The 71,708-nt window shown below is 44.7% G+C and overlaps 4 protein-coding genes across 5 annotated transcripts in view; 2 read left to right on the top strand and 2 right to left on the bottom strand.

Annotated features, from left to right (window-relative positions):
- The window catches only part of fam81b (family with sequence similarity 81 member B), a gene marked incomplete at both ends in the record, with an annotated part of 101,333 nt that extends 74,396 nt beyond the window's left edge, over positions 1-26,937 (top strand). The window contains 4 exons of the mRNA XM_079750289.1: positions 22,853-22,959; positions 24,265-24,400; positions 24,767-24,977; positions 26,822-26,937. Coding sequence (XP_079606415.1) covers positions 22,853-22,959; positions 24,265-24,400; positions 24,767-24,977; positions 26,822-26,937 — 570 coding nt within the window. The remainder of the gene's footprint in view (positions 1-22,852; positions 22,960-24,264; positions 24,401-24,766; positions 24,978-26,821) is intronic.
- Positions 26,938-36,359: 9,422 nt separating this feature from the next.
- skic3 (SKI3 subunit of superkiller complex) lies at positions 36,360-56,064 on the bottom strand. Of its 2 annotated transcripts, none has more exons than XM_079734460.1 (41): positions 56,032-56,064; positions 55,447-55,547; positions 55,117-55,260; positions 54,708-54,799; positions 54,401-54,476; positions 54,154-54,300; positions 53,669-53,767; positions 52,022-52,130; positions 51,698-51,838; positions 51,454-51,552; positions 51,115-51,239; positions 50,710-50,796; positions 50,443-50,534; positions 50,207-50,333; positions 49,484-49,663; positions 49,228-49,352; positions 48,873-49,123; positions 48,630-48,732; positions 48,305-48,487; positions 47,766-47,913; positions 47,553-47,631; positions 47,387-47,448; positions 47,241-47,297; positions 47,082-47,150; positions 46,738-46,812; positions 46,312-46,453; positions 45,564-45,657; positions 45,242-45,319; positions 44,921-45,045; positions 44,208-44,331; positions 43,303-43,527; positions 43,107-43,179; positions 42,789-42,842; positions 42,330-42,441; positions 41,923-42,051; positions 41,688-41,812; positions 40,562-40,726; positions 39,175-39,327; positions 38,298-38,428; positions 37,051-37,183; positions 36,360-36,606 (listed from the first exon to the last, which is right to left on the bottom strand). In XM_079734460.1, exons 2-41 carry the CDS (start codon positions 55,534-55,536, stop codon positions 36,529-36,531), a joined length of 4,701 nt encoding a protein of 1,566 aa, XP_079590586.1. In that variant the 5' UTR covers positions 55,537-55,547; positions 56,032-56,064; the 3' UTR covers positions 36,360-36,528. The 2 variants fall into 2 exon arrangements, with proteins under 2 accessions (XP_079590586.1, XP_079590585.1); XM_079734459.1 differs by having other exon boundaries at positions 55,979-56,057.
- Positions 56,065-56,176: 112 nt separating this feature from the next.
- arsk (arylsulfatase family, member K) lies at positions 56,177-59,883 on the bottom strand. Its single transcript, XM_079754749.1, has 8 exons — positions 59,722-59,883; positions 59,445-59,574; positions 59,072-59,231; positions 58,556-58,838; positions 58,189-58,360; positions 57,791-58,015; positions 57,413-57,628; positions 56,177-56,803 (listed from the first exon to the last, which is right to left on the bottom strand). Exons 1-8 carry the CDS (start codon positions 59,824-59,826, stop codon positions 56,532-56,534), a joined length of 1,563 nt encoding a protein of 520 aa, XP_079610875.1. The 5' UTR covers positions 59,827-59,883; the 3' UTR covers positions 56,177-56,531.
- A 1,580-nt stretch (positions 59,884-61,463) lies between these two features.
- arrdc3a (arrestin domain containing 3a) lies at positions 61,464-69,684 on the top strand. Its single transcript, XM_079737976.1, has 8 exons — positions 61,464-61,980; positions 63,893-63,974; positions 64,184-64,331; positions 64,952-65,054; positions 65,237-65,493; positions 66,179-66,338; positions 66,615-66,757; positions 67,102-69,684. The coding sequence occupies exons 1-8, from the start codon at positions 61,701-61,703 to the stop codon at positions 67,168-67,170; spliced, it is 1,242 nt and encodes a 413-aa protein (XP_079594102.1). The 5' UTR covers positions 61,464-61,700; the 3' UTR covers positions 67,171-69,684.
- The last annotated feature ends 2,024 nt before the right edge of the window (positions 69,685-71,708 follow it).

Here is a 71,708-nt window from a genome sequence, read left to right as displayed (position 1 = left end):
GTGCGTTTGAGATGCATGGCATACCGCTAATGACTAACACTACGTTATATAAGGTAAAAAACTTCAGTCTTTCAGCTATGTGCTCAGTCTCGTTATTAGCATGACACTATAACCAGTGCGTTCGAGATGCATCGCATACCGCTAATGACAAACACTACGTTACACAAGGTAAAATCGTCACCGATTAACCTATGTGAGGCAATAAGCATATGGCCATTACGGGTATCGAACCCGCGACCTTCGCGTTATTAGCACGACGCTCTAACCAACTGAGCTAAACGGCCACGTTTAAGACTACCAGGATAAGATTTTACCAACCTCCACTGTTTAGTTCTTGCTGCGTTGGAGACGCCTCGTACACCACTAATGACAAACACTACGTTATACAAGGTAAAAAACGTCACCCTTTCAGCTATGTGTTCTGTCGCGTTATTAGCATGACGCATTAACCAGTGTGTTCGAGATGCATCGTTTACCGCTATTGACAAACACTACGTTATACACGGTAAAATCGTCACCGATTAACCTATGTGAAGCAATAAACATATGGCCATTACGGGTATCGAACCCACGACCTTCGCGTTATTAGCACGACGCTCTAACCAACTGAGCTAAACGGCCATGTTTAAGACTACCAGGATAAGATTTTACCGACCTCCACTGTTTAGTTCTTGGTGCGTTCGAGATGCATCGTACACCACTAATGACAAACACTACGTTATACAAGGAAAAAACGTCACTCTTTCAGCTATGTGTTCCATCGCAATATTAGCATGACGCTCTAACCAACTGAGCTAAACGAGCATACTAAAGGGCGCAGGATAACACATTTCGGATCTCCAGTTTTTAGTGCGTTTGATATGCATGGCATACCGCTAATGACAAACACTACGTTATACAAGGTAAAAAACTTCAGTCTTTCAGCTATCTGCTCCGTCTCGTTATTAGCATGACACTATAACCAGTGCGTTCGAGATGCATCGCATACCGCTAATGACAAACACTACGTTACACAAGGTAAAATCGTCACCGATTAACCTATGTGAGGCAATAAGCATATGGCCATTACGGGTATCGAACCCGCGACCTTCGCGTTATTAGCACGACGCTCTAACCAACTGAGCTAAACGGCCATGTTTAGGACTTCCAGGATAACACTTTACCGACCTCCACTGTTTAGTTCTTGGTGCGTTCGAGATGCATCGTACACCACTAATGACAAACACTACGTTATACAAGGTAAAAAACGTCACTCTTTCAGGTATGTGTTCCGTCGGGACATTAGCATGACGCTCTAACCAACTGAGCTAAACGAGCATATTTAAAGGGCGCAGGATAACACATTTTGGATCTCCAGTTTTTGTGCGTTTGAGATGCATGGCATACCGCTAATGACAAACACTACGTTATACAAGGTAAAAAACTTCACTCTTTCAGCTATGCGTTCCGTAGCATTATTAGCATGACGCTTTAACCAGTGCGTTCGAAATGCATCGTTTACCGCTAATGACAAACACTACGTTACACAAGGTAAAATCGTCACTGATTAACCTATGTGAGGCAATAAGCATATGGCCATTACGGGTATCGAACCCGCGACCCTCGCGTTATTAGCACGACGCTCTAACCAACTGAGCTAAACGGCCACGTTTAAGACTACCAGGATAAGATTTTACCGACCTCCACTGTTTAGTTCTTGCTGCGTTGGAGACGCCTCGTACACCACTAATGACAAACACTACGTTATACAAGGTAAAAAACGTCACCCTTTCAGCTATGTGTTCTGTCGCGTTATTAGCATGACGCATTAACCAGTGTGTTCGAGATGCATCGTTTACCGCTATTGACAAACACTACGTTATACAAGGTAAAATCGTCACCGATTAACCTATGTGAAGCAATAAACATATGGCCATTACGGGTATCGAACCCGCGACCTTCGCGTTATTAGCACGACGCTCTAACCAACTGAGCTAAACGGCCATGTTTAAAACTACCAGGATAAGATTTTACCGACCTCCACTGTTTAGTTCTTGGTGCGTTCGAGATGCATCGTACACCACTAATGACAAACACTACGTTATACAAGGTAAAAAACGTCACTCTTTCAGCTATGTGTTCCGTCGCGATATTAGCATGACGCTCTAACCAACTGAGCTAAACGAGCATATTTAAAGGGCGCAGGATAACACATTTCGGATCTCCAGTTTTTAGTGCGTTTGAGATGCATGGCATACCGCTAATGACTAACACTACGTTATATAAGGTAAAAAACTTCAGTCTTTCAGCTATGTGCTCAGTCTCGTTATTAGCATGACACTATAACCAGTGCGTTCGAGATGCATCGCATACCGCTAATGACAAACACTACGTTACACAAGGTAAAATCGTCACCGATTAACCTATGTGAGGCAATAAGCATATGGCCATTACGGGTATCGAACCCGCGACCTTCGCGTTATTAGCACGACGCTCTAACCAACTGAGCTAAACGGCCATGTTTAAGACTACCAGGATAAGATTTTACCAACCTCCACTGTTTAGTTCTTGCTGCGTTGGAGACGCCTCGTACACCACTAATGACAAACACTACGTTATACAAGGTAAAAAACGTCACCCTTTCAGCTATGTGTTCTGTCGCGTTATTAGCATGACGCATTAACCAGTGTGTTCGAGATGCATCGTTTACCGCTATTGACAAACACTACGTTATACACGGTAAAATCGTCACCGATTAACCTATGTGAAGCAATAAACATATGGCCATTACGGGTATCGAACCCACGACCTTCGCGTTATTAGCACGACACTCTAACCAACTGAGCTAAACGGCCATGTTTAGGACTTCCAGAATAAGATTTTACCGACCTCCACTGTTTAGTTCTTGGTGCGTTCGAGATGCATCGTACACCACTAATGACAAACACTACGTTATACAAGGAAAAAACGTCACTCTTTCAGCTATGTGTTCCATCGCAATATTAGCATGACGCTCTAACCAACTGAGCTAAACGAGCATACTAAAGGGCGCAGGATAACACATTTCGGATCTCCAGTTTTTAGTGCGTTTGAGATGCATGGCATACCGCTAATGACAAACACTACGTTATACAAGGTAAAAAACTTCAGTCTTTCAGCTATCTGCTCCGTCTCGTTATTAGCATGACGCTTTAACCAGTGCGTTCGAGATGCATCTTTTACCGCTATTGACAAACACTACGTTATACACGGTAAAATCGTCACCGATTAACCTATGTGAGGCAATAAGCATATGGCCATTACGGGTATCGAACCCGCGACCTTCGCCTTATTAGCACGACGCTCTAACCAACTGAGCTAAACGGCCATGTTTAGGACTTCCAGGATAACACTTTACCGACCTCCACTGTTTAGTTCTTGGTGCGTTCGAGATGCATCGTACACCACTAATGACAAACACTACGTTATACAAGGAAAAAACGTCACTCTTTCAGCTATGTGTTCCATCGCAATATTAGCATGACGCTCTAACCAACTGAGCTAAACGAGCATACTAAAGGGCGCAGGATAACACATTTCGGATCTCCAGTTTTTAGTGCGTTTGAGATGCATGGCATACCGCTAATGACAAACACTACGTTATACAAGGTAAAAAACTTCAGTCGTTCAGCTATCTGCTCCGTCTCGTTATTAGCATGACACTATAACCAGTGCGTTCGAGATGCATCGTTTACCGCTATTGACAAACACTACGTTATACACGGTAAAATCGTCACCGATTAACCTATGTGAGGCAATAAACATATGGCCATTACGGGTATCGAACCCGCAACCTTCACGTTATTAGCACGACGCTCTAACCAACTGAGCTAAACGGCCATGTTTAGGACTTCCAGGATAACACTTTACCGACCTCCACTTTTTAGTTCTTGGTGCATTCGAGATGCATCGTACACCACTAATGACAAACACTACGTTATACAAGGTAAAAAACGTCACTCTTTCAGCTATGTGTTCCGTCGCGATATTAGCATGACGCTCTAACCAACTGAGCTAAACGAGCATATTTAAAGGGCGCAGGATAACACATTTCGGATCTCCAGTTTTTAGTGCGTTTGAGATGCATGGCATACCGCTAATGACAAACACTACGTTATATAAGGTAAAAAACTTCAGTCTTTCAGCTATGTGCTCCGTCGCGTTATTAGCATGACACTATAACCAGTGCGTTCGAGATGCATCGCATACCGCTAATGACAAACACTACGTTACACAAGGTAAAATCGTCACCGATTAACCTATGTGAGGCAATAAGCATAAGGCCATTACGGGTATCGCACCCGGGACCTTCGCGTTATTAGCACGACTTTCTAACCAACTGAGCTAAACGGCCATGTTTAGGACTTCCAGGATAACACTTTACCGACCTCCACTTTTTAGTTCTTGGTGCGTTCGAGATGCATCGTACACCACTAATGACAAACACTACGTTATACAAGGTAAAAAACGTCACTCTTTCAGCTATGTGTTCCGTCGCGTTATTAGCACGACGCTCTAACCAACTGAGCTAAACGGCCATGTTTAGGACTTCCAGGATAACACTTTACCGACCTCCACTTTTTAGTTCTTGGTGCGTTCGAGATGCATCGTACACCACTAATGACAAACACTACGTTATACAAGGTAAAAAACGTCACCCTTTCAGCTATGTGTTCTGTCGCGTTATTAGCATGACGCATTAACCAGTGTGTTCGAGATGCATCGTTTACCGCTATTGACAAACACTACGTTATACACGGTAAAATCGTCACCGATTAACCTATGTGAAGCAATAAACATATGGCCATTACGGGTATCGAACCCGCGACCTTCGCGTTATTAGCACGACGCTCTAACCAACTGAGCTAAACGGCCATGTTTAAGACTACCAGGATAAGATTTTACCGACCTCCACTGTTTAGTTCTTGGTGCGTTCGAGATGCATCGTACACCACTAATGACAAACACTACGTTATACAAGGTAAAAAACGTCACTCTTTCAGCTATGTGTTCCGTCGCGATATTAGCATGACGCTCTAACCAACTGAGCTAAACGAGCATATTTAAAGGGCGCAGGATAACACATTTCGGATCTCCAGTTTTTAGTGCGTTTGAGATGCATGGCATACCGCTAATGACAAACACTACGTTATATAAGGTATAAAACTTAAGTCTTTCAGCTATGTGCTCAGTCTCGTTATTAGCATGACACTATAACCAGTGCGTTCGAGTTGCATCGCATACCGCTAATGACAAACACTACGTTACACAAGGTAAAATCGTCACCGATTAACCTATGTGAGGCAATAAGCATATGGCCATTACGGGTATCGAACCCGCGACCTTCGCGTTATTAGCACGACGCTCTAACCAACTGAGCTAAACGGCCATGTTGAAGACTACCAGGATAAGATTTTACCGACCTCCACTGTTTAGTTCTTGCTGCGTTGGAGACGCCTCGTACACCACTAATGACAAACACTACGTTATACAAGGTAAAAAACGTCACCCTTTCAGCTATGTGTTCTGTCGAGTTATTAGCATGACGCTCTAACCAACTGAGCGAAACAGGCATATTTATGGGGCGCAGGATAACACATTTCGTATCGCCAGTTGTTAGCGCGTTTGAGATGCATGGCATACCGTTAATGACAAACACTACGTTATACAATGTAAAAAACATCACCCTATCAGTTATGTCTTCCGTCGCGTGATTAGCAAGACACTCTAAACAACTGAGCTAAACGGGGCGCAGGATAACACATTTCGGATCCCCAGTTATAAGTGCGTTCTAGATGCATGCCATAACGCTAATGACAAACACTACGTTATGCAAGGTAAAAAACTTCATTCTTTCAGCTATGTGTTGCGTAGCGTCATTAGCATGACGCTTTAACCAGTGCGTTCGAGATGCATCGCATACCGCTAATCACAAATACTACGTTACACAAGGTAAAATCGTCACCAAATAACCTACGTGTGGCATTAAGCAAATGGCCATTACGGGTATCGAACCCGCGACCTTCGCGTTATTAGCACGACGCTCTAACCAACTGAGCTAAACGACCATGTTAAGAACTTCCAGGATAAGACTTTATCGACCTCCACTGTTTAGTTCTTGGTGCGTTGGAGACTCATCGTACACCACTAATGACAAACACTACGTTATACAAGGTAAAAATCGTCACCCTTTCAGCTCTGTGTTCTGTCGCGTTATTAGCATGACGCTCTAACCAACTGACCTAAACAGGCATATTTAAACGGCGCAGGATAACACATTTCGGATCCCCAGTTGTTAGTGCGTTTGAGATGCATGGCATACCGTTAATGACAAACACTACGTTATACAAGGTAAAAAACTTCACTCTTTCAGCTATGCGTTCCGTAGCATTATTAGCATGACGCTTTAACCAGTGCGTTCGAGATGCATCGTTTACCGCTAATGACAAACACTACGTTACACAAGGTAAAATCGTCACTGATTAACCTATGTGAGGCAATAAGCATATGGCCATTACGGGTATCGAACCCTCGACCTTCGCGTTATTAGCACGACGCTCTAACCAACTGAGCTAAACGGCCATGTTTAGGACTTCCAGGATAACACTTTACCGACCTCCACTGTTTAGTTCTTGGTGCGTTCGAGATGCATCGTACACCACTAATGACAAACACTACGTTATACAAGGAAAAAACGTCACTCTTTCAGCTATGTGTTCCATCGCAATATTAGCATGACGCTCTAACCAACTGAGCTAAACGAGCATACTAAAGGGCGCAGGATAACACATTTCGGATCTCCAGTTTTTAGTGCGTTTGAGATGCATGGCATACCGCTAATGACAAACACTACGTTATACAAGGTAAAAAACTTCAGTCTTTCAGCTATCTGCTCCGTCTCGTTATTAGCATGACACTATAACCAATGCGTTCGAGATGCATCGCATACCGCTAATGACAAACACTACGTTACACAAGGTAAACTCGTCACCGATTAACCTACGTGTGGCATTAAGCAAATGGCCATTACGGGTATCGAACCCGCGACCTTCGCGTTATTAGCACAACTCCAACCAACTGAGCTAAACGGCCATGTTTAAAACTTCCAGGATAAGACTTTATCGACCTCCACTGTTTAGTTCTTGGTGCGTTGGAGACTCATCGTACACCACTGATGACAAACACTACGTTATACAAGGTAAAAATCGTCACCCTTTCAGCTCTGTGTTCTGTCGCGTTATTAGCATGACGCTCTAACCAACTGACCTAAACAGGCATATTTAAACGGCGCAGGATAACACATTTCGGATCCCCAGTTGTTAGTGCGTTTGAGATGCATGGCATACCGTTAATGACAAACACTACGTTATACAAGGTAAAAAACTTCCCTCTTTCAGCTATGCGTTCCGTAGTATTATTAGCATGACGCTTTAACCAGTGCGCTCGAGATGCATCGTTTACCGCTAATGACAAACACTACGTTACACAAGGTAAAATCGTCACTGATTAACCTATGTGAGGCAATAAGCATATGGCCATTACGGGTATCGAACCTTCGCGTTATTAGCACGACGCTCTAACCAACTGAGCTAAACGGCCATGTTTAAGACTACCAGGATAAGATTTTACGGACCTCCACTGTTTAGTTCTTGCTGCGTTGGAGACGCCTCGTACACCACTAATGACAAACACTACGTTATACAAGGTAAAAAACGTCACCCTTTCAGCTATGTGTTCTGTCGCGTTATTAGCATGACGCTTTAACCAGTGTGTTCGAGATGCATCGTTTACCGCTATTGACAAACACTACGTTATACACGGTAAAATCGTCACAGATTAACCTATGTGAGGCAATAAACATATGGCTATTACGGGTATCGAACCCGCAACCTTCACGTTATTAGCACGACGCTCTAACCAACTGAGCTAAACGGCCATGTTTAGGACTTCCAGAATAACACTTTACCGACCTCCACTTTTTAGTTCTTGGTGCGTTCGAGATGCATCGTACACCACTAATGACAAACACTACGTTATACAAGGTAAAAAACGTCACTCTTTCAGCTATGTGTTCCGTCGCGATATTAGCATGACGCTCTAACCAACTGAGCTAAACGAGCATATTTAAAGGGCGCAGGATAACACATTTCGGATCTCCAGTTTTTAGTGCGTTTGAGATGCATGGCATACCGCTAATGACAAACACTACGTTATATAAGGTAAAAAACTTCAGTCTTTCAGCTATGTGCTCCGTCGCGTTATTAGCATGACACTATAACCAGTGCGTTCGAGATGCATCGCATACCGCTATTGACAAACACTACGTTATACACGGTAAAATCGTCACCGATTAACCTATGTGAGGCAATAAGCATATGGCCATTACGGGTATCGAACCCGCGACCTTCGCGTTATTAGCACGACGCTCTAACCAACTGAGCTAAACGGCCATGTTTAGGACTTCCAGGATAACACTTTACCGACCTCCACTGTTTAGTTCTTGGTGCGTTCGAGATGCATCGTACACCACTAATGACAAACACTACGTTATACAAGGAAAAAACGTCACTCTTTCAGCTATGTGTTCCATCGCAATATTAGCATGACGCTCTAACCAACTGAGCTAAACGAGCATACTAAAGGGCGCAGGATAACACATTTCGGATCTCCAGTTTTTAGTGCGTTTGAGATGCATGGCATACCGCTAATGACAAACACTACGTTATACAAGGTAAAAAACTTCAGTCTTTCAGCTATCTGCTCCGTCTCGTTATTAGCATGACGCTTTAACCAGTGCGTTCGAGATGCATCTTTTACCGCTATTGACAAACACTACGTTATACACGGTAAAATCGTCACCGATTAACCTATGTGAGGCAATAAGCATATGGCCATTACGGGTATCGAACCCGCGACCTTCGCCTTATTAGCACGACGCTCTAACCAACTGAGCTAAACGGCCATGTTTAGGACTTCCAGAATAACACTTTACCGACCTCCACTTTTTAGTTCTTGGTGCGTTCGAGATGCATCGTACACCACTAATGACAAACACTACGTTATACAAGGTAAAAAACGTCACTCTTTCAGCTATGTGTTCCGTCGCGATATTAGCATGACGCTCTAACCAACTGAGCTAAACGAGCATATTTAAAGGGCGCAGGATAACACATTTCGGATCTCCAGTTTTTAGTGCGTTTGAGATGCATGGCATACCGCTAATGACAAACACTACGTTATATAAGGTAAAAAACTTCAGTCTTTCAGCTATGTGCTCCGTCGCGTTATTAGCATGACACTATAACCAGTGCGTTCGAGATGCATCGCATACCGCTATTGACAAACACTACGTTATACACGGTAAAATCGTCACCGATTAACCTATGTGAGGCAATAAGCATATGGCCATTACGGGTATCGAACCCGCGACCTTCGCGTTATTAGCACGACGCTCTAACCAACTGAGCTAAACGGCCATGTTTAGGACTTCCAGGATAACACTTTACCGACCTCCACTGTTTAGTTCTTGGTGCGTTCGAGATGCATCGTACACCACTAATGACAAACACTACGTTATACAAGGAAAAAACGTCACTCTTTCAGCTATGTGTTCCATCGCAATATTAGCATGACGCTCTAACCAACTGAGCTAAACGAGCATACTAAAGGGCGCAGGATAACACATTTCGGATCTCCAGTTTTTAGTGCGTTTGAGATGCATGGCATACCGCTAATGACAAACACTACGTTATACAAGGTAAAAAACTTCAGTCTTTCAGCTATCTGCTCCGTCTCGTTATTAGCATGACGCTTTAACCAGTGCGTTCGAGATGCATCTTTTACCGCTATTGACAAACACTACGTTATACACGGTAAAATCGTCACCGATTAACCTATGTGAGGCAATAAGCATATGGCCATTACGGGTATCGAACCCGCGACCTTCGCCTTATTAGCACGACGCTCTAACCAACTGAGCTAAACGGCCATGTTTAGGACTTCCAGGATAACACTTTACCGACCTCCACTGTTTAGTTCTTGGTGCGTTCGAGATGCATCGTACACCACTAATGACAAACACTACGTTATACAAGGAAAAAACGTCACTCTTTCAGCTATGTGTTCCATCGCAATATTAGCATGACGCTCTAACCAACTGAGCTAAACGAGCATACTAAAGGGCGCAGGATAACACATTTCGGATCTCCAGTTTTTAGTGCGTTTGAGATGCATGGCATACCGCTAATGACAAACACTACGTTATACAAGGTAAAAAACTTCAGTCGTTCAGCTATCTGCTCCGTCTCGTTATTAGCATGACACTATAACCAGTGCGTTCGAGATGCATCGTTTACCGCTATTGACAAACACTACGTTATACACGGTAAAATCGTCACCGATTAACCTATGTGAGGCAATAAACATATGGCCATTACGGGTATCGAACCCGCAACCTTCACGTTATTAGCACGACGCTCTAACCAACTGAGCTAAACGGCCATGTTTAGGACTTCCAGGATAACACTTTATCGACCTCCACTTTTTAGTTCTTGGTGCATTCGAGATGCATCGTACACCACTAATGACAAACACTACGTTATACAAGGTAAAAAACGTCACTCTTTCAGCTATGTGTTCCGTCGCGATATTAGCATGACGCTCTAACCAACTGAGCTAAACGAGCATATTTAAAGGGCGCAGGATAACACATTTTGGATCTCCAGTTTTTAGTGCGTTTGAGATGCATGGCATACCGCTAATGACAAACACTACGTTATATAAGGTAAAAAACTTCAGTCTTTCAGCTATGTGCTCCGTCGCGTTATTAGCATGACGCTTTAACCAGTGCGTTCGAGATGCATCTTTTACCGCTATTGACAAACACTACGTTATACACGGTAAAATCGTCACCGATTAACCTATGTGAGGCAATAAGCATATGGCCATTACGGGTATCGAACCCGCGACCTTCGCGTTATTAGCACGACGCTCTAACCAACTGAGCTAAACGGCCATGTTAAGGACTTCCAGGATAACACTTTACCGACCTCCACTGTTAAGTTCTTGGTGCGTTCGAGATGCATCGTACACCACTAATGACAAACACTACGTTATACAAGGAAAAAACGTCACTCTTTCAGCTATGTGTTCCATCGCAATATTAGCATGACGCTCTAACCAACTGAGCTAAACGAGCATATTTAAAGGGCGCAGGATAACACATTTCGGATCTCCAGTTTTTAGTGCGTTTGAGATGCATGGCATACCGCTAATGACAAACACTACGTTATATAAGGTAAAAAACTTCAGTCTTTCAGCTATGTGCTCCGTCGCGTTATTAGCATGACGCTTTAACCAGTGCGTTCGAGATGCATCTTTTACCGCTATTGACAAACACTACGTTATACACGGTAAAATCGTCACCGATTAACCTATGTGAGGCAATAAGCATATGGCCATTACGGGTATCGAACCCGCGACCTTCGCGTTATTAGCACGACGCTCTAACCAACTGAGCTAAACGGCCATGTTAAGGACTTCCAGGATAACACTTTACCGACCTCCACTGTTAAGTTCTTGGTGCGTTCGAGATGCATCGTACACCACTAATGACAAACACTACGTTATACAAGGAAAAAACGTCACTCTTTCAGCTATGTGTTCCATCGCAATATTAGCATGACGCTCTAACCAACTGAGCTAAACGAGCATACTAAAGGGCGCAGGATAACACATTTCGGATCTCCAGTTTTTAGAGCGTTTGAGATGCATGGCATACCGCTAATGACAAACACTACGTTATACAAGGTAAAAAACTTCAGTCGTTCAGCTATCTGCTCCGTCTCGTTATTAGCATGACACTATAACCAGTGCGTTCGAGATGCATCGCATACCGCTAATGACAAACACTACGTTACACAAGGTAAACTCGTCACCGATTAACCTACGTGTGGCATTAAGCAAATGGCCATTACGGGTATCGAACCCACGACCTTCGCGTTATTAGCACGACGCTCTAACCAACTGAGCTAAACGGCCATGTTTAAAACTTCCAGGATAAGACTTTATCGACCTCCACTGTTTAGTTCTTGGTGCGTTGGAGACTCATCGTACACCACTAATGACAAACAGTACGTTATACAAGGTAAAAATCGTCACCCTTTCAGCTCTGTGTTCTGTCGCGTTATTAGCATGACGCTCTAACCAACTGACCTAAACAGGCATATTTAAACGGCGCAGGATAACACATTTCGGATCCCCAGTTGTTAGTGCGTTTGAGATGCATGGCATATCGCTAATGACAAACACTACGTTATATAAGGTAAAAAACTTCAGTCTTTCAGCTATGTGCTCCGTCGCGTTATTAGCATGACACTATAAGCTAATATAGTGTCATGGTAATATAGTGTCGAGATGCATCGCATACCGCTAATGACAAACACTACGTTACACAAGGTAAAATCGTCACCGATTAACCTATGTGAGGCAATAAGCATAAGGCCATTACGGGTATCGCACCCGGGACCTTCGCGTTATTAGCACGACGCTCTAACCAACTGAGCTAAACGGCCATGTTTAGGACTTCCAGGATAACACTTTACCGACCGCCACTTTTTAGTTCTTGGTGCGTTCGAGATGCATCGTACACCACTAATGACAAACACTACGTTATACAAGGTAAAAAACGTCACTCTTTCAGCTATGTGTTCCGTCGCGATATTAGCATGACGCTCTAACCAACTGAGCTAAACGAGCATATTTAAAGGGCGCAGGATAACACATTTCGGATCTCCAGTTTTTAGTGCGTTTGAGATGCATGGCATATCGCTAATGACAAACACTACGTTATATAAGGTAAAAAACTTCAGTCTTTCAGCTATGTGCTCCGTCGCGTTATTAGCATGACACTATAACCAGTGCGTTCGAGATGCATCGCATACCGCTAATGACAAACACTACGTTACACAAGGTAAAATCGTCACCGATTAACCTATCTGAGGCAATAAGCATATGGCCATTACGGGTATCGAACCCGCGACCTTCGCGTTATTAGCACGACGCTCTAACCAACTGAGCTAAACGGCCATGTTGAAGACTACCAGGATAAGATTTTACCGACATCCACTGTTTAGTTCTTGCTGCGTTGGAGACGCCTCGTACACCACTAATGACAAACACTACGTTATACAAGGTAAAAAACGTCACCCTTTCAGCTATGTGTTCTGTCGCGTTATTAGCATGACGCTTTAACCAGTGCGTTCGAGATGCATCTTTTACCGCTATTGACAAACACTACGTTATACACGGTAAAATCGTCACCGATTAACCTATGTGAGGCAATAAGCATATGGCCATTACGGGTATCGAACCCGCGACCTTCGCGTTATTAGCACGACGCTCTAACCAACTGAGCTAAACGGCCATGTTAAGGACTTCCAGGATAACACTTTACCGACCTCCACTGTTAAGTTCTTGGTGCGTTCGAGATGCATCGTACACCACTAATGACAAACACTACGTTATACAAGGAAAAAACGTCACTCTTTCAGCTATGTGTTCCATCGCAATATTAGCATGACGCTCTAACCAACTGAGCTAAACGAGCATACTAAAGGGCGCAGGATAACACATTTCGGATCTCCAGTTTTTAGAGCGTTTGAGATGCATGGCATACCGCTAATGACAAACACTACGTTATACAAGGTAAAAAACTTCAGTCGTTCAGCTATCTGCTCCGTCTCGTTATTAGCATGACACTATAACCAGTGCGTTCGAGATGCATCGCATACCGCTAAAGACAAACACTACGTTACACAAGGTAAACTCGTCACCGATTAACCTACGTGTGGCATTAAGCAAATGGCCATTACCGGTATCGAACCCACGACCTTCGCGTTATTAGCACGACGCTCTAACCAACTGAGCTAAACGGCCATGTTTAAAACTTCCAGGATAAGACTTTATCGACCTCCACTGTTTAGTTCTTGGTGCGTTGGAGACTCATCGTACACCACTAATGACAAACACTACGTTATACAAGGTAAAAATCGTCACCCTTTCAGCTCTGTGTTCTGTCGCGTTATTAGCATGACGCTCTAACCAACTGACCTAAACAGGCATATTTAAACGGCGCAGGATAACACATTTCGGATCCCCAGTTGTTAGTGCGTTTGAGATGCATGGCATATCGCTAATGACAAACACTACGTTATATAAGGTAAAAAACTTCAGTCTTTCAGCTATGTGCTCCGTCGCGTTATTAGCATGACACTATAAGCTAATATAGTGTCATGGTAATATAGTGTCGAGATGCATCGCATACCGCTAATGACAAACACTACGTTACACAAGGTAAAATCGTCACCGATTAACCTATGTGAGGCAATAAGCATAACGCCATTACGGGTATCGCACCCGGGACCTTCGCGTTATTAGCACGACGCTCTAACCAACTGAGCTAAACGGCCATGTTTAGGACTTCCAGGATAACACTTTACCGACCTCCACTTTTTAGTTCTTGGTGCGTTCGAGATGCATCGTACACCACTAATGACAAACACTACGTTATACAAGGTAAAAAACGTCACTCTTTCAGCTATGTGTTCCGTCGCGATATTAGCATGACGCTCTAACCAACTGAGCTAAACGAGCATATTTAAAGGGCGCAGGATAACACATTTCGGATCTCCAGTTTTTAGTGCGTTTGAGATGCATGGCATATCGCTAATGACAAACACTACGTTATATAAGGTAAAAAACTTCAGTCTTTCAGCTATGTGCTCCGTCGCGTTATTAGCATGACACTATAAGCTAATATAGTGTCATGGTAATATAGTGTCGAGATGCATCGCATACCGCTAATGACAAACACTACGTTACACAAGGTAAAATCGTCACCGATTAACCTATGTGAGGCAATAAGCATAAGGCCATTACGGGTATCGCACCCGGGACCTTCGCGTTATTAGCACGACGCTCTAACCAACTGAGCTAAACGGCCATGTTTAGGACTTCCAGGATAACACTTTACCGACCTCCACTTTTTAGTTCTTGGTGCGTTCGAGATGCATCGTACACCACTAATGACAAACACTACGTTATACAAGGTAAAAAACGTCACTCTTTCAGCTATGTGTTCCGTCGCGATATTAGCATGACGCTCTAACCAACTGAGCTAAACGAGCATATTTAAAGGGCGCAGGATAACACATTTCGGATCTCCAGTTTTTAGTGAGTTTGAGATGCATGGCATATCGCTAATGACAAACACTACGTTATATAAGGTAAAAAACTTCAGTCTTTCAGCTATGTGCTCCGTCGCGTTATTAGCATGACACTATAACCAGTGCGTTCGAGATGCATCGCATACCGCTAATGACAAACACTACGTTACACAAGGTAAAATCGTCACCGATTAACCTATGTGAGGCAATACGCATATGGCCATTACGGGTATCGAACCCGCGACCTTCGCGTTATTAGCACGACGCTCTAACCAACTGAGCTAAACGGCCATGTTTAGGACTTCCAGGATAACACTTTACCGACCTCCACTGTTTAGTTCTTGGTGCGTTCGAGATGCATCGTACACCACTAATGACAAACACTACGTTATACAAGGAAAAAACGTCACTCTTTCAGCTATGTGTTCCATCGCAATATTAGCATGACGCTCTAACCAACTGAGCTAAACGAGCATACTAAAGGGCGCAGGATAACACATTTCGGATCTCCAGTTTTTAGTGCGTTTGAGATGCATGGCATACCGCTAATGACAAACACTACGTTATACAAGGTAAAAAACTTCAGTCGTTCAGCTATCTGCTCCGTCTCGTTATTAGCATGACACTATAACCAGTGCGTTCGAGATGCATCGCATACCGCTAATGACAAACACTACGTTACACAAGGTAAACTCGTCACCGATTAACCTACGTGTGGCATTAAGCAAATGGCCAAGACTTTATCGACCTCCACTGTTTAGTTCTTGGTGCGTTGGAGACTCATCGTACACCACTAATGACAAACACTACGTTATACAAGGTAAAAATCGTCACCCTTTCAGCTCTGTGTTCTGTCGCGTTATTAGCATGACGCTCTAACCAACTGACCTAAACAGGCATATTTAAACGGCGCAGGATAACACATTTCGGATCCCCAGTTGTTAGTGCGTTTGAGATGCATGGCATACCGTTAATGACAAACACTACGTTATACAACGTAAAAAACTTCACTCTTTCAGCTATGCGTTCCGTAGTATTATTAGCATGACGCTTTAACCAGTGCGTTCGAGATGCATCGTTTACCGCTAATGACAAACACTACGTTACACAATGTAAAATCGTCACCGATTAACCTATGTGAGGCAATAAGCATAAGCCCATTACGGGTATCGAACCCACGACCTTCGCGTTATTAGCACGACGCTCTAACCAACTGAGCTAAACGGCCATGTTTAAGACTACCAGGATAAGATTTTACCGACCTCCACTTTTTAGTTCTTGGTGCGTTCGAGATGCATCGTACACCACTAATGACAAACACTACGTTATACAAGGTAAAAAACGTCACTCTTTCAGCTATGTGTTCCGTCGCGATATTAGCATGACGCTCTAACCAACTGAGCTAAACGAGCATATTTAAAGGGCGCAGGATAACACATTTCGGATCTCCAGTTTTTAGTGCGTTTGAGATGCATGGCATATCGCTAATGACAAACACTACGTTATATAAGGTAAAAAACTTCAGTCTTTCAGCTATGTGCTCCGTCGCGTTATTAGCATGACACTATAACCAGTGCGTTCGAGATGCATCGCATACCGCTAATGACAAACACTACGTTACACAAGGTAAAATCGTCACCGATTAACCTATCTGAGGCAATAAGCATATGGCCATTACGGGTATCGAACCCGCGACCTTCGCGTTATTAGCACGACGCTCTAACCAACTGAGCTAAACGGCCATGTTGAAGACTACCAGGATAAGATTTTACCGACCTCCACTGTTTAGTTCTTGCTGCGTTGGAGACGCCTCGTACACCACTAATGACAAACACTACGTTATACAAGGTAAAAAACGTCACCCTTTCAGCTATGTGTTCTGTCGCGTTATTAGCATGACGCTTTAACCAGTGCGTTCGAGATGCATCTTTTACCGCTATTGACAAACACTACGTTATACACGGTAAAATCGTCACCGATTAACCTATGTGAGGCAATAAGCATATGGCCATTACGGGTATCGAACCCGCGACCTTCGCGTTATTAGCACGACGCTCTAACCAACTGAGCTAAACGGCCATGTTAAGGACTTCCAGGATAACACTTTACCGACCTCCACTGTTTAGTTCTTGGTGCGTTCGAGATGCATCGTACACCACTAATGACAAACACTACGTTATACAAGGAAAAAACGTCACTCTTTCAGCTATGTGTTCCATCGCAATATTAGCATGACGCTCTAACCAACTGAGCTAAACGAGCATACTAAAGGGCGCAGGATAACACATTTCGGATCTCCAGTTTTTAGTGCGTTTGATATGCATCTTTTACCGCTATTGACAAACACTACTTTATACACGGTAAAATCGTCACCGATTAACCTATGTGAGGCAATAAGCATATGGCCATTACGGGTATCGAACCCACGACCTTCGCGTTATTAGCACGACGCTCTAACCAACTGAGCTAAACGGCCATGTTTAAAACTTCCAGGATAAGACTTTATCGACCTCCACTGTTTAGTTCTTGGTGCGTTGGAGACTCATCGTACACCACTAATGACAAACACTACGTTATACAAGGTAAAAATCGTCACCCTTTCAGCTCTGTGTTCTGTCGCGTTATTAGCATGACGCTCTAACCAACTGACCTAAACAGGCATATTTAAACGGCGCAGGATAACACATTTCGGATCCCCAGTTGTTAGTGCGTTTGAGATGCATGGCATATCGCTAATGACAAACACTACGTTATATAAGGTAAAAAACTTCAGTCTTTCAGCTATGTGCTCCGTCGCGTTATTAGCATGACACTATAACCAGTGCGTTCGAGATGCATCGCATACCGCTAATGACAAACACTACGTTACACAAGGTAAACTCGTCACCGATTAACCTACGTGTGGCATTAAGCAAATGGCCAAGACTTTATCGACCTCCACTGTTTAGTTCTTGGTGCGTTGGAGACTCATCGTACACCACTAATGACAAACACTACGTTATACAAGGTAAAAATCGTCACCCTTTCAGCTCTGTGTTCTGTCGCGTTATTAGCATGACGCTCTAACCAACTGACCTAAACAGGCATATTTAAACGGCGCAGGATAACACATTTCGGATCCCCAGTTGTTAGTGCGTTTGAGATGCATGGCATACCGTTAATGACAAACACTACGTTATACAAGGTAAAAAACTTCACTCTTTCAGCTATGCGTTCCGTAGTATTATTAGCATGACGCTTTAACCAGTGCGTTCGAGATGCATCGTTTACCGCTAATGACAAACACTACGTTACACAAGGTAAAATCGTCACTGATTATCCTATGTGAGGCAATAAGCATATGGCCATTACGGGTATCGAACCCGCGACCTTCGCGTTATTAGCACGACGCTCTAACCAACTGAGCTAAACGGCCATGTTTAAGACTACCAGGATAAGATTTTACGGACCTCCACTGTTTAGTTCTTGCTGCGTTGGAGACGCCTCGTACACCACTAATGACAAACACTACGTTATACAAGGTAAAAAACGTCACCCTTTCAGCTATGTGTTCTGTCGCGTTATTAGCATGACGCTTTAACCAGTGCGTTCGAGATGCATCTTTTACCGCTATTGACAAACACTACGTTATGCACGGTAAAATCGTCACCGATTAACCTATGTGAGGCAATAAGCATATGGCCATTACGGGTATCGAACCCGCGACCTTCGCGTTATTAGCACGACGCTCTAACCAACTGAGCTAAACGGCCATGTTTGGGACTTCAAGGATAACACTTTACCGACCTCCACTGTTTAGTTCTTGCTGCGTTGGAGACGCCTCGTACACCACTAATGACAAACACTACGTTATACAAGGTAAAAAACGTCACCCTTTCAGCTATGTGTTCTGTCGCGTTATTAGCATGACGCTTTAACCAGTGCGTTCGAGATGCATCTTTTACCGCTATTGACAAACACTACGTTATGCACGGTAAAATCGTCACCGATTAACCTATGTGAGGCAATAAGCATATGGCCATTACGGGTATCGAACCCGCGACCTTCGCGTTATTAGCACGACGCTCTAACCAACTGAGCTAAACGGCCATGTTTGGGACTTCAAGGATAACACTTTACCGACCTCCACTGTTTAGTTCTTCGTGTGATCGAGACGTTTGTACACCACTAATGACAAACACTACGTTATACAAGGAAAAAAGTCCCTCTTTCAGCTATGTGTTCCGTTGCGTTATTAGCATGACGCTCTAACCAACTGAGCTAAAAGGCCATATTTATAGGGCGCGGAATAACACATTTCAGAATCCCCAATTGTTAGTGAGTTTGAGATGCATGGCATACCGTTAATGACAAACACTACGTTATACAAGGTAAAAAACTTCACTCTTTCAGCTATGTGCTCCGTCACGTTATTAGCATGACGCTTTAACCAGTGCGTTTGAGATGCATCGCATACCGCTAATGACAAACACTACGTTACACAAGGTAAAATCGTCTCTGATTAACCTATGTGAGGCAATAAGCAAATGGCCATTACGGGTATCGACGCTCACTGTCCTATAGCGTCCATTTTTTGTGTGTCTCAATGTCTACTTCAAATGCAGTATGGGACAGTTGCTTCATTTTGATTATATGCCACAGGCCGAAAGACTGAATTAATATGTAACTTACTTGCTCCTTTTAAGCATCACATTGCTTTCGGAGTCCAATTCCTCCACTGAAAAGGGTGGAAAGTGCTTACAACTCTCTGGTAGTTAGCGACCTATCTCTCCTCTACATGTAGTTGTGTTGCGCGAGTGCTGCCGAGGGAGGTAGCCTATTTGATTGATTCGCTGAATTGTCCAATCATGTCGTGATAACAAAAAAGAAAAGCGATACCATTGGCTTGGGGCGTATGGAGCCAGTATCCTGCCATAATTCAAACCTGAAAAAAAGAGTTTCAAAGGCTTGTAAATTTGGGTTTGAAAACTCAACACCTTGTAAAAAAGGTTTTGCAACACTGAAAAAATAGATTATAACCTGAAAAAAAATTAAAACATCTGCAAACATGATTTTGTGTTCTATTTTATCTTCTTCATCATTTTCACCAACACATTTTCAAAGTTTCAAAAATGTCACCAGCGCATTTGCAGAGTTTCAAATCTGGCACTGTTCTAACAGTGTATTTCATTGTTTCCCGGTTTTGAAACCTTGTAAATGTGATTCTGCAAACAGGTGTTCATACATTGAGAAATACGTTTTGAAAGGTTGAATATTTATTTTTAAAAACTTGTAAAGGTGTAAATTTACACCATTGCAATGTATTTTTTCAGAACTGACTTTTCAGCAGACTTTTCAGAGATTTGACCACACAGGCGCAAGCTTTGAGTCACGTGATCATTGGCAGTGGTCTGTCGTGTATTCGTTTTGACACTCCCTGACAGTCAAAGGTCTGAAATCGTTGATCTGCAAAAAGGAAAAAAAAAACGTTCCTGGGGGCGGGACCATTTGGCTCTAAACCTATTGGTTGCTCTCTGCCGACGTACATTCCAATCACGTGTCCCGTTGACCGGGCTGTGCGTGATTCACAGTGCTCTGCCTATGACAAGAATAACAAGCGACCTGCGTGGTTGAGTTTGTTTTCCATTTTCTGGAACCATGGCTGGGTACGGAAACCGTAAAGGGACACCGGGGAAAATAAATAAAAAATTAACGTTTCTCGTGAGCACGAGAAAGTAACTGGTGAGCACGAGAAAGTGGGTCTGCTTATAGGTCGGAATATGGTTGGAATGAAGCGGCCACCGATTTTTGACAGGCTGGGTACTTGATTCTTACACACAACCGGAATCGTTCATTACGTCACTAAACTGACACGCACGCTATCGCTCGCTCGTCCACCCCCCACACACACACACACGCACACACACACACACACACACTGCCAGTGATATGCGCACGATAGTTCCCCGTGCTCATGAGATACTTTCTCGTGCTCACGAGAAACGTTAATCTTTTATTTATTTTCCCCGGTGTCCCTTTACGGTTTCCGTAAACAAACTCAACCACGCAGGTCGCTTGTTCTTCTTATCATCGGCAGAGCACTGTCAATCACGCACAGCCCGGTCAACGGCACACGTGATTGGAATGTACGTCAGCAGAGAGCAACCAATAGGTTTAGAGCCAAATGGTCCCGCACCCAGGAACGTTTTTTTTTTCCTTTTTGCAGATCAACGATTTCAGACATTTGACTGTCAGGAAGTTTCAAAACGAATGCGCGACAGAACACTGCCAATAATCACGTGACTCAAACCTTGCGCCTGTGTGGTCAAATCTCTGAAAAGTCAGTGCTGAAAAGTCAGTTCTGAAAAAATACATTACAATGGTGTAAATGTACACCTTTACAAGTTTTTAAAAATAAATTTTCAACCTTTCAAAACTTATTTCTCAATGTATGAACACCTGTTTGCAGAATCCCATTTGCAAGGTTTCAAAACCGGGAAACAATGAAATACACTGTTAGAACAGTGCCAGATTTGAAACTGCAAATGCGCTGGTGACATTTTTGAAACTTTGAAAATGTGTTGGTGAAAATGATGAAGAAGATAAAATAGGACACAAAATCATATTTGCAGATGTTTTAATTTTTTTTTCAGGCTATAATCTCTTTTTTCAGTGTTGCAAAACCTTTTTTACAAGGTGTTTTCAAACCCAGACTTACAAGCCTTTGAAACTTTTTTTTTCAGGTTTGAATTATGGCAGGATACTGACTCCATAGGGGCGCACACTGGTGCGGGCCGAGGGCGAATTTTCTTGCGCCAATGAAAAGCTGTCTCTGCTTGATAGACAGGAAAAAGTTAGCGAGCTTACATTGACTTCTACGTGGCCGGCGCCCCTGACTTGGAGGAGGGCTTTATTTCGAAAGACCAATAACTAGCCTAGCCCAAATCATTGACGTTCAGACGCATTTAAATGGTTGCTGGCAGTGACAAGTATATCGCACAATTAAACGAGGATAAACGCTATGTATTTTTGTTGATTTATTTCGTATTGATAATAGTTTACTAATAGTTGGCAGATATATTCAAGTGAATATTCCACGAAGGGTCGGCGCCCTAGCGCCCTCTATTGACCCACCGCCATTGGGTAAAATCTTCACTGACTAAGCTATGTACGGCAATAAGCATATGGCCATTACGGGTATCGAACCCGCGACCTTCGCGTTATTAGCACGACGCTCTAACCAACTGTATTATTCAAGGTTTTACCTTGTATAACACTACGTTATACAAGGTAAAATCTTCACTGAGTAACCTATGTGAGGCAATAAGCATATGGCCATTAAGGGTATGGAACCCGCGACCTTGGCGTTATTAACACGACTCGAGTTTTCAGCACTTGCTGCCTTCCGTACACCGTGTGTGTGTGTGTGCGTGTGTCTGTGGGTTATCCCCTCTTACTTCCTCACTCTTTGTTTTCCCACTCTCGCTGTGCCTGTGTGGGCGCATGTGTGTGTGTGTGTGTGTGTGTGTGTGTGTGTGTGTGTGTGTGTGTGTGTGTGTGTGTGTGTGTGTGTGTGTGTGTGTGTGTGTGTGCGTGTCCTTGTCGATATGTGATTGCTCTACTACTTCCAGCTCTGTCAGGCAATTGACAAGGTGGAACGCTCTGTGACTGAGAATCTGAAACAGCAGAAGACCTTCCTGTCTGACCTGCACGGCCAAGTCCAGCTACTGGAGAACAGGTTAGGAGGAACATGTTCACCTTCTCATTAGTATTCAACCAAACGCCTTCAAACCTTCATGTCCCATCGTCACCAGTCCAATTACACCCCATACTTGTCCAGTTTAAGTACATTGCATCTCTATTATACCGTCATGACCAATTGGGGTAAATTGAGATGTGGTGACTCTTTTTTTTTCTTTTTCTTTTTTCCTTTTAGCAAACATAGATTTGCATTTAGTAGAGCAATCAGGTTGTAGACATTCCCAAAGTTTGATCGCTTCCATTTCCATCAATTCTTTGGATTTACATGACAATAAAAACGTTGAGTTGAGTTTGTGTGGCTGGGTGTCTGTCTGTGCGGGCGTGCATGCATGTGTGTGTCTGTGAACGCCTGAGTGTGTGCGTGGGTGCAGCTTCATATCAATTGTGTTGATGTGATGGAAAACAGACTAATAGCCTACCTGTATGAAGAGACAAGCTAATAGACACTACAATACCAATAACTTTCCAGGGTTAGACAATCATACACTTCTATCATACACTAAGAAAAACAAAAACACCTCGGTCAACTACATTATCACAACGACTACAATGATGATGCATGTGATTATTAATTCATGAAGCACTTTGCAGTTATAAGCTGTTAATGGCTCCTACCACAAACCGGTGAAAAAAGGCTACAAACTCTGCAAGGCATTTCGCAAAGTGGGATCTATGGGAGGTTTAAATCAAATGAATGAATTAATATAAAGTCCTGTAGACAGGAAATGTCATATGATATGTTGTAGTGGGTCTATGGTTGGCTCAATTCTGACTTGCTTTCAGTTGCTGGCCAGATTTTTAATGGACCGTTATTTATAACACTGGGCAATATAAGGCCTCTCTTTCTACAGTAAGGAAGCGCCCATGTGCTCAGGCTATGCAGGGTACCCCTGTATCGCTACTTTACCACGTTCTGGGAGTTAAAGTAGTTGGGAGGTTGTTGGAGAAAGACCCCTGGCAGGGACCTAGGTGTCATCAAAAGCAACAACCCTTCTCTCCACCTCATCATACATCTTTTACATTCCTTTTGGCTGATGGTTCCACTCAAACGATCCAAAGCGCCCAGGTTTCTCCTCCCACTCACGAAACGGACACCATGACAGCGAACATGCTGTAGCTAGGTTGACCCTGGCAGCGTCACATCCAAAGAGAGCGCAGCGAAGGCCACAGTCCGAGCCCTAATAACGACGAGGCGGAGGGTGACTCTGGCTTGTCACAAAGTGGGCTTCTCCTTTGTGAGTAGAACACTGCAGTCCCAGTTTCTCAGTGTTTCATCCGGCAGGCACTCTGCAGAGCTTAAGGAAGCCAAGGGGAACGTGGCCAGGCTGAGGAGGTGGTCAGAGGAGCAGCTTCAGGCGACGGTCCGGACCCGCACACAGGAACACCTGCAGCTACAGGCCTTGCTGGAGGACCAACGGGTAGAGCGCAGCCCACCTGTTGTGGTGCTTTTGATGCGGACTATCTGTGTGTGTGTGTGTGTGTGTGTGTGTGTGTGTGTGTGTGTGTGTGTGTGTGTGTGTGTGTGTGTGTAGTTTAGGACATATATATTATATATATTTTGAAGCTGCGAATCCAGCTGGATCGTATTTGATTGGTTTTCAAATTCATATGAAGTGGCACTACATGGTACTCTGAGAGACACGGGTCCTGTTGAGCGGTTTAGAGTAATCGCAGAGTCATGGTCGGTGCTTAGGACACAACGGTCACCTATTTCAAACGGTTGCCCCCGGATCAGATTAATCAATCCAAAGGCCTGTCCTATATCATCGTTCTGTGTTCCTCAGCTAGACGCAGAGTCCAGGTCTAAAGAGCACATGCGTGTTCTGGAGGCCAGGCTGGATAGCTTGGAGGTCCAACAGGGACGGATCCTCCACCAAACACAGACAGACCAGCAGAAGGACCCAGAGTCTAAACTGATCCTCCAGCGAAGGATCAAATCGCTTGAGGGCCGCCTTCAAGAGGAGCTCCAGCAGCTCAAACAGGAGACCCACAAGGGTAGGAGACCTTCATATTGGTTTGAGAGAGAGAGAGAGGGAGGAACTGAAACACAGGAAAAAGCTAAATTTCAAACAGAAGATAAGTCTCTTGCTACTTCGGCAATTGCTTGTGGCTGAAGACAACATTCAAATATTTGTCGTTTTTTTGTAGTGCAGGGAGCTAATTGCTTTGTCCTTCACAACATACCAGTCAAACGTTTCCGAGCTACACTTCTTCTACTGACAAACACTATGTTCTACACGTTTAAAACGATACTCATAGAGCTACACACTCTAACCAACTGAGCTACAACGGCCACATTCAAGAAAGAGGATAACACATATAGTTCCTAGTTAGAAAATTTCCGAGCCCCAGTCTTTGATCGTTAAAAATGTTGCCGTTAAATAGTTGTGCGATGTGCTAAAATTGTAGATGGCCATTACGGGTATCGAACCCGCGACCTTCGCGTTATTAGCACGACGCTCTAACCAACTGAGCTAAACGGCCACATGTCAAAGGACCCTGATAATACACAATATACCGGGTCAACGTTGCCGAGCTCCACTTATTTGAGTGATTAACACTACGTTACAAATGTTAGAAATGTTGCCGTTAATCTTTAAGGGATGTGCTAGAAAAAAAACATTTGGCCATTACGGGTATCGAACCCGCGACCTTCGCGTTATTAGCACGACGCTCTAACCAACTGAGCTAAACGGCCATGTTGCATGTGTCGAGGAGAGCCCAGAATACAATACGTCAAAGGTCTCCGAGCTGCACTTCTTTGAATGACCAACATTACCTTACACGCGGGTAAAGTCGCACCCTTGAAGCAATGTGCTACAAAAGCATATGGCCATTACGGGTATCGAACCCTTGTAACATAAAATGACCCCTTCAAGAATCACAATATTTGGAAAAATGTTGAATATATAGAATAGTTGTTTTCATTTCAGTAGACCTACTGTAACTGAATTATAACCATCCCTCTTTCTGCATATTTATTAATTGTTGCAATGTGAACATTACAGCAGGAAGAGACGAACCGAATGAACTGTGGCTTATGTTTATAGATAACATCAGATAACATAATCAGATAAAAGAAAGCATAGCCTACTTCAACCGACCGTCAGCAGAAAATAAAGGACTGACAAGGGAAACAACCCAACCCTACAACAACACGACACTGAAATTAATTCAATTGTCAATCATTCAACTACATCTGAGGTGCACTGCGATCCAGGGAGGACGCCTGGGTTCTCTGTGTTCATAGATCACGAGGTTAGCTACTAGAATGCAGTGAAGCAGTTCCGAGCCACGCTGCCCTGACATTCATGACCGCCTCGTCTGCCGACCAATTTACTGCTCATTTACCAGAGCCCTCGCTCTTAGCCCTATCCTCTCTATAAATCTCTCACGCGCACGCAAACGCAAACGCGCGCGCACACACACACACACACACACACACACACACACACACACACACACACACACACACACACACACACACACAGGTCTTATGCATGCTCAGACATGAAAAGGGATTTAATAAATAAAAGGTACAGTAGGCCTACATTGGATATAAAACGGTATGTATGTCCGGCAACTTAATAGAGGAGATGGTTTGAAAGGAGAACTGCAAAAACATGAACGTGTTAATTACCCAACGGGAGGAGTAGGTGGCTGGGGTTTGGGAAATCAACTGAGGGCATTTACATGTTTAGCACAACCTTTTCAATGCCAGTGCAAGCTCTGACAGACTGTCCCAATATGAAACTAAGACAGCACAAATTGGAATTAATGTTGTAGTTCATTGTCTATCTTTGTTGATCTCTGTTTTTGCTCTCCTATTACTTGGACAGGGTTCAAGTATGTCCATGACGCCATTGAGTTTCTGAGGCAGATTGGGGACTCCAAGTCCATCCACCGCAGAGACTCAACTAATCCCGTCAGGAGACGGCCACAGGAAGAGGAATAGGGGAGCGAACTCAATTTAAAATGTAATTCACCCGGCAGAGAACAATTCTCTCGGGCCTGTAAAATAAAGTGTATAATATAATAATTTTATTAATGACTTTATCGCCTTCCATCTTCAAGCATTTTATGTTCTATTTAATTACACTTCAGAATTGAGTTCACAACCTTTTGGGAATAGATAATGGTTGGCTATCTCAAATGTTTTTCTGGAATAAAAGTAGTTTAAAAGTAATACTTCCTGGCGATCTGGTGATTTTCCTAAGGTTCAGTGTGTCAATGACCTGCTGTTTAGGTTTTCAGAGTTGTGGTTCAACAGTCAATTGATCTTATATAAATAGTATATTATAATGCCTTCCACTATAACAAGGCGGCAGTTATTGTTGGACGTGAAGAAAAGATTCTGCCGAAACCCGGGATCGAACCAAGGACATTTAGATCTTCAGTCTAACGCTCTCCCAACTGAGCTATTTCGGCATATGGCAACCCAGTCTAGTGAAAACATTATTTTCCTTAATGGCTTATTCGTTTTCTGCACAACTTGCTTAAAGCAACATTAAAAAAATGTCACACTTTGATCGCAGCGGAGGGAGCTTGTGACTTGGTCCTACACACAAAAAGAAGTCCATGGCCATTACGGGTATCGAACCCGCGACCTTCGCGTTATTAGCACGACGCTCTAACCAACTGAGCTAAACGGCCAGTGTTTTACATTGAGGGTGACACACAATGATAAACTCCAAGGGCAACATTGATTGACATAAGCAACATTAGATACGCCGAAAAGGTTGCCCTTATAGCCTTGTGCTGCAAAAAGCACATGGCCATTACGGGTATCGAACCCGCGACCTTCGCGTTATTAGCACGACGCTCTAACCAACTGAGCTAAACGGCCTGTAATCATCCGACAGGAATACACACAATTTGAACCTCTATGTTTCCGAGCGCCACTGCGATGATAAATGTAACATTACGTAGGGTGAAAAGACCCTTCCTCTACAGTCCTCTACAGATGCCATGTTTGCAATTGTCGATGCCGGTCATTTGCGCCACGGCAGTCACTGAGGATGTATTGCGTTACATCCACAACAACGCTGAAACCGGACGGAGGTATGAAGGGTAGTAGCCTACAGGGTAGGCTAGGCTACAGTAGCCTACAGGGTAGGCTACTACCCTTCATACCTCCTTCCGGAGGCATGAAGCCTACAGGGTAGGCTACTACCCGTCGTAGCCTACACTACGTAAGTCGACTCCGTAACTACGGAGACCCCTCGAGCATTCTCCGTCGTGATTACGGATGCGCAATGCAATTCGCCGCCCGATCAATCTTATATGTTGACTACAAACCATGTCAATAGTGTTTTAAATAAACTTCCAAAGCTTTTCCAAGCTTATTTGGTGTTTTATTGGTCCTTAATGTGCAAAGTAAACAATGGAAAGTCAAACCGGGAAAAGTGATTCCGGAAATGATTTTGCTTAGAGGACCAATCACAGCCCTTGCCGTCTCCGTTGCGTCGACGGATAGTTACAAATATTGGATGCGCACGTAAGCTCTCCGTGTCTACGCACATCACTTTACGGATGACTATTAACCGGCCTTAAAGGGCTCTGATTATGGTTCCACGTTCACGCAACGCAATGACCACGCAGTCGCTTTAACTAGTCGTGAATCTTTATGGTTCTGCGTCAGCTTTACGTGTCGCTATGCATGTCCGTGGTAAAGAGATAACAAATAGTTGGTCTTTGCCTGTGCATGCTATCACTTCACAATTGGTAAAACTAGAAGTTTTGATTATGGTATGGTATTCTAGCAACTTGAAAGCTGAATACGACGCAATGTGCAACCATAACAGACGATAGGGTAGTTTTGGTCGTCGTTGTCCATTCTGGTCATAACATTCGAAGTCTTTGATGACTTTTGGTGTGAACAAACAGTTAAGGCTTGTTTATACTACTCCGTAAAGTGCTGTACGTAGACACAGAGAGACCTCTCCGTAGCTCTACGTGCGCATCCAATATTTTATAACTATCCGTCAACGATACGGAGACGGCAAGGGCTGTGATTGGTCCTCTAACAAAATCATTTGCGGAATCACTTTGCACCTTATTTACTTTTTACCTTGTTTACTTTGCACATTAAGGACCAATAAAACACCAAATAAGATTTTAAAAAGCTTTGGACGTTTTTTACAACACTATTTACATCGTTAGTAGTCAGCATATAAGATCGATCGGGGGGCGAATGCATTGCGTATCCGACATCCCGGCGGAGAACTCCGAAGGCTCTAGGCCGGTCTCCGTAGTCACGGTCGTCTTGTACTACAAAATAGTCTAGCAGCAGAAGCCCTCAGGTTTTGAGATACCCCCACCCGACTTAGAACTAAACGCAACCATCTTTTTTCTTATCTTTAGGGTCCCCCATTAATGAAATGGAGTGTCGCGAAGTTTTCTTTTGGGGGAAAAATGTGGTTTTGAGCTATTCTTTAGACCTACCCCAATCTCTGAAAAAGGCTAATCCGAATAAGACAAAGTTGACAAAAAAGCCTATAACATGAGAATGCCCACTCTTATCTCCATCAGAACTGCTGAGGTATGAACCAGGTGTCTACCCTACATCACCAAATAGTCAGAATGTAATTTACCTGAAGAAACACTGATACATAGTCCTTTAAACATACCATTGTTTAGGCGGAACTGTACTTTTGTGGTGGACTCCTTTACCTTATCGCATTTGTCATGAAAACATTTAGATTTATGTCAAGTAAGCTGTTACTGCTTTGCCAAAGATGCTGTTAAACAACAGCCAGTGATTGTGTGGAGAGATTTTGTACAGTTTTATTGCAAATCAGACTTCTTTAGATGAGACTTCAGTTTGTTGAAGGCTGTACTTTTTCCAATCCTGTACAAACTACTGGTGGTGTCACAGCCAGTGAGTGCATGACAGGCTGGTAGACAACTGGACAGGTCTTTTCCAATTTTCTCAGATATGGTATTGATGTGAACATATCTCTCCTTCATTCCATGCCCTGAATGCATGAACACTGTAGATGAGCCAAACATGCCTTTGCTTGCATAATAAATGAGCAGTACTTCCACATCTGTGTCATCACATCGCACAATGATGCGAGGATAAGACTGTGCAAGATCTATAGCATGTAGCACCATTCTTGTGTCCGCCTCCTCTTGATCACTGTACAAAGATGTCAGACTGCTCACTCCTGCATTGCATATGCTCTTCACCTCCTCACCTTTATCAAATCCACCTGCCAAGATGATGGAGTTGTCAGAGTGTAGTCTCTGTGGGCCTGCAGTGATGATGTAGCTGCTCACGAACATGCACAGAGCAGTCTTGTTTCCACTACTCTGCAGGTACTTCCTGTAGTTTGGAACATTTGTGTTGCCAGTGATGGCATGTGTTGGTCTTCCATCAGTTGCACCTCTCCTTTTCCTCTCCAGGCCTTTGATTGACAGTGGGTTGTCATACCTGTCAAATACCATGACCACACATTTCATTTCCTGTCCTCTTTTCAAAAGGTACAAGATCTTCTTCAGGATACATTCCGCTAGGTCACTGAATGTCTGAAATGCAGAATCATGGAGACTTTGAAGCATAGCCATGCCATCAATTACATATGCAGATTTATCTGTGCTGTCAGGCAGCTCCTGCACCACTTCTACAACAGACTCCAGTTTCTTTGAAAGGTCTGCTTTAGTGGTCTTTCTCATTCCGCCATCATCATAGAAGAGAGAGGGTGGGACAGCAGCCAGTTCGTGACACATAACCATCTCCAATGATACGTCTCTTTGTTTTGAAACTGCCAGGAGTCTCCTGAAGAGCACATCTGAATTCAGGTGAACTTTATTTGTTTTACTACTTGCAAGGCTTGCTTTCATATCTCCAAATGTTGCCAGTTTCTGTCTTTTTTCTGAGTCCCAGAAACTTTTGGTTGTTTCACTCTTCAGTCGCTGATCGATGAAAGCTGCATTTCGTGTTTCTCCATCTTCCAGAAAGCTTTAGAGATCTTTTGCCACCTTTTGTGATGCTACTTGTCCACTTGCGATGTTAATTAGCTCATCTGGAACAGTATTTAAATCAAATGGGTTCTGCCTGTCTTGCACATACTCCATAATCTGTAGAATCTCCCTCTCATCCCTGTCCATGCGGGCTGCTCCGTGCTCTTTGTGGGATTTCTGTGCATGTGCCACTCCATCACAACATCCATTCATGGCTTCAGCATACTCACTGGTGACATGCCTTGTGATGAGCCATCTCGTCAGAGCTCCCTTTCGGTGTGTGAAGCCCACAATGCCTCCTTGACTCTTTCCTTCTTTATTTATCGTTTGTTCCAGTGCTTGATCAGTGGCAACACTGTTGAATTTTCGCTTCTGTGGGTGTCGCACAACAAACCCTCCTTCCATGAGGAATTTGTATGAATCTGGTTGGCTATTTTCAAGGGCTTTCATTTCAGCTATGTACACTGGCATGTACTTGGAGTAGTTTGTCCTGCCAGCAGCCCGGAACCATGGTATTGCTTCTGACATGCAGTTGAGATGAAGTTCAAAGTTAGCGTCACGCTCTGAACGTAGCATTCTGAGTAAGAGATCAGCCCCTTCGATGAAATGTAGCCAGTACTTGAAAGTTTCTGATTGTTGAATTCCACTCTCTGAAAACTTCTGTATTTTAGTCTTCAGATCAGGAAGGCTGGTCTCCAATTCTGGTTCATGGCAGAGGCCTTATCATTGCCATGGAAGGCATGCTGAATATCTTGCAGAAGTTGTTCTTGTGCATCAGTCATTAGACTTTGGCCTTGCTTGTCAAGCCAGGATGCCATCGCTGTCCAAAAGAGCCTAAACAGAGCCTCTGATATGAGCTTGATGCACCTAACACCTCTTGCGAGTTGTTTCCCCTGAAGCATCTGTCGAGCTGATGCCTCAGCATACACACCAGACTCAGTTATGATGTCAAAGAGACCACCGTCAGCAAAAACCTTTCCAATGCTTGCCAGAAAGGCCATGGTTATGTGCATGCCTCCCATTCTCATTGTAACCTTCCCATCTAAAGTCTCAGGTTTACTCCATATAATCTGATGCGCTTTGCTGTAGATGGCAAGATCAGCAGTAACAAGAATGTGGCTCTGTCCAAGTTCTTCAGCAAGCTTTGTCAGCTGCAAGAGGGATGTGTATATGGTGGACAGGTCAGATGGTGAAGCTCTTATGAAGGGCATATATAGTACCGTGGCTACTGGGATGTCTGACATCGATATGTATGCATTGAAAGCAGACCATCCAGGAATCCTCTGCTCTCTATCTTTCGCGATACGGCTCACCTTCCAAAGCAAGTCTTGGTCCTCTGCTCCTTGAGCTTTGGTTTGGTCTGACTTGAGGAGTTGTGGCTGAACCGCCGGAGGTTCAGGTCGCCTTGGTGGCTTGATGTACCTGAAATCAGAAGGAAAGGATCTTAGCATCCGATACATATGACATGAAATAACAAGGACAATGAAAAATATTACATTTTGACATTAATTTATGGCGTCCTTGTTGTCATTATTAATTAAAATTTGCTTTAATAATAATATAATCTTTATTTATTTATATTCATTTTTGTAAATAGATAACAATTTGACAACAACATTTACCTATGAACTTCTTCAATGTCCAAATCACAGTTTAGAGCTGTGAGAGATCTTTCTGGAATTCTCTTGATGGGGTTGTGTACTGTAGTAACATCACCTCTTCTGTACACAACCATTGCCATGGCATGTGTGGTATTCTTTCCATCCAGTGTCTCTTCATTCTGGTCAAAGTTGTCAATAGCAGCATCAATTATGCCATGATCTGTTGTACTTGACAGGCCATTTGGGATGTAAACGCCTTTGCTCCTCTGCAATTGATCTGCTGCTACAGATGTGAGAAACTGCCGCACTTCAGTGTAAGAGACACAATGACCCATTGTGTGTAGCTTGTTGATAATGGCCTTGCTCCCAAACTCATGATGGATCATGACGCCCAGTCCAAGTGTGATAGGTGTACGGATGTTGCAGCACTGAGCAATTAGTTCATGACAAAATGTTATAACACGTATGTTATCTTTTGTCGCTGGGTCATCATTACAGGTCAGCACTTTTTTAAATGCATGTGGACTAACACACCAGTTCACAAAATCATATAGAATTTCTGGTACATATTTACTGCACTCGACTGGGGACATCTTATCACTGCTTATGTAGAATTGAGGCTCATGCTCTACATTTTCCATAGCTTTCCTTAATATACCTGCAGCCTGGTGTAGGATTTGTGTATCAGTTAGAGACTCTCTTCTCTGTGGCGGCAATGTCTCACTATCTTCTGTAACTTTTTCTCTGAGAAGAGCCGCTTCTTTCATTGCTTGACCAACTGTAATGGCACCATAACAGATCAGATCAGATTTTCCAGGACGTTCAATGAAGATAAGTTTCTCTCCATAATGTTGGTTCAACTTTGCTTTGAGTCTCCAAGCTGGATACTTCGCAGGTTCTTGAGTAGTGCTTATTTTTCCCACATAGCTCTGAGTTAGAGCACTTAGTGTGGTAACTGTCATCTTCTTGGAAAACAAGGTCTTACTTAATTCTTCAGTTAGCTCAATGAAAGCTTTTTCATGTTCATTTAATTTATTTTCTGAAAGATGTTTGTTTCTGGCTGCTGTGATGTTATTTTTTGAAATGTAGTGTCCTAGGCAGCTCTTGTGTTACTTTGCATCATACGCAAATAGGTCGACATGATTCAGCATGCGAAGATGAATTTTCTCATCAAACCTCTCTGCGGCTGCATCGAGGACCTTTGACCTTGTGCTTTCTCCTGTACCAGTGCTTATAGGGGTCAGGCCTTCTTTCTTTGTGGCTTTCTGCCTGCAAATGAAGCACTGGCTGCGGATGTCAAATCCTGGCTCTCTCCCTTGGCTGGTTCTTGCTCAATGGCAGTACGCTGATAGTGACTCGAACTAGAATAACTAGCCCTAGACTTGCTAGCACTAGACTTGTGATATGAAGCTTTAAACTTAAAGGACAAGATGTCATCCGAGTGGGGGGATATCCTCTCATGGACTTCATCACCACGTTCCTGAGCAACCTTCAATATTGTTGTGAGTCCTTCTAAGGTAGGTTTCCTGACATATGGATTCTTCTTATCTCCTTCTAGAGGCTTTTCACATATTAAGCACAACTTGTCATCAAGTTGTGCATTGCTTGCCATCTCTGTTGGATCCATTTTTACTGTGAACTGTGAAAAATATAACTATTAATTTTACTCATGTTCTTGGTAACATAAAATAGGCCTCAAATTTAAACTTTTCAAAAAGAGTAGTATTACATTTGTATAAATTTGTGTCTTACCCATTATCGGTCATCTTATTGGTGGTCCTTGGTTAGATTTTCCTGGTTAGATCAGTGCATATATCTCCTCTTGGACAGCCAGGTGTAATGATTTAGCTAACAGCTTATTTAGCTAACAAACCACAGTTCTTCCCCTGCTGTCATTGGTTGAACTGAATTGGCTTCAATTTACTGCTTAAAGTAACTACTAAATCTCAATCATCTATTTGTGATTGGCTCTCTGTATTTAGGCCCCTGCAATTCTCTGTGCACCTTTGGATAAAACATATATTACTTCTGAAATCATAAATTAATATTTCCACTATTTATTACATGGCTTTATGTTGCCCCTGCCGCATACATCATGTGTGATTGAATATGGCATTGTGCTTCGCTCACATATATAATTGCCTCAATCCAGGGATTGAGTACTGTATGTAATCCAACAATGTCAACTCAGACAGAGAACAGTTAGTCTCATTTTCTATGCACTCAGTACAAGATATCTTCACACAACCAACTTGTTATTGTTTAATAGCATCCTAGGTGATGGAGTAGCAGCTATTTGACATAAATGTATGTTTTTTTTTGGTAAATGAGAGAAAGTAAAGAAGTCCTCACTAAGAAAGTACAATTTCCGCCTAAACTAAAGTTATGTTAAAGGACTGTTATTCAGTATTCCTTTTGGTAAATTACATTCTGACTTTTTGGTGATGTAGGGTAGACACCTGGTTCATACCTCAGCAATTCTGATGGAGATAAGAGTGAGCATTCTCATGTTATAGGCTTTTTGGTCACCTTTGCCCTATTCAGATTTGCTTTTTTCAGGGATTGGGGCAGGTCTAAAGAATAGCCCAAAAACACATTTTCCCCCCAAAAGAAAGTTTCGCAACACTCCATTTCATTAATGGGAGACCTTAAAGATAAGAAAAAACATGGTTGCGTTTAGTTCTAAGTCGGGTGGGGGTATCTCAAAAACTAAGGCCTTTTTTGACATCTTGCTACTTGACTAAAATGTACATGGCCATTACGGGTATCGAACCCGCGACCTTCGCGTTATTAGCACGACGCTCTAACCAACTGAGCTAAACGGCCAGTGGGTGACGGAGAGGATAACATAAAATATAAACCGCCATATTTCCAAGCGCCAATTAACTTGAGAAGCGCAAATTTGCAAGGTGAAAAGATTACACTTAAGCTACAAAATACAGATGGCCATTACGGGTATCGAACCCGCGACCTTCGCGTTATTAGCACGACGCTCTAACCAACTGAGCTAAACGGCCAGTGGGTGACGGAGAGGATAACATAAAATATAAACCGCCATATTTCCAAGCGCCAATTAACTTGAGAAGCGCAAATTTGCAAGGTGAAAAGATTACACTTAAGCTACAAAATACAGATGGCCATTACGGGTATCGAACCCGCGACCTTCGCGTTATTAGCACGACGCTCTAACCAACTGAGCTAAACGGCCGGTGGCTGACGTAGAGGATAACACGCATTATAAACCTCAGCTTTCATTGATAGACAATACGTTACGCACTGTGATAAGGTTACCCTTAAAGCTATGCGCTGCAAAAAAGACATGGCCATTACGGGTATCGAACCCGCGACCTTCGCGTTATTAGCACGACGCTCTAACCAACTGAGCTAAACGGCCGGTCACAACAGTTTCAACCAATAACTTCATAGTAATACCCACAAGAGCATAACAAATTAAATCATCTCTTATTTCGGTAAAGCGAAAATGAATAACGACCAAACTAAGACAAGAATGCAGAAGGATGAATGCAGCAGAATCCCAAGTCCATCCCTAATGTTTGTTTATTGTAAAGCTGCCAATAGTTGTAGGATAGGCCCAAATGAAGGAGAAATACTGGGTCTCTTCAATCTCCGTTACCACGACATTCCTTTGGTTCAAAGCTCAATACAAGGATTAATAATTTACGTGAATGTGATACCAAATAATCACCTACCTTTTTCCTTCCATTTTACTCTAACATTTTCATTTAATAGTAATGCATTCAAGAAATAACTTCAAGAGACCTTCTGTGATTCAGAGAGACATTGTTTATTGTAGTCTGAGCGGTGGGAATGAGTCATGGAGTTAAGCCAGGTGTCTGCCCCCGTAGTTATTACCCTGGAGGCACATAAGTCTGGATGCTATAAAACCAAGATCTTGGGCTACACACAGGTCTGAGGGGACATGAGACTATTGTAATGCAGGATATATCTCTGGGGAAGGCTTAGGAAGATGAGGTGAGATGTGAATACAAAGCGAGCAATCTCTGGTCTCCGCTCCCTTTGGCATGTTCCAGAAGAGTCTGTCCAAGAAGACAAGAAAGTAATTATTGAGCAGGTACACGCTTAACAAGAAAGTAATTATTGAGCAGGTACACGCCTAACAAGAAAGTCATTATTGAGCAGGTACACGCTTAACACAAATCATCATCACTTCTATCACTACTACTGCTGCTACTACTAGTGCTATTGCTACTACTGCTGCTACTACTGCTACTACTACTACTACTACTACTACTACTAGCAAGCAAGAGACTCATAATTTGAGCAAGTCATAACCTGTGCCGGCTTTTATATACTACTTATAGGTTAACACCACCTTATCTCTGCGTTTTGTGCCAGAACACATAGATTAGCAAAGCACACAATTCGAAAGAAAATAAACAAAAGTCTCGAGTATTTCAAAAAAAAAAAAAAAACTACTTCTAGAACAATCTCGCTGCTCTCCCGCGGTCAGCAGCACTCACGTCCATCAGCTCCTGGTCGTTTTTGGCGTGGAGGTGTTTGAGGAGGTACCAGCGGGCCACCTGCACCACGCTACCCGCCTGCTCCCATGGACAGGGTGGGTAGGCCAGTCTCTCCAGCAGGCGCCTGGTCTCCCTGTTGGCGGGGGGGGGGGGGGGGAGTGAGACATGATCCTGGGACCCCAGAGACGGACAGCTTTAGCTGTGATCCCAGGATTAAAAGGGCCGGTGGGGAGTTTCGTTCCTGGACTGCGTTACCATGCTTTTAGTCAGCTGCCACGACGATGCAGTGCTGGAGGGCCGAGGCCCCGGTTGGCTCACGTTACGCGGCCAGGGCAAAAACAAGGTCACCGCCGCCGAGCTAACATGGCATGAGCGAGGGCTTCGTCCAGCCGAGACGAAACACTGGAAACGTTGGGGTTTTCTACCTGAATCCAGTGCATTTCTGAATCCGTTTTTTTGTTGATTATGGTTGATCTTGTTCTTCTTTAGTAATTTATTTGAATTTATTATTTAACCGCCACGTGACAGATCAAGAGATTAACACAGACTTTACCCTATCAAAAGGAGCTTGACTTCTTGACTGACCAACACTGCGTTTCACACGGTAAGGTAACCCTTGAAGTGCTACAAAAGCATATGGCCATTACGGGTATCGAACCCGCGACCTTCGCGTTATTAGCACGACGCTCTAACCAACTGAGCTAAACGGCCACTTACAGATGTCCAATAGGTAACTAAAGTGAAATCTGGTGCCATAATATGACCCCTTTAAATATTTTGAAAAATGTTTTAATACTTAGAATAGTTGTTCTTCTTTAGTATCTTATTAGTATAAAAGGTTATTCTGCTCAATGTCATGTAACTGTTAAGGAGACTGCCAACTGACATACATGCAAATTCAATCTTTTTGAGAAAAACTGCGTGAGACACTGAAAGCCTATGGCCCTATTTCATGAAGTCTTTGTTACAAGCCCACATGGTTTCCATTTTTAGCCGTGCAAAAAATAGTATTGCCAAAGGACCCCGGGATCTAACCAGTGACCTTTAGATCTTAAGTCTAACGCTCTCCCAACCCAGATATTCAGCACGTGCAAACCTCTATTGAGACACCACATCCGTTTTTATATTGCTTCTGATACTTGCGTAGTGACTTGAGGATTGCTATATTGAGGATTGCTGCTTCAAACAACAGAGACGGGAAAGGGATCCAGCCACAGTGTTTGAAGCAGGATAGCAGAGGCACCAACCTAGCCGCCATCTTGGTAGCAAACTGAAGAAGTGCTTGGAAGAGAAGCGCCATGGAGGAGGAAGCCAGCTTCAAAGTCTCCGAAGTAGCTTCCAGAACAAGCTCATTCCACTCGTTGCCATGGGCACCAGCCTGAGAGGGGACACGCATAGATGGAAAGAAAATAAATCCTTTTAACTCATTTTAGATTTACAATTCCAGATATAAAAAGGGCAAAGTAATGTAATATTGGCTTTGCAAAGTAGTTGAATTACTATGGAAACAACATTGTTAATTCATGGTAAACCTCACAAACGTCAACTAATTTCACAGTTGAGAGATTCACAACCCTCTATTCTGATCGTCTGTTCAAAGAGGATAGGCAGCAGAAAAGCAGCATTAAAGGATTTAACCACCGACGGCATGCATCCAAATGTCCTGAACTGAACCATGCAGAGGTCCCCAAATGCTCAGAGCTCCAGACAAAAAGGGGAAAACAAAGGCTTTGCCCCCCTTTGCTGAATTGGCTGCTTCCAGTTGACCTCGGCTGATGACCCAACGTTATCATATCTGACTGTGAAGCCAGCTGCCCTCCAGCCAGCCTGCTAACCTGTTCTTGCCAACTTGACTTGATGAGGGCACAAGAGACCTCCGGCCCTATACTGCCCCATCCCAAAACTATCCCACTGGTTATATCATCGCAGTCCCCTCCACTGCAAAATAAACGCATGAATAATCCCCCGGATTGTGAGACTAGTACGATACTTCAGCGTTCTTGCTCGGCTTTTAGACTTCGGGGGCTTATGCAAAATCTCAGATCTAATTAAATATGTACTTGTGGGAGTGCAACGATGAGGACGATGATACAAGCTCATTTACCGTTCCACATGGACACTCACCATGCACGGCCCCAGGGCCAGCAGGGCCAAGCCCAGCAGGCTGGCTATCTGTGCACTGGGCAGGCACAGCTGGGAGGCGAGCTGCAGGCTCTGTCTGTAGGCCATCACGGCCTGGATCAGCAGGCCCTGGCTACGGTACAGCTCAGCCAGCCACTGGTAGAGGGAGAGACAGAGAGACAGTGAGACAGAGAGACAGAGAGACACAGAGACACAGAGACAGAGAGACAGAGAGACACAGAGAGAGAGAGAGAGAGAGACACAGAGAGAGAGAGAGAGAGAGAGAGAGAGAGAGAGAGAGAGAGACAGAGAGAGAGACAGAGAGAGAAACATTGATAAGAAGAGAGGCAAGGACAAAACGGGAGGATTACAAGAGAGAGAGTCAAACAGAGAGCGACACAGAGTGAGAGAGTGAGATACAAAAATACAATGTGATAAGCAGGAGGGAAGAGAGAAGCAGCAGCAGCAAAGAGAAACAGTGATGAGAAGAGAGGCAAGGATAAAAAGCTAGGATTACAAAGGCCAGGGGGACATGGGAGGGGTGGGAAAGAGAACGTATACAAGGAATGACGCAGACACAGACAACCCTTCAGTAGCAGTTACTTCAGGCATTAATCTTATCAGTACACCGCAGACGTAAATAACGTTGAAAACACCTCCCTGCTGATTGCAGCCCTTCGATCAGGAACTGAAAGTATTTCATTAGTCCAGTCTATCAGCAGGGAACGGTGTCCACTGTAATAATAGCCAAAGTCATCTTGGCAGAGAAGGATAAAGCCTTTGTCGAAGTGTGCGCTATTGCTTTCCCCAATGTACAGTGAGGATGCAAATGTCTGAATCCACCATTACATAGTTTATCTTTATTATAATGGCTCATGGTATCCAACCACTCATTAATACAGTTACATTACTTTACATAGCTAGATCTCCAAGAAATACATTAAAAACATATCCAACCTTTCTTCTTTTAATGAATGCACTCTCTGGCATTGAAATAACGTTTTGAAAAATTGCCAATATACCGTTATTATATTGTGTACTACTACCATATAGTAATGCAATTTTGTCAGGTGATTCAATTAGATTGTCTATGCCTTGTTTTAGTTTTTTGCAATGTATGCCATGGTGAGGAATCCCATTATGAGGCACCTTTTAAGTGGAGCAGTAAACTAGTACTTGGGGTACACTAAAGGGCTACACAATGGACGTGGAATAGGCTCATTGGATCTCCGCTGGTTTGCGTAGGTAGCGAGCATGTTGGCGGAGGGTATTCTGATCCTTTTGAAAGCAACAATTGGCCTAAAATATTCATAAAGCAGCCGGCCTGCGGGAGCGCCACGCTAATGACAGAACTCGGTGTGTTTTTAAAAACCAAGGGCGAGATGCTTACATGCCAAGCCCCGAGGTTGGTGGGGTTGACCATGACACTGCTGCTGAGCTGCTCCAGCACGGCGTCCGGCAGCGCGGTACCCGCCCCGGCCAGCAGGAGGCGCTGGCACTGCACCCGCCTCAGGGACAGAACAATGGCAGGGTGCTCCGGGGAGACGCTCAGCACCTGATGAAAGAGAGCATCAACAAACGGAAATTAATAATTCAAGGGCATAAATAATATATCGCTGGGACAGTAAGGATGTTCATAGAACTAAGTGCCAAGCACTTACAATTGCTCGGTTTTAAGGTTAATTACCTATTCCCCATATATAGCAAAAATAGCTAGGATAAGATGCTAAACAACGCTAAGTGCTGTTTTTAAGTGCCAGAACGTACAACATACAATAAGTGTGCACGTTAAGTGCCTGGACGTCCAAACATACTCTAATTGCATAAGAGGGATGTTTTCAGGAGTGTAAGGGAGGAAGGCTATACAGAGTTCAGGTGAAGTCTGAACAAGTGAGTTTTTAGTCTCTTGCAGAAGCTGATGAGCGACTCTGCAGTACTGAAATCCGAGCTCTCTCCACCAATGCGGTGCCAAAACAGAAGAGTTGGGACTGCAGTCTTTGCTTGCTCTTAGCGATGGCTGTGCCAGTCATCAAGCTGAGGTGGCTGAGTGAAGTGCTCGAGCTGGGGTGTGTGGTCTGACCAGCGCCTGGAGGTAGGCAGGGGCAGTTCATTGACCGCCTTGTAGGCCGGTTCCATCAGCTTGAATCTGATGCGAGCTACTACAGGGAGGTCTCGTGAAAATATATCTGCAGTCTTTAAGGTAATTAACCTCAGTAAGGTTACAGTTCCAATCTCACGGATTTACATTAAGGAAGGAAGTAAGGTAGGAAGGGAGGGAGGGAGGAACGAAGATGAGTGAATATAAAATCTAAAATTCATGAGCTACTTAACCTAATTGACAAGTGAGGCAGCTTGACTTGCTGGATACACTTCAGCACCCAAATCAAAACGGAGGGTACATGAAGTGTTTCCTAGCCTGATCTAGCCTGTCTGTCTGTCTGTCCGTCTTTTGTCTGTGTGTGTCTAGTGTCTAGTGTCTGTGTGTCTGTGTCGACTGCGTGTCTGTGTCGACCTACCTGTGCGCAGAGGGCCTCTGCCTCGTCCAGCCTCCCCCCTAGGGTGAGCCCAGCGAGCGCCTGCTGCAGCACCCAGGTCTCCAAAGCCTGCGCTAGGGGCCGCTCCATCTCCTCCACGCAGCGCACTGGGACACACAACACACAGACAGCAGGGGGGGGGGAATCCATCAACAGTGGCTGACAGTGAACAGCGGCCCGAGCAGCAGAGGACCAAAGGGGGGCCTGCGTGGCTCACCTTTCTCGGAGACCACCGCCATGAGCATGGGCTCCAGCCCCTTGGTGCGCGTGGCGCTCTGGGAGAGGAAACGGGCGGCGTTCTCCGTGTGGCAGGCGGCCATGAGGCTGGCCCATGCGGCTGGGTCGTCTGGGGCACACGACGGAGGGGGGGGGGGGAGCAGAGGAAGGAGATATGAACCAAGTATTCACATGAGCGGAGAGCAATCTGTCCAGTGAACACACAGACGCAGCTTTAGCATTTAGACACAAAGGCAGTGGGGCAGGATATTGTTTTCTTATGTGTGTTTCTGTATGTGTTTCTCTCTGTGCGTGTGTGTGTGTGTGTGTGTGTGTGTGTGTGTGTGTGTGTGTGTGTGTGTGTGTGTGTGTGTGTGTGTGTGTGTGTGTGTGTGTGTGTGTGTGTACCAGGACAGAGCAGCACTGCTCTCTGCATGGTCTTCAGGGCATTTCTATGCCTGTCTTCTCCAGAGTGTCTGCCGCCGGCCAGCTGGTTCACGCCACTGTATAACAGCGCCCTCTGCAGGCACACAGGATAGTTGCAAGCACCATTGCAAGTTTGCGAGACTGAATAAAACACGACCAAATGATCAGCAAGAGACTAATCAAGAACCCGGCCAGCATCTATATTTCTTAACTAAATAATTTAAAATGTTGAAGGAGAGATCCTCCACTCTGCGTTCCTTCTCAAGATTTTCTCCTTGCTAATGAGGGAGTTTCTTTTTACCCTCTGGGGGCTAGGGAAGGGGGCTGTCATCAAAATATGACCTGTCAAGCCTTTTGAGACTGTAACTGTGATTAAGGGCTACACAAATACAATTTAATTGATTGAATATAACCCTTGTACTGTCAGTACACAGCACGTACCTTTCCTTGGGTCATACTGGCAAGACAGGCAACATGGCCGGCCACCGCGCCACCCTAGGGAACACAACAGAACATGACCTGGATCACAACCGACAGAAGCTAGGCCCGTACCCGTTTCTAATGCACTTGGGATAGATATATATATATATATATATATATACTATTTTTTACTAATGATAGGATTTGGGTTACGGTTTTCATACGGCAATTGGTGACCTGGATATAATTATAGAATATGTTTTCCATTAGCTCTACTACAAGTGTGTGTGCGTGCGTGCGTGCGTGCGTGCGTGCGTGCGTGCGTGCGTGCGTGCTTACATTTGCTTTCTTTGGGCAGTACTGTGGGACCAGCCTGGACAGTAGAGCCCAGAGTGAAGGGTTTCCTGGATTGCTGTGATAATAAAAAAAAAAAATCACTCCATAATCGCATCTCGTTAGCATAACACTGTGTATGATTTAGGATGAGTTATATCCCAGTAACTGAACAGCTAACTAGTACAACCGGACGCTCCACCTGTGCACTGCCCGGGACGCCTCCCGCTGCACGCCGCTGTAGTCGCCCTGCAGGGCCAGCAGGGCGCAGGTGAGCAGGCAGCGCTGCTCCACGGCGCCCCCGGTGGCCGTGCCCTGCTTCAGCAGCTCCGTGAGGGCGGCGGCGGCAAGCGTGGCGTCGCCGTGGTCCAGGCCCAGCGCACACAGACACAGCAGGGACTCCGGGATGGGCTCCTTCAGCATGGAGCTGGGGGGGGGGGGGGGGGGGGGGGGGGGGGGGGTTAGGACCCATGGCTACGGCTTGATTAGGGACACCAACACACCTTCAGCCACACACACACCCACACACACACACACACACACACACACACACACACCACACCTTCAGCCCCACACACACACACACACACACACCAACAACCACACACACACCTTCACCTGCAACCACACACACACACACACACACACACACACACACACACACACACACAGCCACACACACACACCTTCACCTTCACCAACAACCAAACACACACACACAACCACACACACACACACCTTCACCTACAACCACACACACACACACACACACACACACCTTCACCTACAACAACACATTCACCAACAACCACACACACACACACACACACACACACACACAGACACACACACACACACAAACACACATACCTTCACCCAGACTCTGGGTTCTCTTTTCCAGTAGTGCCATCATCACGTCTGCCATCATCACTGGCAGACGTGATGATGTTGAATCATCACATCTGCCAGTTCAAGACGACATTCAGGCGAGGCCTACTCTTACTATGCATAGCAGACGTGAGGATTTAAAAAAAAAAAAGGAGCATAGGAAACGCGCCGCAGCGCACGCGTCCCTTCGAAGCCCAGCGGGGCGGGCACACCACTGACCATTTGAAGAGCAGCGTCTTGGCGGCGTCCTGGCTGCCAGCGCGGCGCTGCAACAGGGCAAGGGCGGTCAGGACGTAGGCCTTCTCCTTCTCACTGGAGGCAATGGCCAGGGCCCGCTCGTAGGCTAAGGGACGCGCACGCACACGCACACACACACACACACACAGACACAAATAATAGATACAATGAGAAACTGTGTGACAGCATTGCAGAACGTCGGTGCATTTTAGTGTCTCTCTGTGTTCACATTTCCAGTCTGGGAACAGGCCAGCGCCTCTCACACTGATTGCAAGGCGGTATTTCCAACATTCCGCCATTTGTAATGTCTCGACAAGGATGAACCAACCTGGTCGTCTGGGCCATGGGCAGGGCCATATACCTTATCAAGGTCGAGAGTGCTTCTGTTCTCTTGTTATTCACGTTTTCTTTAATATAATACTCGCGGAGAAGGAACACATCTCGAAACTCCTCCTCAACCGCGTACACTAAAGATTATTCAAGCTGAGTCTGTATCTCGCTGTATTACATCCTGGAAAAAAACATCTATTCAACCCTCTTATCCAACCTGTCAAGTTGCTTTGATTTCGACTTCAACAATTACTGCTACGACGGAAAATACCCAACGCAGAGTCTATACGAACCGTTTAGAAACAAGCTGATATCTAACAGCATCCAGGCACTAACCGCCTGCCTTGGGTATGGCAGCGTCTCACCGTTGATGCTCTCTGGTGTGTGCCCTGCCCTGCAGTGGGCCAGAGCCAGCCCCGCCAGGTCCTGGAGCTCCTGCAGAGGGGTGGAGGAGTAGACGCGCACCGCCTCCTCCCACTGCCCTGTGGAGCTGGGGTGGGGGGGCGGCCGGACAGTACCGTCAGTTAGAAACCACCGCAATCTACAGAACCACCGCTGTTTGGAAGTGCATCAATTTACGAAAAAAAACTGAAATGTGTGTCTCCGTGAGTTACGTTGACCGCTTTGCATCTTAGCAACTCAAGTACAAGCTGTCCATAGACGGGTTTGGTCGAACGGTGAGTTACCACAACGCGCGGCCGAGGCTGCCCAGAGCGAAGGCCAGCTCGTCTGTAGGAGGCCCTGACTGGAGGAGCTCCACCGCCCTGAGGTTTAACACAACAACAACAACACGTTACACAGCTACACAAGGATCGCACAAAATACCTCAAGAACAGCCTGACATGGCTAGAGGTTAAAGCACCACATCCGGGTATTTCTTATTTGCCCAAAGTGACATAATGCCAAGGGTAGATGAAAGAAGTGACACAGACTTGCAGAAGTGAAGCAGCTTTTTGGACTTGAACTGCACACACACGCCATACACAAGGAGAGAGAAAGCAGTGTTACCTCTGGTAGGCCTGCAGCGCCTGTGTCTTCAGCTGCAGGTGTTCGTTGAGGAAGCCCAGCATGATCAGGGCATCAGGGTCAGTCTGGATCCTCTCTGGGTGAATGACACCAAGGCACAACCAACGGCAGCCGTCAAGCCTCAACGAAATAACGCTTCTCAAGGTGGTGCGCCGATTTGTTCCACTGCAGTCATTACTTTTTCTCCTAAGTGACTCTTAATGAGCTGAGCCCATCCAGCCTCTACTGAATCAACCAGAGTACCTATAACTTGGAATTTATATCGCTTGGTCGGTCGCCAGGCATAATTCGATTGCTGGACAAAACTGATGACTGCAGTGAAAAAGTTGCTCAGCGCAGACTTGAACCACTGCCACGCTGGTGGATCCCAGGAAACAGCGCTGGTCCCGATTCCCTATGTTAACGAGAACCCGGGCACCAGTGTGCCTGGGTGCCAGTGTGGCCGGGGCTCTGAGCACCTGTTGGAAGTGTGTACCTGTATACCCAGGCCTCTGAGCAGCTGTTGAGTGTGTACCTGTTGCAGTGCGCACCTGTGTACCTGTGTACCAGTGTACCCGGGACTCTGAGCAGCTGTTGAGTGTTTACATGTTGAAGTGTGTATCTTTGTACCAGTGTACACCGGGTCTCTGAGCACATGTTGCAGTGCGTACCTGTGTACCTGTGTACCAGTGTACCCGGCCCTCTGGGCACCTGCTGCAGTGCGTACCTGTGTACCTGTGTACCAGTGTACCTGTGTACTTGCAGAGCGCCGTCTGAGCGGCGGACACGGCGTTCATCTGGACGATGTTGTAGCGGTACAGCTCAGAGTCCCGGTTGCTCTTGTCCAGCAGGGTGGAGCACACCCAGAAGGCGTAGCCCTTCACCCCCTCCGTCTGGGGAGGCAAAGACAAACCGTCAAGGAAAGGAGAAGTAGAAGCTTGCAATACAGTTGTACCAATATGTTTGGCTGGCCCTGGATCCTGTGTGGTACATCTGTGTCGTGCTATTCTGTGTCAGGAGAATAAGTATATAAATATTAATACAATTACATACCGGTCCATGATTCAAAGTGATCACCTTCATTATTTTCTAAAGGGCAGCCCCTGAAGCATGTTATTCTCCCCCTGACCACAAGGTGGACGCCAGTAAAGTGCTAAGTGTTGAAACGTAAGCTCACATGAGTGCTGAGTTCCGTGGTGTGCCTGAAGAGGTCCATCGTATCGTAGCTCCCCACTGCCTCTGCTATCAGCGCCTGGCAGGAATGGACCAAAGGTACAGAATCAAAGACACATTCTGAATGGCTTCGGTGCTCTCTGACGGTGACAGCAAGGTTGGATGAAACAGAGAGGGAATGACATGTAACATGGGACCACAGGTTGGAACCTAACCTTGTCGGCTAAAAGGAATATTCACTACATGTTTAGCTTAGATGGAGCCACAGAGTAACCCCTGAATCAAGGCAAATGATCGGGCGTCTGATCGATTAAATGATGAACGGTGATATATGTGTGATTCCAATACCTGTCCAATCCAGCAGTTCACATACAGCGGCTCCAACGACTGGGCTACTTTGAAGGCCTCGTGTGACAGCTGGGGAACAAGAAGAGAAGTTATCCGTTGTATTTGGGTCACAAGGCAATGGTTATCATTGTTCTCTTTGTTGAAATATACAATAATTACCTCCAAATTTTCCTTCTTCAAATACAGTGTGCCAAGATTGGTCCAGGCTGTTACGTTCTATACAGGGGAAAAAGTAAACAAGAAAATCTATAAATGCATTGCTTGAAATAATCATACCACATGAATGCATAGAATAATTTACTCACATTAGGTTCAACTTCAACTGATTTTATGAAGCTGTGCTGAGCCAGGGCAAAGTTCTCAAGACCTGGTGAAAAAAAAATATATAAAAATTAAATTAAGACCTTGGCTTGAAGACGATGATGATGATGACAATAGTATATAGAGTATTTATATGAAGCACTTGTTTACCTTTGCTCATCGCGATCACTCCCAGTGCATTCCAGTAGCTATAGTTCCCACTGTCCATCATGATCGCCTTTTTTACACACTTGAAAAAAGAAAAATAAAAGAAAAATAAGTAAAGCCCAACAGATATGAAAATGTTCCCACTAACACAGATGCCCATAGCGAAACCTTGTGGATATGGAGCTTTTCAAGTATACTAAAGGGGAGGGCCGGTACCTGCTGGGCCTTCTCCAGGAGCAGGGCCTGGCTGCAGTTATCCCCCTCTGCAGGGCAGGGGAGGCTGGCTTGGCGATGATAATTAAGTCCCAGGTCGTACCACAGGCTGGGGGCCTCGGGCATCAGCTTCAGAGCGCGGCCATAGCACCTGAAGAGAACAGTAAAGGGAGCCAAGTAGTGGGTCAGGCATTGATGAAATCCACCAAACCTTATCCAAACTGTATCTGTTTTTCCACTTAAAAGGGGTGGTCGTTAAAGGGCTGATTACGGTCCAACGTTCACGCAACTCAAGGGGGTTACGGACCCCTTAGGTCCTTGCGGACCCTCCTTGCGTCCTCCGCAAAGGGCAGACGTGCGTCTCCCAAAAACTGTAACCTTCCGTCGAGGCGACGCAACAGCAAGGGCTGTGATTGGTCCACTAACTAAAACCCGACGCTGAACCATAAAGGGTTCAGGACTGCGTCGAAGCGTCTGCGTGGTCATTGCGTTGCGTGAACGTGGAACCATCATCAGCCCTTAAGCCATAAGGCATGTCGTACCGCTCGCCCACTTTGAGGGTCTGGGCCTGGTTGAGCAGGTGGTTCTGGGTAGAGGGCTCCAAACCAGCCAGGGGGCCCGGCACCAGAACCCGGGCTCTGTCGGGAGACACGGCACCGACTGTAGTGCAGGCGTCTCCCAGCAGCTTCCACAAGCAGGACAGGTCTGGACGGAGCTCCACCGCCCTGAAGGGAGGGAAGAGGACGGGGTTGGAGGATGGACGGAACATGACTGTCTGGAACATCTTGTCCTCCACTCTGATGCCTGGGTGCCATGGACTGGGAATGCCTTTTGTAGCCAGTTCTTGAGCCCAGCTCTACCCATTACCTGAAGTGGCTTTTGATGGCCTGTTGAATGAGGTCTATGGCGCTTCCGTCTCGGTAGTCTTCCAATAAACCTTTGGCCAGGGACAACAGACACTCTCCCAGACCTGGAGAAGAAACAGTTACAGTACGCCAAAGTAATATCATATATTACGGTGGAGTAAGGCGGAAAGCCCCCAACAAACTGTACAAACCAATAGCTATCCCAAGACACACACACACACACACAGACACACACACACGGTACCTTTCAGGGCGGGGACGTAGTCCGTCCGGGCGGTGATCTGCCGGTACTCGGCGGCGGCCTCCTGGAACTTGCCCAGGGTCTGCTTGATGGAGGCCGTCTGGTAGACGCTGTAGATGGAGGAGGGCTGCAGCGCGTGGGCCTTGCCGAAGGCCTTCAGGGCAGCCGTGAAGCTCCGGCGGTTCAGGTAGGCCTCGCCCAGACACTCCCAGCACACCCAGTCCTCCGGGTCAGCCCTCAGAGCCGACTGGAGGCTGAAAAAAAACAAAAAAAAAACACGAAAATTGAAAAATAAAAAAGGACTGTATCTCGAGCCAGAAATGTGACAGGAAAGAGGGGGTGGGGGTGAATTACGTACTCTGCGATAGCCTGGGGCTGCTGGCCGACCTTCAGGTGATACAGGCCTCGCCTCATCCAAGCCCACTTGGCCGACCCAGGGGTGGAGTCGTCGATCACCGCCTGAAGCACGGCCAGAGCGGTGTCCTGCACCATGGAGACCGAGAGGGGGAATGAGTGACAGCTGAACCGACGCTGCCGATCCATAGCCCCCGGCCGAAGACAGTCACCAGCCATGGGTCTTGATTTAGGGGGGGGGCTCTCTGTAGGGACCTCACCATGTCACCCTGCTCCATGCTGAGGTCCACCGAGGCAGCCCCAGAATCCTCATCGCTGGCGTCCAGCTCGAAGGCCTTCTTGTAGCAGCCGCGGGCGCGGCCGGCGTCCTGGGCCACCTGCCGGTAGTAGTGGCCCAGGTAGCGGTACACGCAGCCCAGGTACGGGTCCAGCTTTGCGGCCTGAGGAACACATTGATAACGGCTTCTCAACGTGCATCTTCAGGACCAAAACCCAAAACACAGTAGAAGTGAGTGTGAAGAACAGAGTGTGTTTTATTTTTTTTGCTTGAAATCGCAGATCTTGCCTTTAGTTGAGTTCTCAGAAAAAAACAATAACTATGTAATAGAAGAAGGTGACCCTTGACTAGGGCTGGGCGATTAATTGAATTTTGATCGTGATTTCAATTTTAGCGTCAGACGATCACAAAATTAACATAATCAAGTTTTTTTTTTTAATCTTTTGTAGAAAGGGCAGAACAGCTGGATACGTATCTGTATATCATTTTAGATTGGAACATTTTCTTTTGGACCATTTTGTGTATTTTTTTAAGGCGAAATTTTACAACAAAAAAAATCTGAGAGACATGCTGAATAAATACATGGGTATATAAATACAACGATTATTTTTGAGTTTTCAAACTCAAAAATAATCGTGATTATGATTTTTCCCATAATCGAGCAGCCCTACTCTTGGCCCTGACCTAGCAGTGCCGCAGTGCCAACCTTAAGCAGATGTGTGTGGGCTTTGCTCCGGTCCCGACGGCTCTCTTCTCCCATGTCCCAGTAGAGCTTTCCCAACAGGAAATAGCTTTCCCCGACGTCCGGGCCCTGGGCTGCAGCCTGCAGGAAACTACAGCAGGGGAGAGAGTTTTTAACCAGGACATCGGCCTATTGAACGACACGGTACAACCAGCCACGGGAGAACACAGGTGCATTCACACTGAAGCAGGCCTGCCCACCTCTGCTCTGCCAGTTGGAGCTGTCCCTGGGCTGCCTGCACCAGGCCTCTCAGTACCAGGCCCTGGACAGAGTCCAGCAGCTCAGAGGACACCTGTGGAAGAGCCAGAGAAATACAGAACAATCGTTATTAATGCCAAAGTTCATTTTTTTTTAACCATTTCAGGTCTTGCATAAAGTGCGTTTCTGAAGCCATTGCAACAGACGCATGCGCTTCAAAGGATATGGATAAGTGATCTCAGACCAATTAGACCACACGGAATCGCTACCTGTAGAGCTTGTTCAGCCTGCCCTTTGTTCAGATATGCTCTCCCCTTGAAAGCTTTCAGGACTGTGTCGGTTTCAGCCCCAGGGATCTGAAACGAAAAGTTGAAAGCATATTTAATAAAATAACAATTGGCTCGATTGTAAGATTCAAGCAGTGCACAAAAAAAAAAATGCCTTATATAAAAATAGATGGAACACAATTGAACATATAAGAGAAGCGTATCTCAACTTGCTGTCTATTTCCACAATCTAGGTTGTTAGAAACAAAAGGAGAGTGAAATAGTTGACCAAGATTCATTGCTACACGTTTCTGTAACAAATATGGATCGACAAATAAGCGGTACTGATTGAACCATGAACCAGTACTGATTCTGGTGATGTCCAACTGAAAGCCCAGAGGGTCTAACCTGCTTCATGGTCTCCAGGGCCTGGTCCGCAGCCCGGGCGTCCCCACTCCGGACCAGGGTCTCCAGCCTCATCCTCTGCAGCTTCATCTTCACATCCTCCTCTCCAGACACACACAGGGTCAGACCTGAAGCCCCAACACACACACACACACACACACACACACACAGTGCATCGGTTCTCTGATCTTGGATCAAAGACTTCCACGATGAAAGCCAGATCTAACAGCGTGTTACTTGTACGTCAGTACTGTGATCGTAACTGTGTCGGTTCAAAAACAAATCAAACTCGTGTTTGACTTCTTGTCCCAGATCAGTTCTAGAGACCCAGGCGTGCTTTACCTTGGGAGCAGGACAAAGCGCTGTCACTGTATCGGTGCCGCTTGAGCTGGGCCTGGGCCAGGCTACACCATCCGGTAGCCGAGCCTGTTTCCTTTAAGCCTGAGTGAAAAGAGGCCTGGGAGTCAGTTACCCAGCATTCACAACGCAGGGTGTGGTAGTAAACAAGCCCTGTGCGATTGACTATAAATGCAATGGTAAATAGCTTGTGAACAAATAAGTTTTGTCGGTCGACATGGGAACTCACCTTGTGCCAGGCTCCTGATGGCCTCTAGATATTTGCCTTCCTGCAGCAATTTGGTGCCCATACCAACGAGGGCCAGTCCATTGTTTGGGGACATTTCCAGGAGCTGAGAGAAACAGCTGCCAGCTTCCTCTGTCTGGACGTCTAGAAATAAAAACAAAAAAGGGAGACATTCATACGACATGTCAACATTAACCGACTAACTTCTGTTAGACGTCAACGATAACGCAACAAACAATTCTTGCAAAGAGAAAAGCTGCATCTTGTGACGCACCTGAAGGTTTCTCGTCACATTGAGGTTCTGATCGAGTGTGATAGAGTGGTTACCTGTTTTGAGGTGGTGCAAGCACAGGACCTCCAAGGGGTAACTCTGACTGGGGTAGAGGGACAGCATGGACTTGCATGCCTCCTTCATCTTGGCCTCCGCTTGTGGAAGCTGCAGAGCATCACGACAAACACAGAAATATTGTTCCTGGCCTGAGAGGGCCCTAAACTCTCCTTTTACACTTCTTATTCCTTAACCCATTTGTGCCGGCTGCTGCGCGGCACAAATGGGTTAATTATCGTTGGCCGATTTTCCAATTGGACGGTAAATCAAGGTTGCACAAAATGATGACGTGTCCATGTCAATATCAACCATTTTAACAATGTTTTACACTTATTAGAAAAATGGCAGCTGGCGCTATTGCTACGATTGGGCTAGTTAAATAAATTATAAAATGGAATGGCCCCTGTATGTTAACGACTAAAATGTGATTGTAGACATTCAGAGTAGAAAAAGATTATGGTTGGACAACTCGTTTATTCTTGGACGCACCTTTGTCGCATGTGTCGGGACACTACAGGCTGAATTAATGAATGAACTTTACCATGCGTTGAATTTGATTTGGCTGACTTTAAATCCTCAATTAAATCACTTTTTTCCTTTCCCCCAAATGAGTCCTACCTTTATGGCTCTATGGACAATGTGAACAACGCTGAGCCATATCTAGCTATTGATGAGACCAGGTAAAAATGTACTGGCTCATTTCTTCCTTACTCCACAACCTTAGATATCAGGTCAGACGAGTGGGAATCAGTTAGGTCGAATTAGGTCTCAAACTGTATCGGCCTAAGTAGGGCTGGGCGATTAATCCAATTTTGATCGCGATTTCAATTTTTGCATCAAACGATCCCAAAACTAATATAATCGAGTTTGGTTTTTTTCATTAAATGTTTTAGAGAAAGTGCAGAACAGCTGGATACATTTCTGTACATTATTTTAGATTTGAACATTTTCTATTTGACAATTTTGTGTATTTTTTAAGGCAAAATTTCATAGTTCTCAATTGCAAAGTGTTTTTTGGGAGAGACATGCTGAATAAATAAATCATGTTTTCAAACTCAAAAATAATCGTTTGAATAATCGTGATTATGATTTTTTCCCATAATCGAGCAGCCCTAGGCGTGCATGCAGAATAGGGAGAACATTAGCAAACATGAAACACGATGCCATTGCTGCTCTCAAGCTGGCTAGCAACCTAACTCACTCTCCTGGTGAAACTGCTTGTCAAAATCACTCCGTTTGAGGCCAGAGATAATAATGCTAATAATAATAACGATGATTTAATTATTCCATCGGCTTAGGGGCCTGGCCTAGCCCACTAACAAAAAGTTTAACCAAAAAGTTTATGAAGGTCATAATTCATCGCTAGTCTATTACTCAAACATGCCCAGTAGCCTTATAATGGATTGGTTATTGGGTTTATTATCTATGAAACAAGAATAGGGAAAGATCTTTATTTGGGGACCATTGCTCCCCCCTGTGGCAGAAGAGAGCGTGGCGGCAAACGGCACAATGGAAAAGACGCTATAAGATGTGCTCTTGCTTAATAACAACAAAAAAAAAATGTTTATCAGTGAACCGCAACGTTTTGAGAAGAGGTTTTAAAATATCACTGACCCGTATCAGAGACTATTACGGGACAGACTTACCTTAGAGAGACACCTGATGTACTCAGCCGAGAGCTTCCTGTGGTCCTCTGCGGGGGCTGGAGGGGTGAGCACCATGGCCTTCTCAAAAGCGGTGACCAACTGGATTCAGGGATGACAGTCAATCAATGACATCAACTATAAGGAGCATGCCTCATGATATTCAACAACTGAGTGCAATGGCCTCTCTAATGAGGGCACTTGATAACCGCTCTGGCCTCCCGAAAATATTGAGTGCTCATTCATTTGGACAAAAAATTGATATCAGTACAGTTATTGAGTGCTCATTAATTTGGATCAAAATTGATATCAGTACAGATACTCTGTTGGCCAGCATATTATCTAACTTGTGTCTTTATGATTCTAAAGGAGATGGGGATTTATCACAAAAGACATGTCATGAACATAATGAATTGTTCATTCAACTCGTATGTTAATAGTAACCACATAATGAGGGATTGTGAAGCTGAATATGGGGGATATCGTACATGCTGTTGCGTTTCATTGTCTGTCTGATGCGTCTCAACGCAGCCCGACAGCTCCTGGATCATCTGCTGCCACAACTGCAGCAGGTCAGCCTTCTCTAGAGCGTCTTTCTCCTTCAGCTCGAGGAACTGCAACCACAGCTTCGCCAACTGAACACACACACACACACACACACACACACACACTGCCATTTGACAATCTTTATCATTGGTTGTTTGGAGTTGAGCAGGTGTTTCATGAGTAGCGTACCTTTAAATGTTCCTTGTCCGACCGATAGCTTTCAGTTAATTTCTTGATCACCTCATAACATTTCGTTTTGTCCGAGCTGTGAATGGAAAGAATGAGGATCGGCAACAAAATGTCAGGTGTATCACACCACTAAATACGTATTGTTTACTAATCGTGCAGCCAAAGCAAATAGAAAAATAGAAACAAGAAGAAACATTGGAACAGCCAAATAACCCAGGAGAAAAGCGGTGAAATGGTGAGGTCAAAGGTGTGTTTGGTGGAGCGGGGAAGGGTTCTGAGGAAGGCTTTCCTCCTAATCGGGGCCCACCTCGCATACAGCTCCACCAGCCTCTGGTAGACGTCAGGCAGCTCAGCTTTGAAATCCCACTGGTCGGTTTTCTCATACAAATTAGCTAAGCCCTGAAACACAAAAAGCACTTCAAAGCAGGGGCTTGTTTTGGTCACATCACGAGGCCGAATCTCAAGTGATGTTCTGAAGGACCAGGAGACCAGATTAAAACTGTAAATTAAAAGGCAATCTCGTTTTAAGTATTTTATCTGGATGGGGACACAATCTGTATTTAAACCAAAGAAGAAGTATCAAAGGAATAAATGTGAACATATTTAGGCTCAAGTACTGACATGCAACATTGTCCCTTAGTTAATTTGAGACGAAAGAGATCTGGCAAAGATAAGAGCATAACCTTTAAGAATAAACATTATTTTCCCTACTTTACCTGCCATGCAAGTAGCTGCTCAGGTTCAAGCTCCAGGGCCTTTCTATAGGCCGTCTGCGCCTGGTCCGGTTGCTCCAGCTCACTAGCTGCCAGGCCGATAAACACCCAGGCATTATAGTTCTCCTTTTCAAGTTTCAAAACAGCCTAAACAAATCAAATGGGAGAGGGAGAAAACAGAGTTAAAAACAGTAGTGTTAGCAAGGAGAACCAATAAATAAACAAAAACATTTCAATGTCACGCAAGCGGTGTATAAATCTGTAAATGTTGTTAACACTTCAAGGTTTTATGAGGTACCTTATGCAGTAAGACATGTCGGGCACTTTCCTTACCTTGCAATGCTTTAAAGCCTCTTTGAATTCTTTGTTTTTAATAGCCTCTCTGGCACTTTTCAGTGCAGCTTTCACTTCTTTAGTAGACATCCCTGGGTTATCTACAGGGATAGATCGCAGTCCCAGGACAATATGAACACACACTTCACTGTGTAAACATGACGAAACATAGCTGAATCTGAATTGAGCCTTAAAAGCGATGGTTTCGTTTTCATTCAAAACAGGTGACAACAAATTGTTCTAAAGAATACGTTTGAATTGCAAGCAAGATAAAAAAATATATATACATCAAATATCACATTTGCTTTAATACTATTATGTCTATCTATAATGCCCTGTCATCATTGTGTCAAGGAAATCGCAGCTGAGAAACTCCATCTGTAGATACCAACTTACTAGTTAGCCTCAGAAGCTAGTTCAAATGTATCTATGACTAGTTATTCAAAGTAAACACATAACCAACGCATTCAAACCTTTAAATAACTTAGACCTTAGACTTAAATATTTAAGTGTAGACCGCTAGTTAGTCGACCTGTTTGGCTTTGCACTGTAAACCATCGGTGGGAGCTGCGGTGCAGAACAGACCTGTGATGTTCTGCTGTGGTGGCTACTTCTCCGCCTTCAACGACAGGAAGTAAATAGTCGGGACTTTCAAAGTAAAAGCGTGATGTTGCTATTCACTACATTTTATTGGACAGTAATATATGACTTGCAAGTCACTTTTGCTTTCCATTAGCATTGGCAATAAAAGTAATAATAATAATATTCATACTAATATTGAGTCAAATGTTAGACATGTATTAAATATGCTAAGATGTCAGCATCTTTATTATACCTGCATCTTTATTATTTATCACAAAATAAATCCTCACAATAGGCACAGTATAAAGACACACACTAACAATCAGAAAAAATGTTGAGGAGGAATGTTGATACAAACTCTGCTGTGTTGAGGTGTGGGGAATTGTTAGACGATTGCCTTCTAGTGTTTCTGAGGCTGTAACCCTGCTAATTACTAATCAAATATATATTTTTCATTGTTTCCATCAGAATGAATAGCATCCTTGTCCAGTGTCCATAATCTATCATATACCATTGAGCCAATCATCAACTGCCTTCTCATTAGCCAACACATCTCTTTGCCAGTCCACGTGCCATCTTAGGTTTGCGATGACTTTGCTGTAATACCTGCCCAAACTCTTCCGCCAAGAGATAAATTGCTGTTTGTTGTACAGTTGCACGGCCTGAGACACTTTTGGATATGCCACAATAATACGTAACTGCTCCTCCATGTATGCCCCAACTTGTGGGAATTTGGTCACCACGTTGTGAAGTTCTTCCTTGTCCAGTGTCAGGTCTACAAGAGAGGATGGGGGTGAAGGTGAAACAGCCACAGGTATAAGACTCCATACTAATGTTATAACAGTTGGTTGGTTTTTTCATAGGTGAGAGACTACCTAACATCACTAAATACTAGTCATATTTTATTAACAGCATATAAGGTGCTCTTCTCAGTATAACAATGGAAATATAAATGTTCAAGAATGTAGCAAATCAAATATTTTTTACATCTTTTACGTTTCTTATGATTTCATGTGAATCTCTATCTGAAGTTCAGAGAAAGAGAGAAAGAGAACGAGAAAGAGAAAGAGAAAGAGAGAGAGAAAGAGAAAGAGAGAGCGAGAGAAAGCAAGGGAGGACTTCCTCTCATTCTGCAAATTAACAAAAAGTAAACACCAGTAGAAGGAACACAGTGATATTGCTGCTCTCTCCTCCTCCTGGTGCTAACTCAGGACTCCCAGAAGGCCAGAAAGAAAGTGTGCTGGTAATATCTACTCACTGTGTCATTATATTTTGGCAGGTTAAGAATCGAGAGAGCGAGAGAGAGCGCGAGAGAGAGCGTGAGAGAGAGAGAGAGAGACAGAGACAGAGAGAGAGAGAGAGACCATCATGTCAGGGGACTGACCAAAGAGCTGTGGGGGGATACTCTGACCATCTGCATAGGCAATGTACTTCCACCGGCCCTTCCTCAGCATGTAGGTGGAGGCGTTGGCATTACATCCGTGGTACTCGCTCAGAGCCCAGCCCGGATGGGTCTCAGCTGGACTGGCGCCAGGCCGGGAGAGCAGAGGGAGGAGAGAGTGTCCACTCAGGGGGCCCGGTGCCGGGATGCCTGCAAGCGCTGCAGAACACAGAGAGGTGTTGCGCTTTCATTCAATACATACACTTTTTATTCATTTCACTGGCTGGAAACGGGAACAACCACCAGTCAAAAATACAATGTTTTAGTGGGATGTGTCAATCAATCCCCACGTGTTGTTCAGACGCTCCCCGCTTCTCTTACCCATGATGGTGGGGTAGAGGTCGACCAGGGACACCGTCTGGGTGGACTGCAGACCGGAAGCCAGTCCGGGGCCCGCGATGAGCAGGGGGACGTGGGCACTGCCCTCAAACATGGACATCTTGTAGTACTGCCGGTGCTCCATGGCCAAGTCCCCATGGTCGGCGGTGAACATCACTATGGTGTTGTCCAGCAGCCCAGCGGACCGCAGGGCCCCAAGAACCTGGCCTGGGACCGGTAAAATAACAGACAGAGCAGAAAACGTCTATTAAGGCCTAAAGATGCTTTCAAGTAATAATGCTGTAAATGTAACAGGCTCATGATTAAAAATGTTTAACCTCTGTTTGTTTGTTAAAAAACATATGATAAATAGCAGATTTAACCACCATTACTGTACTCACCAAGCATGGCATCGGCCTCAGCACACATAGCGTAGTAGTAGGCCCGGATGTTCCTGATCTCCTCCTGGGAAAACCCTCCGCTGCAGTTCTTGGTGAAGGTGGAGTAGTAATCCACCGGGTGCATGGCTGACATGGGCAGCCATTTGGGAACAGAGATGAGTTCCAAGGATACCTTTGGGGTCGTAGGTGTGTGTGTGTGTGTGTGTTTGTGCGTGTGTGCGTGTGTGCGTGCATGGAAAAGCAAAGGGGTTAATGTTGGTTTGTTTGTTTTCTCTCTCACATACAACACCAGCTGAAAGGTGATCCAGAACACAGACACATGGTCCTCTAAGGCGGAGCCTACAGAGAGCACCGAGAGCTCCCGTACCTTTTTGAGCCAGTACGGGGAGGTCCGGAAAGTGGATCCCCCTCCCGTGGGCCCCAGGGAGTCGGTCTTGTACGCGTGGGGGAGGTTGAGGCCGAGGTAGAGGGCGAACGGCTGGTGCAACCGCCCAGCCGTGTCCCGTAGCCACTGGGTGGCGCTGTCCGCCGTCTCCCAGTCCTTCGTCATGACCCGGACTGTGGACGCGTTCCCGACCAGTTGGGTCACGGGCCGGCCCTCCTGCCTCAGCAGGAACTTCACGCCGCGGGTCCAGGCCTCCACACGATTACTGGGTTAAAGTTGTACAGAGAAAAAAAAAAACACCACACAATGAATGAGAATTCCTCACTTGGAAATATGTGACGACATGTATACACACACAGGCACACCCAAACGCACACACGCACACAAACACTTGCGGGTGTGTGAATGAAATAAAATGTCCTTTTCTTGCTATATCCGTTTGAATTCGTACAACCCTGTTGGCTTGTGTCCTGACGAGCCATCAAAGCTTTCCCCTACCTGATCGAGTGGCTCCCTGAGGTGTAGTCCAGCTTGCCCAACATGTTCGTCTGATAGCCACTCTTCTCTAACGAGTCCATCCACGTTGTAGCGTTACCGTCAAGGCACTTATTGTTGTTCCAAGACTGGGTAAGGTGAGCAAATTGGCCACTCCACATAGCTTGACAATGGGGCAAATATCATTTAAATATAAGTTTAAGGGGTTGTACAATGGCCCCCAGTAACATGTACGCATAATAATGGCAATAACAAATCCACAATGATGCATGGATAATTGTTTTGTTGTTATTGTACACCATGCATTTCTATTCACGTCTATTACAAACCAATTACCTGCAGATTTGAAATTAATTCAAGTTATGAGAATTCTTACATGCTCTTGAAGGGCAGCATATTGGAGAATTTGTGTAGGCATCTAGAAAGGTGGTTCCCAGTCCTCTAAGGTAGTTTATATATGGAAGTTGCACTACTCTTCTGCCAGGATCAAAGGTTAGTCGTCCGTCCTTTATTTTGAAAAATAGAGGAGAGAAGGGAATGGGGTCTTACAAACGTTATTTACACTTTTCCAATCGAACGAAACAAGTATAACTTACATGTTGCGCATAATATATAACACACAGTGTTTATGAGAATGGGAAAGAGACACTCACGAAAGCATCAGCCATCACCATGACAATGTTGGGTCGGGTACGATTGTGGAAAAGACATTGCACAAAACTTTGACAGAGTACAATCCACACAACGAGGTGAAGCATCCTTAAATGTTGCTGCTGTGGCGGTTCGCCATGGACCTATAAAGAAAGATCCTGTGTTCACACAGGATTCATAGGGAGTAAGAGTCGACTCCTGATTCCATCACGTCCGTTCTGGGCGTCGATTCTCCAAATAATTGGACTTCGAGTCGACTCCACCTGCAGGCTCGACTCCAAACGGTGGAATTGAATAAAACTATTTAATTTAGTAAGCTCTGTCGTTTTTTTTCATTTTAAATCCTATCTGCACCAATGTGTGTTTGATTCCTTTAGCCTGATCCTTTTCACTGGGGAGGAGGAATCAAATACGAAAAATAAATTGAACTGATAATAATGGCGTCTCTTTGCATATACTTAAATATCACTAAAACGATTTTAAGCAGTGCTTTTAATGAATAATGTTTGTATGGGTTTGTGTACATATTTTCGATTGAATTAGAAAGTCAGGCGCGTCTTTTCATGTATTTTAGGTTTATGTAATGCATTCCCATGGCCTTTAGGTGGCAGCATTTTACCATGAAATGAAGATTATTCGGCCTCACCAACCCCACTGTGACTGAATGCGGTGCAATCCAGGTGGAATTCCTTGTCTAGAGACTCTGTTAAACCACCTGTAGCTTTATGATGTTCCGTAAAGGTTCTCCCAAGGAACATTTTCAATTACTGTACTACAGCACCATTGTTCACATACCAGTTGTGATTCTTGGTGATCCAAGCATGAAACGCATCAACATAGGTTGAATATTACACAATATGTAGAATATTATGTCATGTTTCCATTACATTGAAACCCTATGCAAACAAATATTAGATAAGAAATACCCAACCCTGGCCGGCACAACCAAAACCAGTGATGTTCTGCTATTAATTAAATCAAATTCAATTAAAATTTGTCTATTCAACAGGTGATGCCTGTTTCAAAGCACTGGTTCGTTTCCTAACCGCCAGGTGGCGTTTGTTTGTATTCTGCGTGCATCAGCGTTCATACCCCAACCCCCAGCCTGTTTGCCTGTACAGCCCTAACTATATAGACAAACGTCAAGGACCTTTTTATTAGCGCTACAAAGGCGCTATGTTTTGCCTATTTTGGCCACATCTTTACGCACACCAAATATAGTCTCCATCGGGACGCATTGTTCTGCACCGAGGAAACATTGTTTTCAGCATATAGTACGAAGTCTTCAATTTCCACGAGAATCTACAATTGGTGCAGCAAATGAACAACGACGTGTTGTAAACCTGGAACTGAGACCACACATGCAGATTGAGTTATAAATGCTGAATCAAACACCAGGCTCGCAATGGCACCTATACAAACGCAATACAGGCCTCGTACGATTAAGGCGATTCTGCTTTATTTGAGAATTACATTTGAGAATCACATTTGAAACTACCAAATAAACACGTTTCCTCGAAATATAAATTGTATTTTTGTTCATCATTGGCCCTTTTCCTTTAGATGTCTGTCAAACTGTTCTCAAAAGTTGTCATCTGGCTCCACGCCACCTTCCTCTCTCCCTTGTCCTCAAAGACGGAAGGTGGGGGCAGTGGAGTCGTGCGCATGCTCAGTAGGTTGTTTTTCACCAAAGCGACGCTTAAAGTGCGCTGCGCGAAGCGAGCTCCTCGTCTTTGACTAGAGACCAACGCGCGAGAGGCGGACGGTAACAGCATCCACTGCTGTTATTCCAGCCATCACACCTCAATGAACTGTTCGCAGAGAAAGCACTGATCTGTCTGTGCCTACTGCTTTTTTTTGGCAGGGCAGATACTGATCAGTGTCTTGACGACTACACCTTTTTTTTAAATGAGATTATTTTTTTCCTAGTATTTTTTATTTTATTTCTAGGGTCTCTCCCCCTAGCCCTTTGCTTTCCACCATGGTGCTCGGCAAGGTGAAGAGCTTCACCATAAGCTACGACTGTCTGAACGACAGCAACGTGCCCGTGTTCTCCAGCGGGGACTCGGTCTCAGGGAGGGTGATCATTGAAGTCACCGGAGAGATTCGTGTCAAATCCCTGAAGATCCACGCAAAGGGATTCGCCAAAGTTCGTTGGACTGAGTCGAGAAACGCTGGATCCAACACTGCCTACACGCAGAATTACACGGAAGAAGTGGAATATTTGAGCCACAAAGACATACTCATTGGACACGAGAGAGGTAAGAGATAACGAGTGCATTTGAGGAAACTTGGGACTGTGACTATGGTGCTCATTGTACTTGTGGGTCAGGTTAATCTGGAATGGGTTTTGCCCTGGAAATAAGTATAATCTTCACATAATGAATAGAGACCATCCAAGATATGGATATATGGATATCGAATAATGTATGACTGTTTTAGATTGGCTGCTGCTGTTCAAAAGCACACGTTGTTTGTCCCAATGTGAGCCGGCCGAATGAATGACAGTCATGGATGCATCACCTTGTTTTTTGGTGAAAGAAACCTTTGTGTCATCGTTGGAAATGAGCACTCAAAGCACCGCACGTTTGGCCAGTAAACGGTGAGGTGATAGTTTGGTAGTTTTTCGCGGAAAGGTGTCGCATTAGGTGGTTTCTTTGTACATTTTCTTAAGTTTCCACCCATTGTTCAAAGCGGTTCAATCCTGTTCACAAACTGGATGGGTAGGGGGGTGAAGGGACTGGTCTAGCCGCGCGCTGATTGGCTCAGGTGCTCGTGTGTCGCTGATGACGTCATGGCTTTGCAGAAAGTGACAGAAGGAACTGCAACTTTGCAAGCCTCTGCAACATCAATATTGAAAACACCATATTAGGAAACAGAATTACAATTCTGCACATTGGTTTGAAATGCAGACGTTTTAAAAGCTACGGCTTGTCAACCAAAGTAATGACTTTAAAAAATGATGCATTTGTAAAATTGCAAATGTTTGCCTGCAGCTCTTGCGTGCATCGGCCAGTTAAAGCCCCAAAGTTCAGATCTAGAGAATGCTGTCCTATCAAACGTAGATGTGCAAATGTGAAATGATCGTAAGCTATGGAGAGCTTATTTGTCCGTTTCTGCTATCGATCCTTGTTGACATCTGCAATATTTTATATCGTAGGCCTATATATATATATATATATATATATATATATATATATATTTGTATATATATATATATATATATATATATATATATATATGCGTTTATAAATGCATTGAGCCAGTATTTACGTGGCTCTCATTTATTGTCTGGGGGTGTAAAAATCCTCGAATTCATCGTGTGCATAGTATCAATGAATAGGCAAATTGTCCCTGATCTCTTTTGCACTGCACGAATCCGGCCTGTAGGGGGCCGTTCCTGGCAGTGAGTCGTCTAGGCTGTGAGCCAGTGACTGCATGCCGCACAATGAATGCGTAATGAGGGAGACCGGCTTGGGGAAGCTGCTTGCACCGGTTTAGGCCGGTCTCCTCCTGCTGAAGTCTGCCGTTTGAGTGACAGCTCGGGAGTTGTTTACCACACGACTGTGCGGCTGCTGAAGGCGGTGCGGGAGGGGAGGGACAGAGGGGGAGTGCTGACTGAGCTGGCAGAAGCACAGCCGCCTGCCGATATTATCTTGATTTTAGATTATTATTTTTTTATATGACGCGATTTGAAACCACGCCAGCTCAAGATAAACCATCCGTTTCTAACGCAAAGGCATTTGAATACAATTCGATGACCTTAAAAGGTGCAAAAGAGATGGACTATTGGAGATGATGGGATAGAAATTTTTGTTACCTTATTGTACCTTATGTTAGCCTATTGAGTGAATTATTTCATTTAGTCCGTAATAGTTATATTTTGAGCGATTTTTGTTGTTGTTTGCATAACACAGAACGAGCAATTGAAATACACATTTTGAATGCTTGGTATATTTAGGGGATTATGATGATGATTCTGTGCCACCTGTCATTTTACTGCAATCGATATGTTACCAGAACTATTAAAAGGCCAATTTACAGTGCGTTTTTATTTTTCTCTTTGTCTCCCCTGCCTTGTGTTTTGATATGACTTGCAGGCGCCACCGTATACAGCATGTATCCCAGGTACAGTATACATGTGTTTGGAACATTTTCCTCCTTTTCTTTCAGACGACGACAACTCAGAAGAAGCTCTCACCACTATTCATTCAGGGAGACATGAGTATGCATTCAGCCTCGAGCTTCCAACAACGTGAGTCTCCCCTTCATGGCCTCGGGCAATCATCTATTCATATCCTAGATATTCGTTTTAGTACTCGCGTATTTATACAGACATTCTCAAAGTAGATGCCTATATGTGTTTAAGTGCTATGAAATGCATTGCATTTCAAGTGTTGTGTTTTTCTGGAGCCCGTCGGACTGGAGATGACCCCCTCCCTGTGAATCTTCTCTCTCCCCCAGACCTCTGGCTACCTCTTTCGAAGGCAAGCATGGCAGTGTTCGCTACTGGGTGAAGGCCGAGCTGCACAGGCCGTGGCTCCTGCCCATGAAGACAAAGAAGGAGTTCACGGTCTTTGAACACATCGACATCAACACTCCATTACTGCTGGTAAGCCTATGGGGGGAGAGTCACCCCTTTATCCGGCCTGGTCCCTCGGTGTTGCTGATCGAGGTCTTAGCGTTCGCTACTGAAGGGGATCACTTCAGACAGGCCCACTTTAACCGCAAAGCGTTGCGAAACACCCGAGACAAAGGCCAACTGTTTTTGTTATCGCATAATATGAAGTCAACAGTTTTTATTATTGCATAAAGGCTGAATGGCCGTGCAGCCTTAATACAATTACTTTCATAACGCGATGACGATAATGTGAGTAACCGGTGACAATGGAGCTGGATGGATGTGGGTCTAGAAAGGAGAAGTGAGAGTTTGATACCACACGTCAGCCACCGTGTTTCAACACAAAGCGTGACACTGTGTGTTCCTCTGGGCCTCCACAGAAGGAAGGGAAAAAAGGGAAAGCTGGCTCTTGCCAAACCCAACCGATCAACACCAGCGAAAGGTGACCGCGACAGAGGTCAGAGCTAGTCTGGTTCAGGCTAGTCACCGTGCTCCCTTAATAAAGTTAGAGACCCATTGATTGCCCACGAGATAAAGGAGGCACTCGCGAGATTGTCTTTCTTTTTGTTGTTTGCTAATCTTTCTTCTTCTGTTGTTTTTCTCTCCCTCAGTCACCCCAGGCCGGCACCAAAGACAAGACGCTTTGCTGCTGGTTCTGCACCTCAGGTCCTATCTCCCTAAGTGCCAAAATAGAGCGGAAGGGGTACACCCCAGGTGAGGAGCCGATGGCCACCTTGACCATCCTGAAGTGATTAGACATGAATTACTGTATTGACCTGTTATAACCGGGGAAACCATTAAAACCAGTACCAGACTGAGTTAATTATTCAAGCATGGCTTCCTTCACTTGCTTGTTTTCTAAACATACATTTCCCCGCCCCCCTCCCGCCGACCAGGCGAGTCTATCCAGATCTTCGCCGAGATCGAGAACTGCTCGTCCCGCATGGTGGTGCCAAAGGCGGCCATTTACCAAACCCAAACCTTCTACGCCAAAGGGAAGATGAAGGAGGTCAAGCAGCTGGTGGCCAACCTGCGGGGCGAGTCCCTCTCCTCCGGCAAGACGGAGACCTGGAGCGGCAAGATGCTGAAGATCCCCCCCGTGTCCCCGTCCATCCTGGACTGCAACATCATCAGGGTGGAGTACTCCCTCATGGTGAGCACCGCCACCCACCACCTCAGGGAGATACGTTTGTGTCTCGGGATGGATGCTGTATAAAAATGTTGTTAAAAAATGAAATGTTTGAAGAAATGATAGATCGATTTCGATGTATAAATCATCCCACTCAGTACCAGAAAGTCAACTTTGGTAGATTCATCTGTATCGATGCTTCCATATTAAGGGGTGACACATTGTTACCTGTGGCTAGTTTACCAGTTACTAGTTTACCAGTTACTAGTGTACTGTAAAACGTGGCAATAGATCTACATGTTACTCTTAGAGAAGTACCCTTTAAATGACCCGGCTCAGACCCCAGCTGGCTAAACACTCGCTGACACCGTACCTGGTAGTCTGTCCACACACACGGCTAAGGGGATTACCCGGGGAGATCTGAGAAACACCTGCCCTACCCGGCGCTTTACCTCGTCACACTGGACAGCCTTCGCTCGCTCTCCAAGGTTAGCGTTTGCATGAGCGTCGTATAAACTCGTCATACGATTGACCGGCACGCAGCAGTCACACCTCTCTCGCACATCCGGTTTAGACCGCGTGGGAGAACCACATGTTTCGTCGCCTCCACCGGTGTCACACTGTTGAGCCTCAACGGTTTTATTCTTAAAAAGGTTAGCCGTAGCTCAGCCTCACAACGTTTTCTTTCTTCTTCTGTGTCGGCGCTCAGGTCTACGTGGACATCCCCGGGGCCATCAACCTGTCCCTCAACCTGCCCCTGGTCATCGGCACAATCCCCCTCCACCCCTTCGGCTCCCGGACCTCCAGCGTGAGCAGTCAGTGCAGCATGACCAGCTGGCTGGGCATGGCCCTGCCCGAGAGACCGGAGGGTACGTTCACAGCGCGCAACGCCGCCCACTGTACCACCGACTACCCCTGAGAAACACGCCACTCGTATATTCACACAATACAAATAACGTTACGGAGGCTCGGAAATGGGGGAGATATTACTCTTACAATAGTACTTGTTGTAAGTCGCTTTGGATAAAGCGTCTGCTCTGGCAGCTAGACCTAACCCCAGTTCTCTCTCCCTCTCTCTCTCTCTCTCTCTCTCTCTCTCTGTCTCTGTCTCGTTCTCTCTCTCTCTCTCTCTCTCTCCCGTGTAGCTCCCCCAAGCTATGCAGAGATCGTGACCGATGAGCAGCGTCAGAGCAGTCTGGACGTGGCCCCGGCACGCGAGGAGCTGGACGGACCGCTCTTTGCCTACATCCACGAGTTCCGCTTCCAGCCGCCGCCCCTCTACTCCGAGGTAGGCCCAATGCCATCACCGACGTAGAAATAGATATCATCCATGATGGGCCAATGGGCCATTCTGCTTATAAATAATCTATTAAAGGTAATACATGTATTTGTGGGACTGTGTAGCTTATAATTCCTATATCAAAAGTAATACATGTCTTTGTGGGACTGTGTATCTTAACAATAATCTATTAAAGGTGATCCATGTATTTGTGGGACTGTGTATCTTATAATTAATCTATTAAAGGTAATATATATCTTTGTGGGAGTGTGCATCTTATAATTAATCTATTTAAGGTGATCCATGTATTTGTGGGGCTGTATCTTATTGTGTTCCCTGTGTTTTCCTGGCAGGTCGACCCTAACCCCGACCAGGCCAGCTGCCCAGAGGTACGCAGGCTGGACGCGTGTCCGTCTCGCTGAGGGAAGCCCACACGTTCTGAACCCGAAGAATTCGAGGGGAACTCCAGAAAAAATACCTCCCTCCAAAGGTCTCCTCTGCTTTGTCCATTTCTTTTCCCCGGCGACGGTGTCCCACGCACTCGGTCGTCGAGGGGGAAAAAAAACACAAAGTAAACCGACCGACCAACACACAGACTTGGATGAAACGACCATTATCTGTTAGCTGGGACTCACATCTCTCCTGTCCTCCTCAACAAGAAGGAAAGGGACGTCAGTGGTTAGGGGTATCCCTTCCTTCCCGTGTCCGCCCGTTCTCAGGAAGGCACCGGGAGGAAACATTCAACACCCGACGCATAAAGGCCCCCAAGCGAGCGGAGGCCGCCCCCTGGTGGTGGAGACGACACCCGGAAGGGGGATTAGGATGATGATGAAGAGGAGGATTTACCAGGGCTCCGTCTGGCCCGACCCGTCCTCATCCCTGTTGGTTCTTAGACCCATGGCACATAAGGACACGGCTCAGAGCTGAACTAATGGTGTTCCGAAAACCTCGACAGAGGACGTGGGTGGGGTCGGAGCTGGAGAGGGTATGGCGCGAGTGCAAGTGTGCTGCGGTGTTGCTATCACGGCAGAGCAAAGACATGACTTCCTCGATCTGCCTCGTTTGGGATTTTTGTTTTGCACATTTAATTTGCTTGAGTTGTGTGGCTCCATCTGATGATAATAGAAAAAAATACGAAAAATCACTAATAGTTTGGTCACAGCATTTTTTTTGTTTTTGTTTCGCTGGACTGAAAACGAAAATGCAGGTTTGACTCCTCATACTCTTCTGTTTCGCACATCGTCGAGCGATGCGGGAAACGTGACTGGTTTTAAAAAAAAAAAAATGACAATGCACTGAAAGAGGTCAAGCTGTTTGAAGATAATACTCTTTTGTTTTCCTTAACAACTTTGAAACTAACTTAACCAGACCGCAGAAAACGATACCTGCACCTGTAACTCTTTAAGTTGTGTCCCTCTGGGCATCGATCCAAGCGTCGCTCAACCCCTTATTGCGTTTAGTCGGCTTTCTGTCCGTCTTTCTTTGTGTTTGGCTTGACACAGAACGCCTTCCAGCCTATTTTGATTTAGTTTCCTTTGCTTTGTGTCGCCGTTACCCTGGATTTGAACTAGAGAGGTGCAGACGGGAGGTTGACACTCGCTAAATGCTACCCGTACGGCTCGCATTCCCCTGGTGCTCCGAATGGGCCGCAGCCTTCTCTACTCCAGATCTCAGGGAAACCCTGATGTGCATTACTGCCTCTATAAAGCACTGTCTCAGGTGGTCTTCTCACTCGCCAAAATGTAATAGAGAAAAAAAGAGAAGGAAAAAAAAGCTGTTTTTCTTTTAAATTGCAAAGTCACATTTTTTTTTAAGTAAAACTACCAAAACAAGAGAGAAGAGACATACAGTGAAGCAATGCAATTTTCTGGCATAACGACATTCCCTTTTTGTCCTGCTGCACATGCTCAGTTCATCCAATCTGTCGATTTTACCAGACCCGTGAAGCCAGAATGCTTTAAAAGTTAAAAAAAATAAAAATAAATTTCAAAAGATATTGCAGGAAAAACGTTTTTCCTGCTGCGTTAAAATACGCAGCTCCAGCTCAACATGATTGGCTGGGGCTGTTCCTAAACCTCAGCTCCAACTGGCCAGAACAAGTAGTGTTAGGTTGACATGAGTAATACATTGGTTTTTAAACTCGTTCAACACAAACGGCCAGCTGGAGCGGAAGTTTAGAACCAGAGATTAGATACGTGTGACTTTTTTTAACAAGAAGAAACTGCATTCAAAGGTGAAGGTCTGGATAAATTCAAATGGCAGTTACCCTGCTAAATCTAGTCCAGCAGTGTTGTTTAGGACATTGGTCAAATTGTTATCCTTTACTCAATTTTCGTTTTTAAGTTTACATTTCAACGCAGTGAATACAAGTATTGTATTTGCCAAGTTTTTAGCTCTTTTCTTTTTGTGTGAGTATACGCGCTTGTCGAGATAAGGCCACCTGGAATCGAGCACCATTGACAGTTATCAACAAACTTCAGAGTTCTGAAGCAAACTTATCTTAGTGGCCTTGAGAAGAAAAGACCTGTAATAATTCTTTATTCTTCAGTGTCTGCATTTATTTCAGCCTAGCTCTCGTTCCTCTCTTCTAATTGGTTTGTCTGAATGTCGACACTTTTCCATGTTTATTCAAAGGGACGAAAAGGGAAAGACAACAAAAGTGGAGTGTTCTGCAAATGTTCCCCAGACAGGCTTCCCCGATTTAATGTCTGTGGTTGTTTTTCTTTTTCCTTAGCTTAAATCGGGCGAGTTTTTCCATGTGTTTTATGGGCATTGATATAGTTAGCTTCACCGTACGGCTACATGCAGCATAGTTGGTATCTGGCTAGCCTCTCTGGGTATCTCTGGGTAGTGGGGGACCGTGGCTGTTGACCAGCCCCCATCCCCCCCTGCCAAGAAGCACTTCCTTCACATAGATTCATAGACGAAAACGCCAATTCCAAGACAATAGCATTTATGTAGTTGTATTTCTTTGTAATTTTTCGCTTGGACTTGATCTTAGGGAATGTGTATCAAGCTAACTATATTGAATAAGCTCACAGATTTGTTTCAGGTTGGTTTCGATTCCATAGTCAGTTGGCCTGGGCCTTTTCATTTTTTACTAGTCCAGGGTCAGAACTAAGCTAAACTCCTGACTTGGAAAAGACAGGAACCGAAATGTTACCAGATGAAAGGAATTGGGATAGGGGATCTGAAACATTTTAGAAACAAAGTGCAATATTAGTCTTTGAATTTCATTATTTTCCATTTTTATGTCCTGTTAATTTTTCTTTTTTGTCTAATAGTTTTGTTTCATGCGGATGTGTAGATATTCTATGAATATGTGTTCTGAATGATTTAACTCTTGTCTTGTTCTTCCATTTGAGTTGAATAAACTTTTGTTCCAAATTAATATGAAAAGCATTTGTTTCTTCTTTCATCCATGAAAAAATTCAAACATTTGAAGCAATTCCCGTCTCTTATGTCCAATCAACACAAAGAATGAGAAACACAACAGATATGCTGGAACACAGCAGCCAGATACCATTTGTAGTTTGGTCAAAGCAGCTCTATTACGGTTCTATTTTGATAACCAGAACAACAGTGCCCCTAAAGGTTGAATGAATAACTGCATATCCTTTCTCTGCAGATTATATGATCTTTGGAGTGATTTCTTTATATGCTTTTAAATTTGACCTGAATCAATATAGATGTTTTTTGAGGGACAACGAGTCCGTCACTTCAACGGCAATAGGTTCAGGTTTAAGGGTGTCAGCCAGGTATGTTCTGTATCTTGGATTATTATAGCGTTTTTGACACTGTTGGGCTTTGTCTAGCAGCTTGTTTGTTTCAAGGGCAAGGTTCAGTGCTAAAATGATAAAAGTTGGATAGAGTGCTCCTTGCTCTAGTCAGAAAATGCAAATCCGTTTAATATTTAATATCTATTAAGTACTTGTGTTGTGCACTGAACTCAGAATTGTATAACAGTTTTTTTGCAATGTATTGGCCAACTAATATCCAAAACACTCTCAATTATGTTATTTAATATTGAATGTCAAATTGATGTCCAAATAGTATTTTGAATTAGTATTTATATTTAACTTCTTTCTAAACGTTTTCTATTCCTTTGTGCCTTAGCATGGACTTGGAAGGCTTGACTACGACTATGACTACAATCCAGACTATTACCCGATGTGAGACACAAGGAGAAAGAGTAGCCAACTCTCTCTAGGATTAGACAGTGAAATCAGACACACACACACACACACACACACACACACACACACACACACACACACACACACACACACACACACACACACACACACACATAGAAATCGCTGGCCAGCTACAGGTTACCATGATTTATTGAGCCACTGTTGAATCATGCAGGCACTAGCGGGGCCTCAGCCATGATGAAAGAGGGTGTAGAGGGCTGTGTAACATTTCAATATCCCAGCTCATCATTCCAGACACATCTCTGTTGTAGCCAGACGACTCCTGCGTGTTGTAGGACACACTACAAAGAGGAGGTCATCTTTGTTTTTGTTGCGTATTTTTGCACATGAATTGGATGCGCCTTCGTAAATGGATTTTTTATTAATTAAATAATAATAGTTTATACAGATGAGGGTGAAATAACATAAAAACGTCCCTTTAATGGGAAGGCCTTCCATATAATTCCACATCATTTGGTACATTAAGCCAATCTGTCGCAAAGTAATCTTGAATAAGTATGTCTTTTAAATTAATGAATTAATTCATTCATTAATAAGCTTTAAACATGCAAGTTAGAAGAATTATCTCTGTATCTCTCTTTGAATGGCTGAGCCAAAGAACAAGTTCCACCTGTTAACTTGAGTTATTTGTTGTGTTGCTAGCCTGACTCTGGAATAACCCATAATTACATTGTGCAATAGAGCACTGGGTTTCCTATTGCGTTGTTTTGTATTAGCTGACACGATAGAAGTGTAATGTAGTG

The sequence above is a fragment of the Pollachius pollachius genome (genome assembly GCF_949987615.1).
Source record: "Pollachius pollachius genome assembly, chromosome: 1".
NCBI lineage: Eukaryota > Metazoa > Chordata > Actinopteri > Gadiformes > Gadidae > Pollachius > Pollachius pollachius.
Note: the sequence above shows the minus strand (reverse complement) of the source record. Positions and strands in the feature narration are given on the sequence as shown.

Excerpts from the sequence above, each read along its gene's own strand:
- skic3 (XM_079734460.1), bottom strand. The coding sequence starts at position 55,536 with ATGTCTACTAAAGAAGTGAAAGCTGCACTGAAAAGTGCCAGAGAGGCT. Across the intron at positions 51,839-52,021 it reads CTTGCACCACCTCAAAACAG|ACGTCCAGACAGAGGAAGCT; the intron begins GTAACCACTCTA and ends TTTTATTTCTAG. Across the intron at positions 38,429-39,174 it reads TGGCCCTGGGGCCGTGCATG|GCTGGTGCCCATGGCAACGA; the intron begins GTGAGTGTCCAT and ends GTCCCCTCTCAG.
- arsk (XM_079754749.1), bottom strand. The coding sequence starts at position 59,826 with ATGCTTCACCTCGTTGTGTGGATTGTACTCTGTCAAAGTTTTGTGCAA. Across the intron at positions 59,232-59,444 it reads ATGCTGCCCTTCAAGAGCAT|CTATGTGGAGTGGCCAATTT; the intron begins GTAAGAATTCTC and ends CCCATTGTCAAG. Across the intron at positions 58,839-59,071 it reads TCAGGGAGCCACTCGATCAG|TAATCGTGTGGAGGCCTGGA; the intron begins GTAGGGGAAAGC and ends ACTTTAACCCAG.
- arrdc3a (XM_079737976.1), top strand. The coding sequence starts at position 61,701 with ATGGTGCTCGGCAAGGTGAAGAGCTTCACCATAAGCTACGACTGTCTG. Across the intron at positions 65,055-65,236 it reads GCGGAAGGGGTACACCCCAG|GCGAGTCTATCCAGATCTTC; the intron begins GTGAGGAGCCGA and ends CCCGCCGACCAG. Across the intron at positions 65,494-66,178 it reads GGGTGGAGTACTCCCTCATG|GTCTACGTGGACATCCCCGG; the intron begins GTGAGCACCGCC and ends GTCGGCGCTCAG.